General features: G+C 48.1%; 6 protein-coding genes across 8 annotated transcripts in view; 3 read left to right on the forward strand and 3 right to left on the reverse strand.

The window, feature by feature from the left end:
* Window positions 1–3,865: 3,865 nt before the first annotated feature.
* Window positions 3,866–6,477, reverse strand: LOC120679482 (formin-1-like). Of its 2 annotated transcripts, XR_005677204.1 has the most exons (3): window positions 5,620–6,477; window positions 4,437–4,543; window positions 3,866–4,167 (listed from the first exon to the last, which is right to left on the reverse strand). XR_005677204.1 is itself a non-coding variant. In XM_039961087.1 (2 exons), the coding sequence occupies exons 1-2, from the start codon at window positions 6,290–6,292 to the stop codon at window positions 4,527–4,529; spliced, it is 690 nt and encodes a 229-aa protein (XP_039817021.1). In that variant the 5' UTR covers window positions 6,293–6,477; the 3' UTR covers window positions 3,928–4,526. The 2 variants fall into 2 exon arrangements, 1 of the variants encoding a protein (XP_039817021.1); XM_039961087.1 differs by having other exon boundaries at window positions 3,928–4,543.
* Window positions 6,478–19,367: 12,890 nt separating this feature from the next.
* Window positions 19,368–25,001, forward strand: LOC120678831 (pyruvate dehydrogenase E1 component subunit beta-1, mitochondrial). The gene is made up of 14 exons (XM_039960221.1): window positions 19,368–19,540; window positions 19,673–19,744; window positions 20,825–20,905; window positions 20,985–21,011; window positions 21,133–21,195; window positions 21,288–21,374; window positions 22,042–22,167; window positions 22,480–22,613; window positions 22,700–22,772; window positions 22,871–22,936; window positions 23,577–23,615; window positions 23,719–23,843; window positions 23,923–24,037; window positions 24,577–25,001. The coding sequence occupies exons 1-14, from the start codon at window positions 19,502–19,504 to the stop codon at window positions 24,643–24,645; spliced, it is 1,116 nt and encodes a 371-aa protein (XP_039816155.1). The 5' UTR covers window positions 19,368–19,501; the 3' UTR covers window positions 24,646–25,001.
* A 13,066-nt stretch (window positions 25,002–38,067) lies between these two features.
* LOC120678286 lies at window positions 38,068–38,597 on the reverse strand. The gene is made up of 2 exons (XM_039959418.1): window positions 38,368–38,597; window positions 38,068–38,248 (listed from the first exon to the last, which is right to left on the reverse strand). Exons 1-2 carry the CDS (start codon window positions 38,595–38,597, stop codon window positions 38,068–38,070), a joined length of 411 nt encoding a protein of 136 aa, XP_039815352.1.
* A 21,544-nt stretch (window positions 38,598–60,141) lies between these two features.
* LOC120678423 lies at window positions 60,142–65,285 on the forward strand. 2 transcript variants are annotated; one of them, XM_039959609.1, is made up of 8 exons: window positions 60,154–60,577; window positions 61,070–62,514; window positions 62,600–62,851; window positions 63,555–63,635; window positions 63,708–63,779; window positions 64,117–64,276; window positions 64,371–64,768; window positions 65,063–65,285. In XM_039959609.1, the coding sequence occupies exons 2-8, from the start codon at window positions 61,360–61,362 to the stop codon at window positions 65,117–65,119; spliced, it is 2,175 nt and encodes a 724-aa protein (XP_039815543.1). In that variant the 5' UTR covers window positions 60,154–60,577; window positions 61,070–61,359; the 3' UTR covers window positions 65,120–65,285. The 2 variants fall into 2 exon arrangements, with proteins under 2 accessions (XP_039815544.1, XP_039815543.1); XM_039959610.1 differs by lacking the exon at window positions 63,708–63,779 and having other exon boundaries at window positions 60,142–60,577.
* A 693-nt stretch (window positions 65,286–65,978) lies between these two features.
* On the forward strand, window positions 65,979–66,616 carry LOC120678287 (CASP-like protein UU-1). Its single transcript, XM_039959419.1, has 2 exons — window positions 65,979–66,178; window positions 66,277–66,616. The coding sequence occupies exons 1-2, from the start codon at window positions 65,979–65,981 to the stop codon at window positions 66,614–66,616; spliced, it is 540 nt and encodes a 179-aa protein (XP_039815353.1).
* An 82-nt stretch (window positions 66,617–66,698) lies between these two features.
* The window catches only part of LOC120678424 (zinc finger protein CONSTANS-LIKE 15-like), a 12,596-nt gene continuing 9,747 nt past the window's right edge, over window positions 66,699–69,547 (reverse strand). The window contains exons 3-4 of the mRNA XM_039959611.1: window positions 67,329–67,573; window positions 66,699–67,209 (exon numbers count right to left, since the gene is read on the reverse strand). Of these exons, the coding sequence (XP_039815545.1) occupies window positions 67,095–67,209; window positions 67,329–67,573 (360 nt within the window). The 3' untranslated portion in view covers window positions 66,699–67,094. The remainder of the gene's footprint in view (window positions 67,210–67,328; window positions 67,574–69,547) is intronic.

Here is a 69,547-nt window from a genome sequence, read left to right on the forward strand (position 1 = left end):
ATGAAGAGCTATGGATGGGCCGCGGCTGGACATGGGGCCCGAGGAGCCTGCTGGGGGGCGGGGTGCTGGTGGAGCGTACCCTGGTGGAAGAGGCACACCGACGGAGTTGTAGGCATCGATGACTATACTCGACTCAGGGGGGAGCCCAAGCTCCTCATTCACCCCCCGCTCCACAGTGCTGCAATCACTTGACCATGGTAGTTACGAAGGTATGCATTGGCAACTGTTGGGAACTGAGGTGGCCCTAATACCCACTATGCAAACAACCTAAACCTAAGACACACCAACTCACTCTAAAGTCGGTTAGCCTTTTCAATTTCTAGTTACTTATTGTATAAGGTCCATTCGGCGGAAGAGCCGCCTTCTCGCTTCCGGGTGGCAGAGCCTACTAACAGATGAAGCTGGCTTCCGGGAGGCAGATCTTTTCTACGATGAAGCCCAAACCCTTTGTGATCCCGGGTGGCAGAGCCAACCTACGATAGATCACAACTTATACGTACTTAGAAACTGGGAGACTAACACTTACAAGGAACTCAAACATTTATTCATAACTCAACTTGATACAACACGAAATGACACTCACACTCTTTATGTGGCTACCCTATCATGACACCACTACACTACATGGTAACTTTGCCATCTCCTACTTGAGACCTCTTATGTCATGGTATGGCAAGGGGGAGGGGGACACCCCTATTTATAGGACTCCATGGTTCATATGGTGTTGCCATGTGTCCACCTTATACACTCTTCTTCATTTCTAGAGTTCTCTCCATCTTCATCCTATCATACAAATATCTTTCCTCTAGAGAGTTCTACACTTCACCATTAAGCATGATAAGTATTACTCATACTTGTTGTCCACCCTTCTATAACCTTCTTACTTTGGCATGATCTTATCCTCATGCATTGTAAGATTTCCACAATCTTCTAGAATGTTCCAAGTATGCATTATATATTTCAACACTCCCCCTCAATGCATACTTGTCTCTAGTGATCAGACCACTACACGCCGCCCCTTGCATCTTCTGTACTCTTCCATTTCGAGCCTTCTTCCTCTCTTGTCCTAGTAACATGGTTCGGTCTTCCTTCGACTCGTACTTCTCAACCTTTAGTTGGAGCTTTCCTATAGACTTCATGCAAATATGCATCTCCTTTTTCTTCTTTACTCTTCTAGTTGTTTGCCCTCTGAATGCTTCCTTTTATGAAGGCAAAATAACCTGAGTTCGCGATGTATTGCCATACCTGAGATCTTTGGTACCAATTTTGCTTGAGAGAGCTTCACTTTCTATCATGTCTTCCACAAAATAGACTCCATCATCTTCAGCTGTGATGCATGCCTCTGCATCCCACTCTTCTTCACTAAGACACCCACTCTGGATGACTTCATTCATAGTAGCGACATTTCTTTTTGTGTGGCTTCTTGGACTCGAGCAGTCCCTAGCAAGATGCCCCTTCTGGCCACAGTTGAAGCACTCACATTTTCTTCTCCTCTCATTCTTGACCAACTCCTGGTCATCTTCGTCATTGTTCTCTTGTTGAGCTCCCCCTGAATAGCTGCTCTTCTTTGTGTAACGTCTATCACCTCTTGTCCATTCTTTCACCTCCTTTGCCTCTCCTCGGCTTCTTAGCGGACCCTTCTTTCTAATGAAGACCGCCTCCTCCTCATCCTTCTCCTCCAAGGTGATACTGCCCATCCGCTTGGCTAATGCCTCCTGATTAGCCAATAGATTCTCCAACTCCACCAAAGATGGTTGTGTTAGCCATCCGTTCACTGCAGTCATAAACCCACTGTACTTGGGTCTTAGGCAATTAACGATGAGCCTTCTCATTTGAGCTTCGCTGACCTTCTCATCCAGATCAAGCTGGGATATCTCTCGGCAGATATTCTTCACATTAGCAAAGTATTGATTGATGCTGAGTGTGCCTTGTGAGATACCTGCTAGCTCGTTTTCTAGGAGTTGGAGTCATGCCTCATTCTTCTTTGAGAACAGCTTTGCGAATGTCTCACATGCCTCATTTGGTGTCTCTGCATCTCTGATGTGCTCCACCAGATCTTCCTCAATCATTGTCTTCAACATGAACATAGCCTTGCCAGCTTTGATGTGCCACTTCCGCAAGGCTTCTACATTCTCTTACCAGTGATTATAGTTTTAAAACACAACCGAAAATATAACTTACCAGTGCTATTGCTTTGATAGTCATCCCCTCAGTCATTGATGCCTTGTTCAGCTCCATGCCGAGTCACACATATGTTCAGCTGTTTGGCGAGGGTCTCGTACAGACGCAGCATGTGATCCTGACTTTCTCGCACGATCGTACCTCGTGCCGTAGCGGCGAAGCTGCGAGGGAACTCATACTGCAAAAATGAAAAGAAAAGGGAATGACGCCACAACAATCAAATAAGAACAAAGAAAAATTTTGTGAGGACATAAGCCCAGCAATATATATATATATATATATATATATATATATATATCAATCTTCTATAACACAAGCAAGCTGGTTGGGCAAGGATGTGTTGCTAGCACAAAGTTAAATTTTCTTTCCCCCGAAGCCCAGCCAGAGAGTGCTTAGTGGTGACCTCCGTCATTTACTTCCATGCCCATTTACTATTTGAAAGTACTGATTCAAAATCTTATGCTGATGAGAGCAAGAGAAATGTTCTAGAGTTGATATATAGATCGTAGGGCAATGCATATGCCTAGGTCAAATTTAAATAAAGTAAAATCAACATGATATTGGCACTGGCAGAATTAGTACAATTGAAATATCAACCATACAATTTTCATATCCATAAAACTTTTGCACATTATCAATATACTATTATACATGAGACATTCATAGATATGGATGCTCAGAGAGGCCTGCTACAACATTTCTTCATGAAGTACACTAATAAGCACAATGCTGCGATCAATTTTGCTTTTCACGAAGTATACTAATAAACACAATGAATTATACGGGTGATCAGAGAGGCCTGCTACAACATTTCTTCACATTATATCAGTGTTTCTAGTACAGAACAATTCCATCGCATGAACATATTCAGAGATATATACTAAATTTTTTGAATTTTCAACAGACCTAGAAAAACCCCAGGGCCCAGAAAAAAGGACAAAAACACCTATTACCCACACACGCAACCTCCCCGTTCCAGTCAGTCATGGCCATGCGAACCACACGCCTAATGGGCCGTACCAGAAACAATCAATGGAAACAACGGAAACAAACGGTAGTGCACGTACAAGAACCGATTGATGGAGCAAAGTAATCGTTAGAATTCAAAAGAGCAGAGAACTGGATCTTGCGGGAGTAAGCCCGGCCCCTATGGTCTGTGGCGCCATCCCTGCCATGGCGGCGTCGGTGGCGTCAGCTAGGGTGCGGCGACGGCCGGGGACTCGAGGGGACTCGTGGGTTTTAGGGTTAAGGTGCTGGCGGACTGTTCAGGTGCCCCCTCAGTGCAGTGGCCTGGAGCCGGGTGTGGGCCATTGGGCTGTAAAAGGAAAAATGTTTTGTTCTCACGTGCTGGCCTGTGCGTTGCTACAGGGCCAAAAAAAATCACATTATATCAATGTTGTAATCGGCCCATTCAGATCTATGCACCCTCAAAGATCGAACCAGTACTGCCGGCGGGACACTCCAGAACAGCAATAAAAGGATTTAGCATGGCTCATTCTTCGAAAATGAAGCTTTTGCATATGAGAAAGCTATGTTGGGAATTATCACAAACACTCAAATCAATATCATATTTTCTATTTCAAATTGGGCAGGACCTCTTCCAATAACCAAACAGAAGGGTGCACGCCCACCAGTCCACCACTGCATTTCAGCATAATCCGTAAATCTCTTGTGTACAATACTCTTGTACGACCAGAAATTCCTCATTTTGCCACTTTTCTCTTAGCACTAATTGTGGTACAAGAATTAAGTCAAAATCCAAAGGATAGAAACAATTATAGCATCTTCTCATATACATAGATTAACAGTTATGAGGTGCACAGCCAGGAATCTATTCATTCAAGTTCAAATCAAGTAGTACAATCTTAAAGTTAACATTTTACAGAGTCAGACCTCAGCAATCCATTTGCCATTTTCCCGTTTGTTTCTAAATATGAAAGCCGTACACATACTGAAGGCAACTTGCAACATACTGATCACCCTTACCTGCAGTAACATGGACGCCTTAGCACAAATAATGCCTCCAGGGGCTCCAAATGTAATCCCCATGCTGCTGCTATTCCTAATTTTCTTAGTTGAGTTGCAAGCAACTACAACGTTTTCAATTCCATTTCCCCCATTATAGACCAGCCATCATCATTGAAACCGCTAATGGCATCATTAAAACCCCAAACAGAAGCATACCAAATTCGATGTTTTTAACTGGACAACAAGTTTTACATGAGAGTTGGGATGAAAGTTCGATAAAAATTTACCTGCTCAGCCTTTGACTATAGGTCCTTAGGACTGCAGGTTGCCTTCCCAAAGCGTAAACTACGTCCCCACTTGTTTCTTGAGCAATTTGTCTAAGGTGCTGCAGTGCCTGGATACAGGCCCGTTTTTGGGCCGTGCGGCCTGTGCGGTTGCACAGGGCCCCCAAATTTCGAGGGCCCCTAAAATACAATAAATGTACTATTTATATTTATATAGAAGACTTTATTTTAGCTGTATTTTGGTCCAATACAATGCAAATTGTGGCCCAAATATACCAGAGAAGAGAAGACTTTCGCTTCTGCTTGCGGCCCAAATATACCCAAATATACAAGCGGCCCAAATATACCAGCGTGACGCTTGCGCTTCCGCCGCCGCCACGATCGAGTGACCGCTGCACTTCCGGTTTGGTCCAGGCGATCGAGGCAGCAGTGCCCGCCACCGAGGCATCCCCTCCCGGCTCCCGCTCGGCGCTCGCGTGGGCGTGGCCTGGCCCTCCGCCCTGTCGCCCTGCAGGCCGCCTGTGCCCCTGGCCGCTGCTGCGGTGGCCGGTGGGTCACGGGTGCAGGCCTGAGGCCTAGTGCGGACGTCCGCCTGCTGTGTGCCCCTGTGGCCCTGTGTGTCTGCTAAGCGTTAGTGCCAGTGTCGGTTGAACTTGGATTGAGAAGCCAAGAAGGCAAGTAGCAAGGCGACTTGCCGTTGGATTGAAGTTATTGAAGGTAATCTTCCGTGTCAGTTGAATAGGTATGATAATTTTTGAAATATCTTGTTTACATGTGCTATGTTATAATATATATATATTATTTTTTAGTAGTTATTACTAGGCCACTAGGGCCCAATTCATAGTTTCGCACGGGACCTCCGAAATTGCCGGTACGGCCCTGCCTGGATACATATAGCAACTTGTAAGTTTTAGCATCAAGTATAGTGATAACAACAGCTATTTGAAGTTTCGAACACATCTGCAGGACTAACTTCAATTAAGTGTACAGACGTCATTACTCATTTTAGTACATATAATATACAAGAGACTTTATCAATCATGAATAAATAGCTTCCCACAAACTGATGATTGGCAATCCTATTGACGAAATTAACAAATTTAAACTGAAAACATTGGAACAGCAAATTCCAACAGGTTAGGTTTGCCATAGACACAAGGATACTTGCAAATAAGTAATTAAAGACCTTTGCTTCCAGTTTTGTTCTCCTCGTAATCGACCACCTCAACCTCCTCGCCATCGTCCTCCGTCTCGGTCTCGGAATAGTCCTCTGCATATCCCTTTTTACGGAACTGCTTGATGATGGCCTGCATGTACTCGAACTTCTTCTGACCAAGAGCCCTACGTTCGGCAAATAATTCACGGAATCTCTGATCACGCTTGCGCAACCTCTCCAAAGGGTAGCGATCATTTAAGGGGTCGCGTAGATTCAGTATCATGTGATCGATGCGCTCCTGCGGCACCTTCCACTTGAGAAACTTCTTCTTCGTCTTCTTCCCGGCCAGCCGAGCCCGCGGGGGAGGAGCCGACAGGGGCGGGAAAGGATCGCACGGCGGCGGCGGAGGAGGCGCAGCCGACAGCGGATCGAAAGGCGGCGGCGAAGGAGGCGCAGCGGACAGCGGATCGCACGGCGGCGGCAGAGCCTGAGCCGATCGGGCCTTGGCTTCCTCCGCCAGGGCCCTGAATTCCGCGTCTATGACCTTACTGTCGGCCTCCACGCGAGCCCTCTGGCGATCCAAGAGAGCACGCCACTCCTTCTTGAGCTTGATCATCCGAGACGCCTCCGACTCGCTCCTCGCTTCCTTCAACTTGATCAACCGCTGCGAGATCCTCCTCCTCCTCAGGTCACCGTCCGCCATCAACCTCTCCCTCTCGAAATCCAATCTGGGTTGCGTTGGGTGCGGCGGCTATCGGCGGCTTGGTTGGACACGCAAGGAGACAATCCAAATGGGCCGGCCAGGCTGCTGGTTTGTGAGCTTCCTTTGAGCGTGTGGGTGGTACACTGGCCCAAGCGGTTTTTTTATTTTTATATTTTTTATTTTTGTTTTTTACAAAAATATATTTTCATTTTCGAAATTTACAGGAATATACCCCGGCCGTCTCGCTGCCGGGCGGCCGGCACCTGGTCGCCCCGCTGCGGGGCGGCAGGGGCTTTTGTGCAAAAACTTTTGCGAAAATATTTGCGCGCAGGTCCCTGGGGGCCGGTCGCCTGGCAGCGGGGCGGCCGGCCCTGGCCGCCCGGCTGCAGGGCGACCGGCTCTCCCATCCTTATATAAGGGTTGGCTGGTCCCCCCACCCCTCATTTGCATCACTAAAATTCCAGAAACCAAGAAAAAAGAGGGAGGGAGGGAGAGAGGCGAAGTCCTGCCGGATTTTCGAGCCGGCGACTGCAGGTAACCAAAATTCTTCTACGCTTTACAAATAGATTATGTTGTAATTATTTTTGTTGAAACAGTAGATTAGCAATCAATTTAATTATTGTTAGGAGTGATTAGTGGTACATTTAGGTGCAATTACTTGTAATGATTAGCGTTGATACAGTACATTTAGTGTTAGATTAAGTATTAGAAAGTACTAGAAAATTGTTGGAGAAGTATTAGAAAGTCTTAAAAATTGGAAGATAATATTAAATTTTTTTAGAAAATGTTAGAAAATTGTGGAAAATATTTTGTTGAAACAATAATTTAGCAATCAGTTTAATTATTATTAGGAGTGATTAGTGGTATATTTAGGTGTAGTTACTGATAATGATTAGCGTTGATATAGTATATTAGCAATCTGATTGCTCACTTGTGATTGCCAGGGCTCAACACCATGGCATCCTCAGGATCCACCTACATTCTATGGAGTAAGGTGACGGAAACAGTCCCCCAAGGAGTCCAGGTGCCTATGTGTTTTTGCGGATCCTTGTGCAAACTAATGAAATCAAGGGTTTTGGGGGACGACTTTGGCAAGAGGTTCTTCATGTGCGAGAATTACGAGTACGACCCGCCCAAGTATTACGGCAAGGACCGAGCAAAGGTACTACAAAACACTATCAGAGTTTGTCACTTTCAGATCTAGTAATGACTTCTAATATGATTTGGGGAAAGACTCCACCGCCTCTATGTGATTTCGTGCAGTGGTTAGACAACGAGCAATCTCAATAGGATAAGGACCACGTGGAGCGTCAAGCAAAATGGGCTTCACAAAGGTGGCAATGAATGCTGCATGAAGAACAGATGGAGGAGAAGTAAGAAAAACGAGGAGGAGATTCAGAAGAGGATTGTAGAAGTGGAACATCAGAAAGCAGAGGAACGTGAAGCTGGTAGGGAGAGGAAGCGAGAGAGGGCCTGCCGTGCTAAGGAAGCAGAGTCTGAAGCTATTAGGAAGGGAAAATATCCCCGGTGCACTCAGTAAAGCACCACCATGTAATCCCGGCATTTTACATTTCCTAAGGCATGTTAGGTTTACTCACAACACGAGGTTATCGCGTTGCACATGCCATGCTTTTCATTGTTCAAGTACCTAGTAGTACGAACGCCTTAGGCCTCTACTTTGTAATCGTAGCATTGTTTACAAAACTGTATTTCAAACCGAAAATTTATGATTCGTAACTACCCTTTTATTTTCAGTACACTATATTCAGTGAGCAATCTAATTGAACCAACCTACACATTTAGAACTGTAACCAAGAAATCTTACTACACAAATACCTTCGTAATATTACATGCTACAATCTGGTGCAAATACATATCCATACATAACAAAATATAATTATCACATACAGGTCGGAATACATATCCATACATCTGGTTCAAATACATATGCACACATAACGAAATCTAGACGTGACGGGTTCCAAAATCCGGAGGCAATCCATCGGTGGGATCAGGGCCGTACCGGTAAATTTGGGGGCCCTGTGCGAAACAATGGATTGGGCCCTGGTGTCCTAGTGAAGGATCATGAATACCAAGCGATACCAGTCGACAAGCGTGATATGCTGTGTGAAAACACAAATGTTAGAAGTCACACGAGCGCGATGTGCTGTGTGAAAGCACAAATGTCAGAAGTCACACGTGTGACTGATAGTTAAATCATCACATAAGGTCCAATAACTATTTTTTGTTTCGGAATTTTTTTTGTTGCTGGAACAATTGTTATTGTTTGGGCAACAAAATTTTTTTTTCCGAAAAAAAGTTTGTTCTAGCAACAAAGCATTGAGGGGTCTGGTTTATTAGGCCGATTTTATGTCCAAAACACGAAATCTTGAAGAGGTTGGGGTGCTGTGACAGGTACACTTGAGATCACACACGTGACCCCAAACAGCACCCATGTAAAAAAAAAGTGGCAAGTGATACGCCTACGATGATTTATCTTTTATGAGCAATTTGGGCCATGTTTTGCCACAAATTGGGTCAAACAATCAACTAAATTAAAGTGTTTACATGACTATATCTAATATATACCTAATATTTTGGGGGCCCTTCGAATTCGGGGGCCCTGTGCGATCGCACGGCCTGCACGTGCCCAGATACGGGCCTGGGTGGGATTTCCAGAAGGTCCAACCTCAGCACCAGCATTATCTTCTTGTATTTTAGGGCACTTCTTGTAAGTGCGACCATCTGCTCCACACATGTTGCATCGTTTTTTCTTATTTCCTGCCTCAGACTCATCCATTCCGTTACGGATACGAAGTGTCTGCCGTCGACCTACCCCTCTCCTAGCATCTGAATTGGGAATGTACATTGGAGAGATATTTGGTGTAGTGAATGATCCCAGACTGCCTATGCCATATATCTCATGGCCCCAAGTGTGCACAGCGGTTTCTTTTCTGTAATATTCTGAAATAAAAATCCCAGGATACAACCCAGATTCTGAATATGCCGCAATGACATGGGAGCATGATAAGTGAAGAAGCTGTGGCTTCTTGCATCTGCAAAAAATCTTGCCTTCCGGCGTTATCTAGCAAACATGAACGACCCTTTGTCTGCGGATACCCTGTCCTGTCCTGTCCTTGCATGAAATCTCAAACCTTTGATCCTTTATGCCCATGGAGACCACTCTGTGATATTGAGTCTTTTCAATTTTTTTTCATGTAGTTAGTGACCCTATTACAAAAAATCACTCCTGGATCATTAAGTAAGACAGCACCTGCCTGGTACCGCTCTCTGAAGTACCTTGTGCATCCGTACATGATGAACTCAACTATGCCAACAAGAGAAAATCCACGAACATGGCGCATTACCATATTGTAACACTCTGCGTGGTTGGTTGTCTCGATCCCATATCGACGACCACTAGTGTCGTATAGAATTGACCACTTCTCCTTAGGTGCATCCTTAATCCACTGTGTGAAAGATCCGCCGCCAGAACGTCTCCGGCTGGAGGTTGAGGCCTGTTCATTTAGCAGTTTGGCGCACATGTTATCTAGCACCTGCCACAATGCATCAAACTTCCGCTGCTGATTCTGAGTGCACAACCTCTTGAACAAATTCATAAGTTCCTTATTCTTGAAGCGCTCATAAAAATTTGCACCCATATGCCTTATGCACCACCTACTCACAACATCTGGCCATAGAGTAGGTTGTCCTCGACTTTCTTCATGTAGTTGACTTATTGCTGCTAGAAGACCTGCATGTCTGTCACTGATGAAGCAAACATCAGGCCTTCCAGCAACAACATGAATCTTCACACGTTCAAGGAACCAGTATCAACTCTCTGTGTTCTCATTCTCAACAAAAACAAAGGTGATGGGAACCACCTGGTTGTTGCAATCAACTCCAATCGCTGTCAGTATTGTCCCCTTATATCTTCCTGTCAAAAATGTGCCGTCAATACATGGAACAGGAAGACAATACATAAATGCCCTCACACATGCACCAAGGCAGAAGAAAGCACGAAGCAGAAACCCAGGTCCCCCATATAAACTCGGTACAATGTAGGTATCAGTCGCGCTTCCAGAATTTCTCTGCCCAATTGCTGACAGCATGTGAGGCAGGTTATCATATGATGCCTCATATGCGCCGAATCTCATCTCAAATACCTTTTGTTTTGCCCGCCAAGCCTTTGCATAGCTGATTTTGTATTGAAAATGGTCGTCGATGTCCCTAATTATCAATTTTGACTCATAATCAATTTTGTCCAGAATCACCCCATACATCTTCTTGGCCACGACAGTGGATGTGATGCTACGGTGAATTTGCGCAACAACAGTTAATCTACATGTATGTGTTGTAATAATTGAACACTCCCAGTGTATCTTGTACTTGCCCTTGTAGACATGTACTCGCCGTGTACAATCGCCATTGACACACTTCACCTCATATTCTTTACTGCTAGACTTCACAACTCTGAATTCCTTCCTCAACGATATAGCCCAAAGGTTCACAACATCTTTCACAGCTTCAATGCTAGGATACTTTGCCCCCTGCACAGCCTCATTATCTCTGTATTCGTACTCATTACTCCTAATATCCTGTATCACTGGATTTCCAAAACCCTTGTCTCGCCATTCACCTAGCAACGGGTAGTCCTCATCGTCTGATGAGTCCCCACATTCTTCCATCATTCGAGCCTCTTGGTCTTCATTCTGTACAGTTTCCACTATTCCAGGTATCCGCTCCCCCTCATCAGCTAAACCTTGTGGCTCAGGTTGAATGACATGCACGTTCTGATCTTTTTCTCCTACCTGATCAGCTATACCTTGCGGCTCAGGTTTTGTGACATGCATGTTCTGATCTTCATTTTCTTGTTCCACTGCTTGGTTCCATATGAGATGATGTACTTGTTGACCCTTCACCGAAATGGACTGCCTTCTGGTGAATTTGAATTAGCATTGCAAGAGTCCACCCGCGGTCAAGAGCTGCTTGCATGTAAGTCCGTCATTCTTCGGTGTTTGCTATAAGGATCAACTCCCAGAAATCCCCTTCAGTTCCCCAATTCGTCACAGTCTGAACGGTTAGGAAATGAGTTTTTGGATTCACATTGAATATCTCGTGAATCCATTTGCGTATGGAACCAAAACTCTTCTCTAAGGTTTTATCTATTCCGCACTCTCTTCGTTCAAAAGCTGATAGATCTACTCCATACGCATCATGAGAAATATAGTAGTCACCACAATGAACTTGAAAATGAAATTTGCTCGACATATCTGGACACACAATCATGATATTAAATTGATTGCTAATCTACTGTTTCAACAAAAATAATTACAACATAATTTATTTGTAAAGCGTAGAAGAATTTTGGTTACCTGCAGTCGCCGGCTCGAAAATCCGGCATGACTTCGCCTCTCTCCCTCCCTCCCTCTTTTCCTTGGTTTTTGAAATTTTAGTGATGCAAATGAGGGGTGGGGGACCAGCCAACCCTTATATAAGGGTGGGAGAGCCAGTCGCCTTGCAGCCGGGCGGCCTGGGGGCCCGGCCGCCCCACTGCCGGGCGACCGGCCCCCAAGGACCTGCGTGCAAATATTTTCGCAAAAGTTTTTGCACAAAAGCCCCTGCCACTCCGCAGCGGGGCAACCAGGTCTCGGTCGCCCGGCAGCGGGGCGGCCGGGGTATATTCCTGTAAATTTCGAAAATGAAAATATATTTTTGTAAAAAAACGAAAATAAAAAATAAAAAAATAAAAAAACCGCCTGGCCCAACGACTCACTTGCTGCGTGCTTTGAGGCCTACCTAAGAAGTGGGAATGATTTGCTGTCGCACTTCTGCATTGTCTTGTGTCTGCAATCCTCGAAAAAAAATCTGCATCTGCAAACTGGGTAGTTTGTAATAATGGTAATCAGTGATTTTAGCTGATTCAGCTAATTTAAGCACGCGAGGTCAAGATGGCCGAGTGGTCTAAGGCGCCAGACTCAAGTATTGTTTTTTTTTACCTTTGATGATTAATGCATGGTGTCGCGACACCCGCTTACACAGGAGTTATATGTGGTACAATTCCAGTCCCAGGAAGTTGGTACACACATTTCGGCATAATGAATCATTGCCGATTGTATGGCAGCGGTTTATGGATTTCAATCCAAAATAAAAGAACAAAAAGAAAGTAAACTAGTGCTAAAGCTGAAACAACATTGATGAAGCAGTCAACATCGCAATTCAGCATCGTAAAGGCCCACACCACAGGCAAGTCGGGTGCGGACGCGACGACTACGGGTAGACTTCTCCGGCGTAGAACCGTCTCTGTAAACGCAGGCAAGGATGAGTACAAAAGTACTCAGCAAGACCAACCCCTCCCTACGGAGGGGGATAAAAATTCATGCATAATGAAGTACAAGGAAGTGGTTGGGGTTTATTTTGCGAAAAGCAGGTTTTACCCATACAAGGTTAATTTTGTAAAGTCATTTTAGCAAAAGAGTAATATAGTCATATTTATAAGTATTTTTAAAAAGAAATGAGTTCAACTTTTAATGCTACCGGACACTCCGTCCACAATAGCCCATGGCACTTTTGCTGAACATTTCCAAAATCAGACACAAATCTCATTTTATCAAAATGGTTTTAAAAGCTCTAAAACCGGCTGTCTAGTTCAAGTGCTCTTGACTATGAGCACGGCTATTCGAATAGTTTTACACTGCAGAGGTTGTACACTTTACCCATACGACATGTTTCGCTTTGATGCCAACGCGTAGCTAGCGCGCATATACACAATTCCTTAGATGTGTCGGCAAACTAACATGACAGAGCTGTTACATCAACCGGACCCAAAATATGCTATACGACAGACTGCCGGAGTATCGCGGCTCTGTACATCTGACTGGGTTAGCTACCCCAACACCGACGAGCTCCTCGAGCACTCGAGGGGTAGCATCCTCTTGGGCCGACTGACTTAATAAGCTAAGACCAGTGCACATTTAGCCGCATAGTTGCACTGTAATACTTGACTAGAATCCTGCCAATTACCGGTCCTTAATTGAGACAAGGCGGATAACTACAAAACCGTACCGCACAGGCTCGAGTCCAATCTCCAGTGGTCCCACACATGGACCCTATTCCGCCCCATCTCTTAGTAATCACCATCATCGTCCTCATGTTCATTATACTTTTTTTAAAAAAAATTAACTCACACCTTTTAAAAACAACCATCCCATTTTTCTCATTTGTAAATGATTGCATTTGGTAAATAACAGTGAGTAATGTTGCATAAATAAATCCTAAGCATGCTAGTATCATTTATCAAGGCATTCATCTAAATAGAGATAATCATGTTTAAAGATAAATCTTAAGTTGTCAAGGAATAATCAGGATATAAACAATAGCAAGGTATGGCCTTTCAAATGGGTATTTAACTACATCAAGCAGTAAAATAGTTCAAGGTTTCATATACAAATTGAATGCATTTTTAAATAGGCTTCTACGAGTTATGTTTAAAAATTGGGATAAGCATAATCAAAAGGGAAAATGTTGGATTTGCCTTCGCTCAACAAACGGGTAGTTCGACTCGCTGTACACGTTTCGATTTCCGGCTCACGGTATTAGTCCTCGTGCTCGTGGTACGTACTCTGGGCTTCTGCTTGCGGTACAAACTTCCTAACTCGCGGCACCGGACTCCAGGCTTCTTCTCGTCGTCGTTCGCGAACTCTCGGCGACTATTACGCGGCACAAATCAAACAAACAAAACATACATAAATGTAAACTGAACTCTATAAATTATAAAACTAACAAAGACAGTTAGAGCTAGATTTTTAGATAAATATAGAAAGATGAATCAGGCCAGATAACATGCTGTGCTTACCAAGAGCACGATGAGCAGCTCATCAGAATGAGAGAGCGACGAGCAAATCCTTGCTCTGGCGGAAATGATAGGGTGAGTGAGCTCAGGTTGGGAAGGTAGCCGGGTTGGTCCGAAATGAGTTTGGAGTGATGGAGGAGCTACGCGAATGCGTCTTTTATCGACCAAGAGGAGGCAGTGACCGACAATGGCGTGACGGGGTACTGGTGCGAAAACAAAAATAACGCTATGGCAAAGAGCGGTGTTGTCATCACACGCGCGACGAGATGGCAAAGCCGGCGTGGGTGGCAAAGCATCATGGTGCTACAGTGCGGAGCGGCGCCGAAAACTGCTGAACGATGATGTGCAGTCTCATCGTGGGGCCATAGTGTCGCGACATGCGTGAGTGCGGTTCACGCGTGTCGTGGGCTCAGCGAAAAGGGGATGGCACCGCGAGGGGCACCCTAAGTAGGATGTTGGCATATGGCAACGAGTCGGCAACGTTTCGTTCGGCGAACGGCTCGGCGTCCGTTCTACCGAACAGAAACGTGCCATGTGCACGGTTGGATAGATTGTAACTTTAGATTATTTATAGAAAAAGAACGGTTGTGCAGACTTGCGCTCGCGGTGTCTAGCGACGACTGGTCCGCGGCGACTTGGCTCGTGCCCGGAGCGTGCGAGAACGGTGGCAATCGTGACGGCCTCCGGCAGCATGCATGCGCACGGTGCCCGGCATGGCCGGTTCGTGATGTGCCCGTCCGCGGCGAAAGTGCGGGGCAGAATGGCCATGGTACCGCAGGTAGGCTTGGCAAGGCCAATTGTGCGTTCGCGCTCGCGGTGACTAGCTACAGCTAGCTCGAGCCGCGACATCGGTGACTAGCTACAGCTAGCTCGAGCTGCGACATCGGTGACGATGGAACGGGTGTGCCTGTTTGGTCCGAGTCAGAATATGTTCCATGCTCGGTCGTGACGGACCTACGTCTGCGGTGGTGGATGCAGGCGATGACGAGGCAAAGGCAGGGCCTTTTGGTCCTTGGCTCAGGTGGTGTTCGGCGCGTACGCGCGCGGGCACTCGGCAACCCGAAGTCACAACGGCCGCGTGTGCTCACTGGTGGCCAAGAAGGAATAAAGGGGCTGCCACTGCTGCACCGAGCGTGTGCGTGCACGGGCACTCAGCATAGTCGAGGCCGCAGCATCGGCCATCGCCGCGACGCTCGCGGAGCTCTGGCGTAGTCGGGCCGCGATGCCGTGTGGCGGCAATGGCGAAACGGATGACGACGGCGTTCGGCTCCTGCGCGAGAACACCCGACAGAAGTCCTAGGCTCTACGGAGGGGTCATCGGCAGTGGCAGCTCACGCCGGCAGCACATGGTGGCTGGGCAAGGATGAGACTCGGCCGGCGCTCACCGTGGGTCGATGGTGTAGGCGTGGCCGGCGTGGTGGAGGCTTGCGGTACGACGACACACGGCTCGGCGGCGGCAGCTTGGCTTGGTCGTCGGCGAGGTCGGAGCTACGGCTCGCGGTACTGCTCGTCCCGTCGGTGATTTGGCGTCGGCGTCCGTGTCGGCGTCGTCCTCTTCGCGCTCATGGCTGCCGTCTTCGTTAGCGAGGCTGCTAGCTGGTGGTCGTGCTGCACCGAGGGAGTGCCGTCCCGAGCAGCGCAACGTCATGGCATCTCGAAGATGGAGGGGACGTCGTGGTCGCCGGGCTTGGGGTCATCGTCGTTGTGCTGCTCCAGCGGAGGGGAGCTGCTGGTGGCATCGATTGGAGAGAAAAAGAGGGGGCTTGCTTGGTTTTGCTGCTTGCGATGGTGAGAGAGGAACAACAGCTGTTGTTTGCTCGGTGGGGAAGAAAAATGAGAGGAGGGGGCGATGCACCTGCACCACCGACGGAGAGAGAATGAAAGAGAGCTGCTGCTATGCTGGCACTGCTGCTGCATGTGCTGTGCGTGCATGAGTGAAAGAGAGATCACTGTTGATTCATTGTTTCAGTATTGCATCGGCGATGTTGTTGAAGTTATTGCTGCTGATTCATTGTTCAGTATTCATCAGCGGAAGCTTACGAAGAAAGCTATGAAAAAGTAAAATATTTTTTTGGTCAAGCATGGGAAGCAGAATTTTTGAAGATTACCGATTAGGAGATGTCATCAAATTCAGCAATTGAATCTACAGATGAATATTGAATGACATTGTGAAAGCTGATGAAAGAGACGTGAGAGAGAGTGGAAGAGAGAGTGAGAGTTGCTGCTGGCTTTGCTGTGTGCTTGCTATGGGCGTGTTTAATTCGTCAAATTTTTTGGATTTGACTATTGTAACATTTTCGTTTTTATTTAGTAATTATTGTCCAATCATGTACTAATTAGTCTCAAAAAATTTATCTCATTATTTCCAGCTAAACTGTGTAATTAGTTATTTTTTAAAATTATATTTAATATTTTATGTCTAAAAATTTGATGTGACATGAATTTCGAAATTTTTTGAGAGCAGGGCCTATGTATGCGTGTATCAGTGTGTGCATTGAAGGAGAGAGAAAAGAGAGTGTGTGTGCTGCGCTGCTGCTGCCTCGTGTGTGCTTTTTTTTGTTTGTCCACGAGAGAGAGAGTGACCGTGTGTTTGGTTGGTGGAAGAAATCCAACCCGGACGGGTGGAACCCATTTTTAGAATGTTTGGATGGGGAGGAGCACGGATTGGAGTGGACCCACATGGGAATATTCGGTCTATATGCGGGTCGCCTCCGTCCGTTGAAATCCGGCGGACAGAGCCAACCCCGATGTGCTCTGTCGCTGAGCGTTCTTCCCGTGAAGTCTCCGTCCGTCCGCCCGCCCCGGCCCTCCCGCCATTCTCGGCTCGCCTCCACGCGACCGCCGCCTCCACGCGACCCCCGCCGCCGCCGCCTCCCCGTCGCGAGGGCCTACGCCGCCCGGCGCCGCCACCACCGCTCCGCGTCGTCCCCGGCCGTCGTCCACCGTAGCGCTGCTCCACGCCGTCCCGGGTGCCCCCCATCTCCATGACCCTGCTGTGTCCAGCGCCGCGCCGCCGCTCCGCGTCGGCTCCCTGACCATCAAGGCGGCTGCGAGAGGCGGAGATCCAGCCGGGGGCTCCCGCGGGACGGCGGCCAATCTCGGCGGGGTCCGCGAGATGGGAGCGGCGGCGGCGGCCCATGGTGGCCCGAGCAGGGCAGCTCACGGGGCAGCGGCGGGCGGGAGGCCGGGCCGGCCACGGCGGCGGGAGGAGGAGGAGGTGGGGCAGGCCGCGGCGACGGCGGACGGAGGAGGCCGAGGCGGGCGGACGCCATGGCGGGCAGAGGAGGCCGGGGCAAGGCGGAGGGGCCGGGCGCAAGGGCTGAGGAAGATGATAAGGGAGAGAAAAAAATAAAAATAAAAAGAAAAAAAGTGAGAGGTTGACAGGTGGGGTCAATTGGTGGCAAGTGGGACCCTCATTAACGGTGTTATCATGACATCCAATCCGTATTCCCAATTCCTTCAACCAAACATGAAATGGGTTCACTCCGTCCCCAAAATCAGAAGTACAACCAAACAATGAATGGGTCGGCTCCGTCCCCAAAATCCGGGTTGGATCCAACCCAACCCATTGGTCCCGCAACCAAACACACGGTGAGAGAGTGTGTGTGCTGCGCTGCCTGCTGCGACCGACAGAGGGAGTTAGTGCCCTGTTTGGTTTACACCACGAAATTTTTTTCACAAAAACACAAATGCATGTATGGAGTAATAAACGAAATTTATTTGCGAAATTTTTTTATGGATGAGTGTAACTTTTCGAGATGAATCTAATGACGGTAATTAAGTCATGATTTGCTACAGTGATGCTACAGTACCCTCCTCTAATCGTGCAGTCAAAGACCTCATTAGATTAGTCTTGCGAATTTATCAAGAGTCATACATGTGCTTTTGTAATTAAATTTTATTTAATACTCTAAATTAGTGGTCAAAAATATAAAAAGTTCCGCGAGCTGGCCCTCGGCCGCGGCGTCGGCCAGATGCCGCCGTCCCACCATCAAAAGTCAACTGGAGCGATCAGCGACGCTGCTGTCCGTTCCCTTTCCGCTCGTCACGTCGACGTCGGCGTCGGCGAATGGTCCCGTGCTATGTCTCCGTAAAATTTCAATTTTCCTGTTGTATTTTCTGTTTGTTTTATCCCGGTCCCGAAATACCTTATTATTTTATTATTAGGTTAGACGAAATATACTGTTGTTATACTTTTTTTTGCCATACAAATATTTTTTTAGTAAATTGCACCTACCATACAACAACTTGTTAGATAGATGCTAATTGGTACGACAACTTGTAAAATACTCAATTTAGTGTAATAACTTGACAGGTGGGTGCAGATCGGTCCAACAACTTGTAAAATGCTTAATTTAATGCGATAACTTAACAAATGGGTTCACGTCCAAATATTATATAGCAATGTAACTAACGCAATATCTCAATAAAAAGTATATTCACGTTAGGATAAATTATTAAATATTATTTGGCCATTCCTTAAAAAAAGTATTATTTGACCATTGATTTTCATGCTGCACCTGCGTGGCAATGTATTTGGCCAAGATAAGAACCCTCAGTCTTTAAAAATTAATGTTATGTCTTTACATTAATTATTTTTGTATAGTAATTTAATTTTGATTAAAACTATTTATTTTAAATTCAATATTAAAAAATTCACCCTCACTGTTTCCGATATGTTTGATTATATGCACTATTAAGCTAAAAAGGCCAATATGTTGATATAAACTATTGTTATCTTTTAGGAGCTTGGTACATATATTTTTAAAGCCTCCTATATTTGTTAGAAAGGAAAAATGTGCAAAATAAACATAAACATTGTTGAATACATGAGCAAAAGCGTAGAAAAAACTAAAGTTTCATGGTCTAATTTCAGTGTTTGAGTGATGCTAATGGTGTAATTTTAAATTTTAATTTAATTTGAACTAATAAAAAATTGTACATGGTTCAGAAGTAACAATCGGATCACCATCAATAATTTTCAATTATAAAGTTTAAGAATTATTATTGTTCATTTACGTTGTTTAATATATTGCTATTGTAATGATGGTTAAATAATATATTATTATTTAATATAACTATAATTAATTTACTGTGAGAATAATTTTTTTTCCAGGCGTGCGCAGCGACTGCGGCGTGTCCTGCCAGAACAGACACCACCCACCCCGCCGCCGCCGCCTCGGCTCGACTCCCTTGGGTTGGGGTTTGGGGTGGGTTCCCTCCCCGGATACATACAGATACACCTCCATCTCATCATCCCCTCTCCTCGCCCCAGCCAGCCAGCCCTCCTCATCTCCCTCCGGTCCCCCCTCCTCCCCCGGTCGTCGCCAGCCTCCATCCCGCCGCCCGCGCCGGAGATGCTGGGCGTCGTGCGGAGGCGGCTCGGATCCGGATGCGTGAGTGCTTGCTCTCGTCCCCCCCCCCCCCCCCCCCCCCCGCCACCGCGCTCTCCGCGTCGCGGGGGTTCGCTCTCCCCGTTCCGGTTCGGTCTCGAGTCTCACCGTGATCCGTTCCCTCTCGTCGCGCAGGTGCTCGGGCAGCTGGCGCAGGCCCTCCGCCCGGCGGCCGCCGCGAGGAGCTACTCCGTCGCCGCCAAGGAGGTGAGCGCCTCGCAACATTCCCGGACACTTCGATCTCGCGCGTCGTGTCGGCGAGCGTGCGCTGTCGAATCTATTCCCGTTTTGGAACTACTGTGCTTTTTTTTTGTGCCCCGATGGGGGAATGTGAATCGTCTGCTTGGCAGTCACTGCCTTCGCTGCTGCCAATGTTCGCGCCCCGGTGGACTATCGCTCGCCGTGCCGTACTCGTACCTCGCGGGGTTTGCCAGATGCTTTGTTTTGCTACTAAAATTCTCCCCCTCGATGGTGGGAAACATTTTTGTTTTCGTTTTACATGCAAACGGCAGGAACTTCGTGCTGGTAACTGGTGTTTGTTGTCGAGCATGATGGATTTTGGATGATAGATAGTAGCTGTGAAGGGAGACGGGTACACGTTCAAAAATAAAGGGAGACGGGTAGGTGGGCGGTGGCAGGCATCAAGTGGTTGGGTGATGGAGCAGCTGTGTATAAATAATGCAGACAATTAGTTTGTTTGCGGTTCAAACTGGTGCAGTTGTAGATTATGGCAGCACAGATATTGTTTAGCTATTAAGATATTTAAGTATTCTCAGTATCTGACACCAGGGGAATCTGACTGGTAGCTCTCCTTGGTGGGTTGAACAGTATTCTGAGTAGATGCTGGTGGTGCACTGTATGATTTGATGATCTAGTTTGCTTGATCATCTTATCAGATGCTGTTACCTGTTACTTGTTCCAATGCCTGCTCCTGAGGAGGTGGCATCATCATCACCATGCCACACCTCTAAATTGAAGAGCAAACACAGGTGGAGGCTGAAAAGAAAATGATCGAGTAGGAATGACTGAAACAAGCTGTGGCACAATTAGGTTGAATTTGGTGATTGAAAAGTTCCTATAGGTAGTTAAAAATAGTATTATTTATTGTCCTTTGTGATCATTGCTTCTCTCAATCATGAATGTCTCAGGGACAGTTGGTATTATACCTCTATACGTCTTGCTAGGTCGGTACTTAAGAAAATGCCATGCTGCTCTACAGTAGTACTTCTATGTCGTGACCTTGAGATTTTGCAAGAATGTTTACACAACTACTCCTTTTCTTTTTAGATAACTGTGCGGGAAGCATTAAACTCCGCACTAGATGAAGAAATGTCCGCAGATCCTTCTGTTTTCTTGATGGGAGAAGAGGTGCCGCCAGTAACCGAACTTGTTTGTTTTGTTCTCTCCTTTGCTTCTTTTGGTTTAATAATTGTCACTTTTGTGGTAGGTTGGGGAGTACCAAGGTGCATACAAGGTCAGTTGCATTTCTAAGAAGATTTGTTTTGTTTTGTTTTTTTTATTATCTCCCTGAGGCAACTGAACTAATATATGAATGCTATTAGTGTTGAGCTTCTCTTCGTTGGTGTTCTTTGCAGATATCCAAGGGACTGCTCGACAAGTATGGCCCTGATAGGGTTCTTGATACACCAATCACTGAGGTTATTCATCTGAAAAAAAAACAATCACCATTCGTAAGCTGTCAGGTTGATTTAATCACATGCTAATACTGATCTGCTTTGTTCCTGTACAGGCTGGCTTTACTGGCATTGGTGTTGGTGCTGCTTACCATGGTCTTCGACCTATAGTAGAGTTCATGACATTTAACTTTTCAATGCAGGTTAGTTATTTAATTATGTCTGCAAATCATTGTGCGCATTGAATTAGTTTTTTATTTACTTGATTTGGAATGTGATATACTCCTTTTTTGTCCCTATATCCCCATTTGATCCACATGTTCCTGAATTTGAGAAAACTCATGTTTTCTGAAGTACCTTATTTCATATAGGTTTCTCTTTTTCTGTCTCGAAGCTGCATTTGTTGCATAAATTAGAATTTCTATACTGATGGCGTCTTTTAAGTTTTAAGTAGCACCTTATGCAGGAAAGTGTATCTATGTGTAATTTAACAATATGTTAAATTATTCGGATACATTCTTCTCTTTAGCAAAACTTACATGATCCCCATGCATCAGTTTATAATCGTATAATAAAATCATTGGAACAGTTATGATCTATATTGATCCGGTTACTGAATCAGACACTTGGTATAATCTTATATGAAATCCTTGCATGACAATTTCCTTTGTGTTTATATTTCTTTTCCTGCAAGAATACTGTTCTCCATCTGCTGTCATCTTGTTGTATTTATTTGTTGAATACTATTGTGCCATAATGCCCATGTTCTTGACTTATTCCCATATTCTGAATCTTTGAGAATGAGTACATATTACAAATTTCACGTGCTTAAAATGAAAATTCCTTAACTGTACCCTTTTTCTTATTCAGGCAATTGATCATATCATTAATTCAGCTGCCAAGTCGAACTACATGTCAGCTGGTCAGATATCTGTTCCTATTGTCTTCAGAGGTCCAAATGGAGCTGCTGCTGGAGTTGGTGCTCAACACTCGCAGGTTATTCGCAGAAACTTGCCTCTATTTGTATTTGGTCGGTTCACTGCTGTTGATTCCTTAGAATACAAACTATTACGGCATATCATTTAGTATTATAAATATCAGATTCTGTTAGAAATATTTACAGGGCATTGAATAAATTGTAGAACCAAATTGTTTGTTACATGAGTTGTTTGTCTCCCACGTTTGAATATTGCGTTTAAATGCTATCCTCAGAATAAAAATGTAAATGTGTTGAATGGCGCAAGGGGTGTAAGCTATAGTCTAATTTCTTGCAGTGCATGATATTTTATGGGCATTGGTTGTATGCAGTGCTATGCAGCTTGGTATGCGCATGTTCCTGGATTGAAAGTTCTAGCACCATATTCTGCAGAAGACGCTCGAGGTTTGCTGAAAGCAGCAATCAGGGATCCAGATCCTGTTGTTTTCCTGGAAAATGAACTTCTGTATGCAATACTTTCCCTGCACATCTGTTATCTCTATGCTTGAGTTGACATCTTATTATATAATGTTTTTTTTCACTTTTCTGCAGTTATGGTGAATCATTTCCTGTTTCTGATGAGGTACTCGATTCTAGCTTCTGCCTTCCAATTGGCAAGGCTAAGGTATGTCTTTATATTTACACAGTTGTAGTGTAATTCCATCAGACTTCTTGATGGATTGTATGGAAGAATCATATTTTTTTTCTTTGTTTTTGGTGTAGATAGAGAGACAAGGAAAAGATGTTACAATCACTGCATTCTCCAAGATGGTTGGGTATGCCCTTCAGGTGTGTGAATACCAGATTTTTTAAAGCTAATTGTATTGAATTACGCTTTTTAAAGAAAGGCATTTTGTTCATCATATCTTATAGTGTTTTGGGGAGTTCAACTTGCTATTGATTGAGAATGTGATTCTAGTTTGTATCTGTTTATGAAAATCATATTTCGTGCAAGAATTGCTAACTGGACCCATATGTAACACATGTTCCGGATCAATTACCTAACCTTGCTTACAAAGGCTAGGAGGGATGATGCATATATTGGTTTCTTTCCTTACCTTGCTTTTGGGAATGGTGAGCAACGATTTCCATTTCCTTGCTTTTGAGGTTGGCTTTCCCCACTAGTAAGGTTTTCTTTGCCCAACCTTTTCCCACTAGCAACAAAGTTGAGCAAAGAAACCAAACATGCCCATAGTGCCACCTTGAATACAAGATAGTGTTCAACTCTGCTTGAATATCTGTACTATGGGCCATCTCCTTTTAAAAACTAAGATCTAATATATTGAAATTTGACCAAAAACAATTGTTTCTGGGGAAATTGAGTTCTACTTATAATTTACCATATATTTCAACAACCAACGTAATAGCTATATATAAAATATACCCAGTTGATGTTCTGATTGCATTCTCCCGTGCTGTCATTTTTCAGGCTGCAGATATACTAGCCAAGGAGGGTATCAGTGCCGAGGTATTTCTTTTGGCAATTATTAGTACAGTCTTACTCTACCAACCTCTCTTTTTCTCATGGAGGCCATCATAATTTCCTTATGGTTTAGTAATTCTTTGTTCAGGTAATCAATCTTCGTTCAATTAGACCACTGGATAGAGCTGCTATTAATGCATCTGTGAGGAAAACCAACAGATTGGTAACAGTAGAAGAAGGCTTCCCACAACATGGGATTGGAGCTGAAATATGGTCTGTCCCCCACCGCCCCCACCGCCAAATTGCATGGTCGTCATCTCTCCTAATGGGTTGAAATGTGTCTTGCTTGCAGCATGGCTGTTGTTGAGGACAGCTTTGAGTATCTTGATGCGCCAGTTGAGAGGATTGCTGGAGCTGATGTGCCCATGCCTTACGCTGCCAACCTAGAGAGGATGGCTGTTCCACAGGTCTATACTGACTGCCCTTTTGCTTTCATTCCAAATTTACATAGGGATTTGTGGTTCGACAAAAGTAATGTCATTGCAGTTTGAATAGTAGCAGCCGAAATAACACGTTAGTATGCCGGACTTCCAGTTTTCTTGCCTTACCATTTATTTTGGCCTGCATCTTGTACAATTGATTATTGATGTGCAGCCTTTTGACAAAACTATAGCTTTTTTATTGCATATAGCTGTATTGCAAGACAGGAACCTAGGTGTGCAAGGCACATGACCTAATCTGGTAGATTCTGAGGTGCATGAGAAAATTGTACAATCGTCTACCAGATGCTGAAGAAAACTATTAGGAACCCATAATCTCTGGTAGGCGCATGAGGAAATAGATGTAAGATGTTGAGAGGTCAAATTTCAGAAATATTTGTTGGGAATTGGGATAGAATTACGGAATTTGGCTGTTAAAAGAGAGTATTGGTGTGGTATTCGACTATGGTATTGACTGTTATTGTGATTGGCCTTTTCACTTTCTGACTTTCCTTATGCACTTGCAGGTTGAGGACATTGTCCGAGCGGCAAAGCGGGCTTGCTACAGAGCAGTACCAATGGCGGCAACAGCCTAATTCACAGACCCAATCGCTTCTCGATCTTCCATTTTGTTGTCTGTGTGTCCAGAAAGATGTGTCGCATAATGGTACGAGTGCCCACTACCGCTCCCGCTCCAACTCAACTAGCGTGAGCTGATTTTGTAGAGCAACCAAGAGGTGTGTCCAGTTCAGTTCTCCGCCGCCACAGCAGCCGGATGGCTGCCTGACTCTGCATCACTTTACGGTTCTCAACTCGGGTTTGCGAGCCATGCAGGATTTACCTGTGGGGGATTGTGTCAATAACATAACATGTATTTTAAAGGGAGCTCCAAGAGGTCCTGGAATAGAAATTCTGGTTGCGCCTTGTTTAAAATCTCTGTTTCCATGCTGGATATCCAATGCCCCGCCGGTGCCAGCCTCTGTGAAACTGAAAAGCATGTTCGGGCAATGCCTGAACTGGAAACACCAAAGGATTTGGCGTCCGAAAGCGACGGGTTTGGCACGTCGACTCGCCTACGGATGCGTAGGGAAGCTGAGGCCGTTGGCAATCAGAGAGGCAGGGTCCGGCAGAAGATTCTTCTATCTTCCATGTACAGTTGGTGGACTGGTGGTGGTATATCCAGGGAGAGCAACAGATGGCAACGCCGGAGAGCAACACATGTGCTCTGCAACTTGCAGGTTGGTGGGGCCATGGATGGACCCAACTCCTCGCTTTCGAAAGATACACAGACGCGTATGGGAAAGGGATGTCCCTTGCCATTCCCCAACCCATCACCACCACCGCAAGGCGTTGTGGATCAGGCATTCAGGCAGGCCCTGCCTGGGCACCTGTCTGGCATTACCCGATTCTTTATGGTTGCCCTGCACACCTCCAGGTCCTGATCGATCGACGGGTGGTGGTGGATGGATAGCTGATGCTAGCTTTGATGCCTTGCCTCGATCCATCCTCCCCTTTTGGCTGGGGAGTGCTGCTATTTGCATTTTGCAATAGTGGACAGCCCCCTGCCTCCCATCACATCACAGCCGGAGACTATTCAAGCTTTCCGTAGCACGCTGGTGGTGCAGAAAAAGAGTTGATTTGGCGAATCAGATGCCATTCTTTTTTTTAAAAAAACAAAGTATCTTGAACCAATGCATCTGAACACTCCAACTCGCTGTCCCAGAAAAAGACCAAAGAAAAATGCAAGCCATGGCAAGGAAGCAGGAGAAGGAAATGGAGGAAGGAAAGAAAAAAAAAGGAGCAAAAGCTGAAGCGAACGCAAGTGTCGAATTATTATCGTCCTTTAGATTGATGCAAAAGTAGAAAGTACGGATCTGAGCGGCGCCGGCAGTGGTCCCCACGCGCTTCAATTCTTTTTTCTCGCACTTAACAAATAAGCCCTTATTTAGTTGCATAATTTAAAATTCCAATTTTTTTCGGCACATGTATGGAGACTTAAATCTAGACGAAATAAAAAACGTATTGCATAGTTTGCCTGTAAATTGCGAGACGAATCTAATGAACCTAATTAGACCGTAATTAGATGCTAAATTACTTCAGTAATCAACCTCTAATGACGGATTAATTAGGCTCATTAGATTCGTCTCGCGATTTACAGACAAGTTCTGTAATTAATTTTGTGATTAGTCTATGTTTAGTACTTCAAATGTAGAAAGATTTTTTTTCAAAAACTTTACACCCTGCAACTAAATAAGGCATAAGCCCTCATTCTTTCTTTGAATAAAAGAAGTCATCTTCCAAATGATTTTTTTTCCAGATGAATGGTCTTATGGGTACCATTCTCAAGATCCATAGTGCCGGAGAGGCTAATAATTACTAGTATCCTTTATCAAATAAAGATTTCATGGCGGACATTTTGATATATGGATAGATGTTATGTAATTTCTTTCTCAAAGTAGTACGTACTACATTCCTCTGTCTCTATTTCTTCTATTTTTAAAGTAGTCAATGATTCCACCGTCCGTCAATCCAAACTCTAATCAGAACACGAACAAAATCAATCTGAATCCCAATCGTAACCTGAACAATCAGTACCTCGCACGGTTATAGCACAACTTACAATTGGTGATCTTGTGTAGATCTGAGTAAAATAAATATTACATACTGTAATGCTTGGGTACTATGCCGAGTTATTAAAAAAGTTCAAAACTTTTGACTTCTCCTATCCACCTATAAGCTAAAACTTAAAAGGCAGCACAATTAGCCTTTAAGAGCATTTCCACCAGTTCTCCAATAATCCTTTCCCAATAACTAATATTAGAAGATGTCCCAATAGCAACTTTAGGATTATTGGAGGAGTTGCTTTTGCAGTCTCGCAATACTCTTGTCCCAATACAATAATACATTGGGAGAACCCTCCCTTTATTTGAGGGAAGATGGGGTGAAATATTTGGACATCCCAATAGTTATTGGGGAAAGGGAGCTGTATTGGAAAACTACTGGAGTACATGTTTTTACCAATAGTAAAAGATTATTGGGAAATTGGAGACTGCTGGAGATGCTCTAATTATATAAAAATGTGTTTGCGCTGTCATTACTTCCTTAGCTCAAACCAAAAGTCATCTTGGCGCTACGATTAGAATCCTTTCGTGATGTAAGTCAAACAACACTTAATGATTATCTTCTAGCTTTAAGGCAACATAAAGTAACAATATGATCTTTTTAAGGCCAATCTCAATGGGAGGGTCATAGGAGTGTAATGAGCATTAAATTTGCTAATGTGGCAGAAGAGGGAGAAGAAGGACTGTTATAGGATGTGAGAGGAGTGTCATCACCATGACACTCCCCCGGCTTGGTTATCTAGTTTACAGTTTAGGTAACTGTGCGATGACACTCCCCACTGAGACTGGTCTAATGGTAGGCGATGTAAATTAACACACTATTTTTTGGTAGGTGATATGCCCATTTTACCATGATGCCTCAATAATAATTTGGTCAAGCTTAAGATCTACCGATCCATTCTTTCAAAAGTGTATGTAGGTTAAAATTATATGCACATATTTATAAGACTAGGAAAATATGCTTCCGTGTTGCCTCGGACAAAATTGGTATAAATATTGACACGACTGAGTCGTGAGCTGAGAGCTTATCCAACTCGTATACAAGATGGATTAAGACCCACTGTCAATATCACAAGGTAGACTAAACCAAAAATTTAGGTGGAAACCTTACGTGTTTTTAAAAAATAGTATAGGTATAGATATAGATAGGCAAATATGGCCATGACTGTGCTGATGAAGATTCCGCTGTTACTCTGAGACGCTATTTATTCGCTTAAGTTTAAAATTTTCGGTTATGTAATAAAGTTGTTAATACTCTTTCGTTTTTGGCATTGTTATGGTATTCACTTTGTAAGTCTATCATATGTGTGTAAATTTGATCCTGGCGCACATATGAGATGCATTTGATTTTTTTTCTGAATCGGGTGTGACAGAAGTGGTATTCATGCGTTAATTTGTAGGGATCCGTGTAATTGAGTCGTGGACGAAGAAGTAGTCTAACTCGTATAAGGGATGAACTAAAACCCACCTGTCGGTAACACAGGTGGACCAAATCAAAATTTAGATGAAAACCTTATGTGCTTTAGAAATATTTATAGATGAGTGTGTGTATGTGAGTACGTGCATATTTGTAGAATAAAGAAGAAAATCTTTTAATTACTGTTTGTTTGTAGATATTGAAGACTAGAATCTGGAAGGTATCGGGTACCTTTAATATCAGCTGTTTGGATGTTTCGAAAATTGATATTGAAAATACCTACCAATACCAAGTAGTATTCAACGAGCTTCTGCAACCCTTCCCACGACTCCGACCCGGAAATCTTTACCAATACCAGGTAGTATTCAACGAACTGCTGCAATCCCTTCAATGATTCTGACCTCTACCACTCCGTATTGGGTTGCATTCACGCGTGTCCGCACCCCTCCGCCTTTGCATCGCTCTTTGACACTCTTTTCGCTGCCGCTCCCACGTGCCCCTCCACCACCGCTCCATCCTGCTCCTGCACCCCTCGCCTGCTTTGTCGCTTCGCTCCTCAACCCCCCTGTCGATGCGTTGGCCAGTTTTCCGGCTCCTCCTCACCTCTCCGCCGCCGCTTCATCCCGCCTCTGCGCCTGCCCCATCGCTTCGCTCCTCCGCCGGAGCGCCGCGTCCTTGCGCCTCCCCTCCACCCTCCACCGGCCCTCCATCGGCGTGCGGTACGGCGCTTCGCCGGCCGCGGGCGCGTCCATACGTTGTCTTGTCAGTCCGCCCCTCCAACAACGTACCGGCGGTACTTCTCGAGCAGTGCGGTGCATCTAGATGGCGCCTCACCCCCTTCGCCTCTCAACGGGCTTGTCGGTGTTTAGTCGCCAAATCTACTCAGAGATACTATTAGTAGTAGGATTGTAGGCAAGAGATCGACTAGCTCTGGAATTCGATGGTGCAAAGAGCACAAGGATTTAGACAGATTCGAGCCGCGAAGTGTGTAATACCCTAATCCTGTGTGGTTGTTTGGATCGCCTTAGTTGTTGATGTGTTTTGAGGGGTCCCTGCCCGCCCTTATATACCCCTCTATCTCTCCGCCGATGGAACCCCGACAAGGACAAGAAGGTTGGGATTGAATCTCGTGAGATTAACCAAGTGGAAAAAGCACCTAAAAAATAGTCAGGTCGTAACCAGAAAGGGATTTCCTTCAAAGGAAATATGTCGTATAGCTTGGTTGGGTTTACACCTTTTTATCTAAGTGAGGAAACTATAACAGGTTCTTATAAGCTCCCTGGCTTAAGATCTACTCAAAGCAATGAGTAGAATGTCCTTTCTAAGGGCTGGAGTAACTTCCAAAGTTGACCGTTTAGAATTAATCTTATTAGGTTATCCAAGTGGGAATAACTTTGAAAATATCCAAGAACCTACTCGATCCAGCGAGTAGGGTGTGCTACTTGAGTACTGGAATAACCTATAAAGTTGACCGTTTAGGATTAACCTCGTCAGGTTACTCAAATGGGACTTACTTTAAAGATATCCAAAAACCTACTCGATCCAGCGAGTAGGGTGTCTGACGGAGGTAGATCTATGTACCTCCCTGCCGAGTGGGGTCCCCGAACCCGGGAGACCACTCTGCTCGGTGACTCGGCTATGACTACTCGGCGTGCAGGGCTCGGCTGTGCGCAGAAAGGATCTCCAGTAGATCAGGATGAGAGGCTCCAGCTAGACGCCAGGATATTTAGGGATCTTAACCGACCTCCTTTCTTGTAAAACAACCTGAGCATACCTTCTTTGTACCCCTACGGCTCCTGGTCTATATAAAGGACATGGGAAGACCCATAGAGACTTCTTCTTTTCGCAGTATTCCACAAACCCTAATACAACATCCGAACACAGGACGTAGGCTATTACGCTCATCGCGGCCCGAACCTGTCTAAGTCCCTGTCGGATTGTTATTCCGGCCAGTCCACCAGGGGTGTACCCGACGGTAGAGTTTCAGGATGGGGATCTCAGGACCAAGAGTTCGATGGTAACACGAAGACGCAGGGACTTAGACAAGTTCAGGCCGCAATGAGCGTAATACCCTATGTCCAGTGTTCGGGGTTGTATTAGGGTTTGTGGAATGCTGCGAAAGAAGAAGTCTCTGTATGGGTTGGCCTACGTCTCCTTTATATAGACCAAGAGCCATAGGGGTACAAGGAATGATATGCTCGGGTTGTTTTACAAGGAAGGAGGTCGGTTAAGATCCCTAGTTATCCAGGCTTCTAGCTGGAGCCTCTCATCCTAATCCACTGGGGATCTCCTCTGCGCACAGCCGAGTCCTGCACGCCGAGTAGTCGCAGCCGAGTCACCGAGCAGGGTAGTCTCCCGGATTCGGGGACCCCACTCGGCAGGGAGGTACATAGATCTACTTCCGTCAAGCCCCCGAGCGCCGGAGGGCCGAGTTGAACCTTGTCGTACTTGAACAAAGTCCTTTGGTGCTCATTAAGAATATTTGTCCTTGTTGTAGATCCGAAACGGGATGCGCCCCCGAGCCTCGGAATCGAGGGTCAAAGAAATGATCTTGTTACACTGATCCCCTGAGGGTATCAGCCTTTAGCCACCTTGAGATTGCCACGGTGATCGAACCCGGCTCGGTTACCCCGACCCTAAAGCCCTGGGTTTAGTCACTGAGACTTTCCGAGTAGTCCAAACATCTGGGCCCTGAGGCCTTAGCTGGGTCATGGAGACTCGCTGAGCAGTCACGGCGTCGGGCCCTAAGGCCCTGGCTGAGTCACAGAGACACGCCGAGTCGTAGGTGGCGCCCAGCCCCTCAGCAGGGTCGCTGGCGGTGTCACGGAGACACGCCGGGTCGTCACGTCCGGGCCCTGAGGCCCTAACTGGGTCACGGAGACACGCCGGGTTGTAGATGACACCCAGCCCCCGAGCAGGGTTGCTGGCAGAGTCACAGAGACGCACCGGGTCATCACGGCGTCCGGGCCCTGAGGCCCTGGCTGGGTCACGGAGACATGCCGAGTCGTAGGTGGCGACCAGCCCCCGAGCAGGGTCGCTGGCGGAGTCACGGAGATGCGCCGGGTCGTCACGGCGTCCGGGCCCTGAGGCCCTGGCTGGGTCACGGAGACATGCCGAGTAGTTTCCAGGAATATCCGGAGCATATTCGCGTTAAGGTGAAAATCCAACTGTTATTCTCTACGCGGATCTGTCGCGGCTAACAAGGGAGCGGGGTTGCAGAGGCAACGGTAAAAAAGGAAGTTACCGTTTATCCCGCCTCATCCGCCGCGAGATCACTGGCCTGATCTGATCCGGCCGTTGATTTCGGATCTGCCCGTTGTGGGGCCTCCAATATTTAAACAGGGGAGGCGGCGCGGAGCGGCCACCTTGTTCCCGAGCGCTCCAGAGCTTTCCGCCGCCTTAGCTAACTCGGCAAGTTTCTACAGCTCTCGGCCTTCGTCTTCATTGCGATTTCCTCCCCTTGCCTGAGCTTCGCAGTCATCGCCATGGCTGCCTCGCCCGCTGCGTCTGCATCTTCGACTTCGGGGAGCTCCGGAGAATCCCCGCCGCCGTCATCATCCTAGTAGAGGTGCTCGCTCAAAGAGAGCGACATCCAGGACATGGTGGAGCGCGGCATCCTCCCGGAGAAGCGGATCACCGGGAGGCGGTGCTGCTACGGGGAGGAATTCCCGTCGGAGGACACGAACCAGGCGGTCGTGTTCAAGTCCTTCTATGAGAAGGGCTTCGCGCTGCCCGCGGGGGCCTTTTTCCGCGGGCTTCTTCATTTCTACGGGCTCGAGGTAACTCATCTCAAGCCCAACTCCATTGCTCAGATCGCCATCTTCGCACACCTCTGTGAGGGGTACCTGGGATCACTCCCCATTTCAATCTGTGGCGGGCTCTGTACCGCCTCAAGGGGCACCCGTCCAACGTTCACCGAAATGTTGTGGGTGGGGCCGCCTTCTCGCTGCGCCAAGGGAGCGTCTACCCCGACTTCGAGCTCCGCGACACCAACAAGGGGTGGGCGCGGGAATGGTTCATGGTGGCGAACCCAGCGCCCTGCCTCCCGGCGCGCACCGGCCGCACGCCGGAGTACAAGGCGTGTTGGGAGGAGCCACCAACCACCGAGGAGATGGCGCAGGTGGAGCGCCTCCTCACGGAGATCGCCGACTTATCGACGCAAGGTCTGACGGGGGCCGCAGTGGCCATCTCCTTCTGCAGGCGGCTCACGCTGCCGATCCAGGAGAGGGTCCACCAGGCCTTCGAGTACTGGGGGGTCATCGGGACCCAACCCGGGGGTAGGATCGCAAGGTCCCCCGGGAAGAGATCGTGAACCGGGTCACCCGCATCATGGCGGGGCAGATCCGGGACAAGGGCTGCCCAAAAGCCCACTGCCTGAAGCGGCCGACCGATACCGTAAGTTTTCTTGAATCTTCCGAGTTGTTTTGTGCATTCCGAGTTGTTTCCTCTATTTTTGCACTGCGTTTCCGGGCGCACCCGTTGACTTGTAACACAACTCGGATCCATTGCAGGCCAGGGTCTTGGAGTACTAGTCCCCCGCTCCTCTGCCTGAGGGGGATCCTGGGAAGGATGCCTCCGCCACCGTCGAGTTGCGCCAGCCGGCGGAGGAGGAAGCCGAGTTCTCTTCTGACTCCTCCGTGGGGAGTGAGCCGGAGGTGGAGATCACCGGAGAATCGGGGCCGCCACCGTCGGCCGCCCTGAGGAGGAAAACGCGCCGCGCCGTCAAGAATATCCAACTGTCGAAGGCTGGGTTGGCGGCAGCGCAGCAGACGCTGAGGAGCTCGACCCAAAAGGGGGCAAGCAAAGTCCGGGGGGCATCAGCGCCCCCGGCCACTGCTGAAGTGGGGTCGGCATCGGCCGGCCCCCAAGTCGAGAAGGAGGCGGCCCAGGTGCTGGGCCAACTGTGCGGGGAGGTAACGCCCCCGTGCACCGGCTCTGGGACTCCGCGGCCGCGCAGCTGAAGCTGAAGTTCCCGCTGCGTCGCAGCGGTGGGTAAGTTTCCCAACCTTGATCTTGTTCTTTCTTGATTTTTGTTCCCTGGAGCTGTTCTTATCGCCCTTGTCGTTGGTGTAGGACGGCGTCACTCAGCGGCGCCAAGAGGAAGGCGGAGGAGATGTCCAACGAGGGTGGCTCCAGTGATGCCGCGAAGCTGGACTCGTCGCGGGCGAGTCCAGCGAAGAACCGCGCCCACCGCGAGGAGGAGGAGAAGAAGGAGGAGGAGGAGGAGGCCAGCAACAGGGTCTCAGCCCCTCCCCATGATGTGGAGATGCAGGATCCGCCCTGTGACGAAGGGGTGGCGGACGTTGAGGTCAGGGCCCTCGAGGTCCCGGCCATCGAGGTGGTCAGGACCGCAGAGGTCCTAGCCATCGAGGTAGAGAGGACCCAAGTCGAGCCCCCCCGAGGGGGTCAGGCCCTCGCCGGCGAAGGAGGAGGCCGAGGAGGGGGACGACACGGTCTCCGGGAAACTCATGGCGTCCGCCAAGGTCGCCCAAGGACTGGTTGAGGTGAGTCTCCTGCCTCCCTCCGTTTATGAAGCCGACTTGTTCTTGCAGGCGTTGTCTTGTAATGCATAGTTGTTCTTCAGGCTCTGGTGGAGTTATCAGAGCAGGCCGCCCAGGAGCTGGCCGAACGGAGCACCGCCATTAGTCGGGTGGCGGGGCTCGAGGCCAGTGTGGCCGAGCTGGAGGCGCGGGACCACCAGTTGGAGGCCTACAAGGTGAAGGCCGAGGATGCTCTGCGCAAGGAGAAGTATGGTAAGGAGCCGGATCGATGTCTGCCGAGTCCTTGTCGGACTTGACTTGTCTCTGACTTGCTATTGTTTAGAGCTGGAGGCCTGCACCAAGTCCAATGAGGAGCTGCAGAAGCTCTGGGAGGTGGCTGAGGCGTGGGAGGCCGCTACCGAGGAGAAGCTTCGCCTGGAGCAGCAGGCTCGGCGTGGTACGATCCAGAGATCATACTGCTATGTGTTTCCTGTCATTTTCTTTGGCTTGGGCTGACCCAGCCGGGTGCTTTTTGCAGAAGCGGAGGAACATGCGACGCTGGATCACCTGAGCAGGCCGCTGGAGGCGCTTCTTGGGGCGTTCGAGCCGAGGGCGTGGCGGCTGCCAAGAGCCTGTCTGAAAGGCTGGAGGCTTCCCGCGGCCGACTGGAGGCCTTCATCCGGGGAGCTGCCAAGGATGCCGTGCAGCATACCCTGGGTCTGGTGACGACCCACCTCCCGGAAGCGTATCTGGGCCTAGTGGGAGATGGCGTCCCCGAAGACTGCTCTGATGCAGAGTGGGAGGCCAACCACACCGCCGTCCTGGAGATCGCCGAGCGCATCGTGGCCGAGCTGTGGGTTGCCAGTCTCCAGGAATTTCTTTTGTTTATTTTGCTAAAAGGAAAGTTGGTCAGAGTGGACCAGCGAAAAACAATATTTATGTAAATAATGTTTTAATTTTATTTGATGTTAATGTTATGCCCGTAGTCCGAGTTCTTTTCTGAATTTGCCGAGTAGGTGGAAAGCTATCTCGGAGCCCTTTTGATAGTGCTTGAGAGCGGATCATCAATGTGCGCGGTTAGTTAGGGTGACACAGAGTGGTTCCTAGACGTACTCGGCTGTGTTCAGTAAAGGCGAACCGGGTTGTTCTTGTCCGACTGGTCGGACTCCGAGTACGGGCCGGCTGGGTGGCCGAGACACAGCCCCCGAGCGTGTTGAAAACGACTCGGTAAAGAACGAAATAAGTAGTATGCAATATGTAAAATGCAACAAACTTTATTGAATGAGTGGATGGGTACATAGCTTTGCATTTTCTATGCTTCTACGGATAGAAGCGGTGCAGGTGCTCGATATTCTATGGGTTGCCCACGCCTGTACCGTCTGGCCACTGTAGGTGGTAGGTTCCGGGAACCACTATGCCACTGACTACAAAGGGATCTTCCCATGGGGAAGACAGCTTGTTAGCACCGGTGGTCGACTGGATTCGTCGCAGAACCAGGTCACCGACGTTGAAGTTACGCTCGTGGATGTTGCGATCATGATAGCGCTGGAGCTGCTACTCACATCTCGCATGTTGTATGGAGGCCGTCAGGTAGTGCTCCTCTGCCGAGTCGATGTTAGTGCATCGAGTCGCTTCGGCATCGTTCTCGTCGTAGTTCTGGATGCGCGGAGCACCAAAAGCTATGTCCGATGGCAAGACTGCTTCAGAACCGTACACCATGAAGTATGGCGAGTAACCAGTAGCCCGGCTTCTCTATGTGCGGAATCCCCATACTACTCTGGGTAGTTCTTGGAGCCACTTTGCACCATACTTTTTGATCGGATCAAAAATTCTGGCCTTGAGCCCCTGAAGGATCAAGCCGTTGGCCCTTTCAACTTGGCCATTGTACCTGGGGTGCGCTACGGAGGCATAGTAGACGTCGATGCAGCTCTCTTGGCAGTAATCCCAAAACTCGGAGCCCGTGAATGAAGTACCCAGATCAGTGATGATCCGATTAGGGACCCCGAATAGGTGTGATATCTCCTCGATGAACTTGGTTGCTTTGGCTGATGTAGTGGCTGTCACTAGCTTGACTTGGATCCATTTCGTAAACTTGTCAATCGCCATGAATATGTGATTGTATCCGCCGACGGCTGTCTTTAGCGGTCCCACCGAGTCGAGTCCCCAGCAGGCGAATGGCCAGGAAGGCGGTATAGTCCGTAAGGCCTGAGCCGGGATGTGCTATTGCTTGGAGAAGAACTAGCACCCGGGACATCGCCTGACGATGTTTCTGGCGTCAGCCAGGGCCGTGGGCCAGTAGAAGCCTGATAGAAAGGCTTTCCCCACGAGGGTAGAGGCGCCCGCATGGTTGCCGCAGATACCCGAATGGATATCGCTAAGGAGTTGGACTCCTTCATCCTGTGTAACGCATTTGCACAGGGTTCCTGAGGAAGCCGAGTGCCTGAAGAACTCGGTTCCTATGACGACGTAGTTGCTTGACCGGCGAGCAAGCTTCTCGTGTTCCTTTCCCTTTGGGTAGCTTTTATTGTTCTTGATGAAGTCGATGATTGGGGAGCGCTAGTCGGTGTCGAGGGTTAGGATCTGCTGCCCTATGGCCGGGACCAAGTCAGGCTCTGTAGGAGGCTCCTCTTCCATCTTGACCGTAGGGCTGTTGAGTGCTTGAACGAACACGCCGGGTGGTACGATGGACCGCTTGGATCCAAGCTTGGACAGAACATCGGCCGCCACGTTGTCGTCCCTGGGGACATGGTGAAACTCCAGACCATAAAACTTGGCTTCGAGCTTCCTGATCTCCCTACAGTAGGCGTCCATCTTCTTCTTGGTGCACTCCCAGTCCTTGTTGACTTGTTGTATGACGACTTTGGAGTCACCATAGGCCAACAGACGCTTGACGCCGAGTGTGACAGCGATCCGGAGATCATTGATGAGAGCTTCGTACTCAGCAGCGTTGTTGGTAGCCTTGAAAAGTAGCTGGAGGAAATAATTGAGTTGTTCGCCTTTCGGGGAGACGAAGAGGACTTCAGCGCCGGCTCCATCACGGTTTGAGGGCACCATCGAAGTACATGATGCAGTGCTCGGATCTGGTGTCGGGTGGAGGATCTTGGATCTCGGTCCACTCAGCAACAAAGTCAGCCAACGCCTGAGACTTGATAGTGGACCGCGGCGTAAATTCAATCGTGAATGCGCCGAGTTCTACTGACCATTTGATGACTCGGCCGTTGGCGTCCTTGTTGTGCAGGATATCGCCGAGTGGATAGGATGAAACCACCTTGATCTTGTGAGCCTGGAAGTAGTGCTGGAGCTTTCTTGACGTAATGAGGATAGCGTACAACAGCTTCTGTACTTGTGGGTAGCATGCCTTGGATTCGCCGAGTACTTCACTGATGAAGTAGACGGGTCACTGCACCTTGTAGATGTGACCCAGCTCGTCGTGCTCGACGACTAGGACAGTACTCACCACGCTGGTAGTGGCGGCAATGTACAGGAGGACTTACCCGTCTTCTGGTTCCGTTAGGACGGGCGGCGAGGTTAGGAAATCCTTGAGCTCCTGGAATGCTTTGGAAGCATCGTCGTTCCACTTGAACTTGTCGGACTTCCGGAGAAGTTTGAAGAAGGGTAGGCCTCTGTCGCCGAGTCTGCTTATGAACCTACTCAAGGCGGCCATGCACCCTGTGAGCTTCATCATGACCTTTTTGCTCCTGGGAGCTTCATGAACCTGATGGCGTTGACCTTGGTGGGGTTGGCTTCGATGCCCCGGCTACTGACTATGAAGCCGAGTAGTTTTCCGGACGGGACACCGAACACACATTTGGTCGGGTTGAGCTTCCATTTGAATTTCATGAGATTTTCAAATGTCTCAGAGAGGTCTATAATGAACTGGTCATTACGTTTTGTCTTGATGACGACGTCATCGACATAGGCCTCGGCGTTGCGCCCGATCTGCCCCTGGAGGCATCTCTGGATGGCCTTCTGGTAGGTGGCGTCGGCATTCTTGAGGCCGAACATCATGGTGTTGTAGCAGTAGGCCCCGAAGGGGGTGATGAAGGACATCTGCTCTTGATCCGACTCCTTGAGGGCTATCTAGTGGTACCCTGAGTAACAGTCAAGAAAAGAGAGGAGAATGCACCCGGTCGTCGAGTCGACGACCTGATCGATGCGTGGTAGAGGAAAGGAGTCCTTAGGGCAGTGTTTGTTGAGGTCGGTATAGTCAACACACATTCTCCATTCACCATTTTTCTTTTTTACAAGGACTGGGTTTGCCAGCCAATCTAGGTGTACGACTTCTCTGATGAAACCGACGGCTAGGAGCCGGGTTATTTCTACCCTAATAGCGTCCTTTCGATCTTGCGCGAAGTGGCGGAGCCATTGCTTGACGGGTTTCGCCTTCTTGTATAGATCTAAGGAGTGCTCAGCCTCCTCCCTTGGGACTCTGGGCATGTCAGATGGCTTCCATGCGAATATGTCCCAATTCTCCTAGAGGAAGGAGGTGAGCGCGCCTTCCTACGCCGGGTCGAGGCTGGTCCCGATCACAGCGGTCTTGTGCGGCTCATCGTCCTGGAGGATGATGGTCTTGGTCGCCACGGCTGGCGCGAGCTGCAACTCGGAAGTCGACTCTTTGGCGGGGATCGGCTGCTGGTCCGCCAGAAGGTTCTTTGCTGCCTGGGCAACAAGAACCAAGTTCCTGGATCATTCCAGGGTGTTGGAGAGCTCGATGTTCTTGGCCACACACGCATAGGAGGTCTGCAGATCTCCGTAGACCGAGAGGACCCCTTTGGAGCTGGCATCTTCAGGGGAAGATACGTGTGGTTGGGGATCGCCATGAACTTGGCGAGGGAGGGTCTTCCCAGGATGGCGTTGTAGGAGGTCTCGAACTCGGCGACCTCGAAGTTGACATACTCGGTGCGGTAGTTGTTGCTGGTGCTGAAGGCGACCGGTAGAGTGGCCCAGCCTACCGGAGTTGACCCGCCTCCAGTGATGATGCCGTAGAAGGCCTGATCGGATGGGACTAGGGAAGTCATGTCGTAGCCCATGCTCTCCAATGTGCTGGCGAATATGATGTCGAGGGCGCTGCCACCGTCGACGAGTACTTTGGCTAGGCGGACCTGGCTCACCACTGGGCTGACCACGAGGGGGTAGGCACCCGGCCTGGGCAGGTGGACCCAGTGGTCACGGCGGTCGTGATCGGCGACTCCGACCACCGGAGGGGTTCAACCGGGTGTTTGAACACTAGGTTGACTTCGCGATCATCAGGCTTGAGCTTGCGCTAGCATGATGGTTTGGTCTGGCCGCCGTATATGAAGTTGACGGCCCTGTCTTCTTTCTGGAAGTTCCCTGGGGAATCTTCCCTCTGCTCGTCGTCGTCTCGCCTGGAAGAGTTGCGCCTCCGTGGGCGCGCCCGGGTGGTTCTGGAACCACCCGGCCTGTCGCGGTCGTCGTGGCGGGGTCGCTTGGGGTCGTTGTCCTTGATGACACCATTGGAGAGTGCTCGGCACTCCCGAGTGGTGTGGTTTGCGTCCTTGTGCCAATGACACTTGCCATCCAGGAGCCGATCCAGGCCCGCTTGGTTGAGGGTGGAGCGGAACTGGGACCTTTCGGCGACGGCAACGATGTTCTCGGGGCCACGCTTGCGGTCCCTATTCCTGGATGACTCGGCACAGTCGTGTTTCTTCCCGTGGTGAGGTAGGCGATCGTCACGTCGGCGTTCCGAGCGATTGTCCCGCTGAGGGGGATGCTCGGAGGAGTCGTTCTAGATCTTGTGCCGGCGGTGAGCTCGCTCGGCAGCTTCCATGTCGGTGTGCTTGTTGACAACCTACATCGTGTCGCCCACAGTATTGGGGTTGCTCTCGAACATCTTCCTCCATAGTTCGATGTTATGGAGGCCTTCGTTGAAGTGGTAGATAACGTCCCTGTCATTAGCTTCCATAACGGTATTACGGTTAGCAAAGTACCTCTTGATGTAGTCGCGGAGGGACTCGTCCAGTTGCTATTTGACGCTGGCCAGGTCCCATCTGGTTTTGGGACCCGGGCAGGATGCCTGGTAGTATTGGACGAAGGCATTGCAGAGATCCTGCCAGCTATTTTGTCACACCCTGAAATTTTTGAATTTCAGGATGTGATTAAAATTAAAAATAAAACAACAATTTTCTCAAAATTTTAAAATTTTCTCAACATTTATTTTTTTCTTCACAGAGAATTTAGTGTAAAAGAAAATAAATATTGGTTGTTTTACAAATTAAATGATGTTGTTCTTCTGGTGATGCATTCATGTCACATGCATAGTGTTGTTGAGTGTAACAACCTTTCAAAACGTGTTCTATCATCAAAAATTCTTCCCGGGAATTTTCCGGATTTTTCTGGATTCTTTTCCCATTTTCCCTAGAGCAAACACTAATTTTTAGAGGCTCTTCCAAATCTTCTCATGAGCTCCAAATATTTTATTTGAGTTCGTTAGGTCCCAATATATTTCTAGGATTTTTCCTAGAATTTTCGGGCCATTTGGAATATTTTTTGGACTTTAAATATGAATTCTAGATTTTTCTAGAATTATTTTAATTTCGAAAATAATTAATTCCGAATTTTAAATGGGCTACATCTATCAAAAGTACATAAATCTCTAATGGACCTCAAGGGCCCATTCATGTGTTCCCTAATGGGCTAAAGGCACGTAAAGCCCATTAGCATGGGAGGGAGGTTTAGTACCACATTGCTAGTTGATGTGGGATGGTGAGACCTTTCTCCCTATATAATAAACCAACCTCTCATGACAACTCCACACAAAAATATAGACTACCCGTAGGGAGGCTCCTTGTTTGGGAATCCCTAAAATAATCTTATCCCCAGAATCCCACCATCCTCCGCATCCGTGCATCTCCGGTGAAATCCGACGCCACCCCAGTGCTCAGCTCGTTGTCCTCTTCGTCGTGGTGTCTTCCTTCTCGTGAGTCATCGCCATTTCGTCGTCGACCCCATGCCTTCTTCCTCGACTCCGACGATTTCCTTCTTCTCCGGTGAGCAACTTCCTCCGTCTTTTCTTCCCTCTCTCTCGCTCTGCTCCGCTCGGTCTTGTTCGCCGTCGCCGCCATCCGCCATGCGTCGCCGCGAGCTCCGCTCCGCCCGCTCTAGCTCTGCGCCGCCGCCAGCCCACCCCAATCCACTCCCGCCGTCCGATTTAGATCCAGCGGCCCAGATCTAATATGACCCGAGTCAACTAAACCAAATACCGTTCAACCGTGGTCATTTTTGCAAATAAACCCCTCCGTTTTTCCAAAATCAACCCTCCGTCCATCGCAGTTCAAAACTATTTCTGTTTTAGTCCAAATCTTTACGGAAAACACCCTGAGTTTTTCCAAAATAGAACCCGCCATCCTTAGTGCGTAGTTTTGCAAGCTAGCCCCTGAAGTTTAGGTTTAATTATGTTTAGGTCCTGGTTTCTTCAGATCTAGCCCCTGGAAGCCCTGTTTCTTCACAAATAAGCCCCTAGAATCTTGTTTTAACCATATCTTTCACGTTTCAACTCCATTTTCAGCGATTCTTGCGCTCACGTGATCCTTGTGACGTGTGCAATAGCTTTGTAACCTTTTTATCCTCTGTGAGCATACTTTGTTGTGTCTTACAAATCTTTTCTGTTAGCTCTTAACTCTATAGTTAATCGCGACTAGATCCCTGAAGCATCGTTTATCCCATAGAATCACCGTTTTAGTTCTGTTTTCCGCGTTTCTTGCGCTCCCATAACCATAGCAGTGAGCCCTATCCTTTAGTACGTTCTTTTAAAGCCTTTCTTTGTTTTGGTGTATTGTTCTTAGAGGTATCTTGTTGTTTGCTTTGTATGTTTGCCCGGTGATTGTTTCGAGTAGAAGAATTGCTGTTCGAAGATTGAAGAATCAAGAGTTCCAAGTGAGAAAAAGCTGAAGAGCAGTAAGAGTAGCTTTTCGTTGGAGAAAGGCAAGTGACCCTAACCATCTTTCTATCTATGCTTTATTTACAAGAGTATTATGATTTAATTGGAACATGGAGAACCACCCAAGAAAACAGTACAACCACAATACTATATGGCTCTGGTCTTGGCTGATTAATTAAAGACTCTAGCTTGTGACAATCTTACCGAAAGGGCAAGAGGGGATGCATCGACGGGGTATAGCTCGGTCCTCTTGGGGCAATTGGTATTGTTTAATGGTCCTTTGGCAAGGTACCACCTCATTAGGACAGTGTTATGACCGCTTTGGCTTGAAACCTTAGCGGATTGTCATGGGTTATGGAATCTTTGTAAAGGCCTCGTAGCGTCCCTATGCAATCACACCTCGGAAGTGTGGTATTGTGCCTGATCAGCACATATGCGTGGTTGGGTTCAAAGTTCTTCGGAACTTTTACGCGAATTGTGGTGAAAGTGTACAACCTCTGCAGAGTTAAAACTAACCGGTTAGCCGTGCTCACGGTCAAGAGCGGCTTGGACCCTCACATGATTAATAAACTTAAAGATGGACTTAAATCACATTCTGGTTATTTCTTGTGGCCTTGCTGAGTACCAACCATAAGTGTACTCACCCTTACTTACTGCTGCTCAGAAGGAAAGATGTATGGAGTCTGTTGAAGATGTTGCTGAGTTCTAGGCGTACGCAACCCCAGTCGATTGCCTGTGAAGTTTGGAGCCTTCGTTTCCAGGATAAGCTGTATAACTCTGATAGTCTTTTATTTGTTTTAGTTCTCTTTTTCGTGATACTGTACTGATTATTCACTTATGATGTCTCTATATGTATGAAACTTGATCCTGGCATACATATAGTTATGCATTCGGTTTTGTTCTTAAAACCGGGTGTGACAGAAGTGGTATCAGAGCTGTATCGACTGTAGGACGTAAGCCTAGGTAGCAATGGTCATTTTCTAAGGTTTGTTTTGATATAAAATCCATTCATACTTAGTCCTTGACCCCCTCCATTGAATACTCTCACTCCTTAGCTTTTTCTTCTCTCAATCCGCTTTGATAACTAACCTTTCTCGTCTGACCCCTTCTCATTTGCACTTTATTATTTCGCAAATGTTAGACCCTCAATTCTGGTCGGTCTAATTTCCCCTTCTGGATCACTCCTTGATTTTAATTCCTCCTTGATGTATGATTATACAAATTCCATCCTTAAATTTCTTTTAACTTATCTTTTTTGAGCCTATTTTCTTTAATTTTTTTTACAATGTGCTCAGTTTTCACATTGTGCCTCTTCTTTCCAAAATAATAATAATAACAACAATACCGCTCTGGAATCATCCCTTGATTTTTGATTCCAAAGTATCTTTCCTGATTCAAGAAAAATTAGATGATCTGTGCCATGTATACTAATGCCTGTCCAAGTCATCTGAAGAATAGAGCTGCTAGTTCATCATAAGGAGTCAAGTTGAATTGGAAATAATACCACCTGCTCACCTTCCTACACATGTTGGATGGAAAATTCAAAGCACTACCAAAGAATCAAGCTTGAGCCACATGGTGACACTATCACTACTACTGCAATCACGATGGTGAAGCCAACGCTGGACAAGTTGAAGGAGGCACGTGTCATCCATGATGAAGCTGGAAGATATAATCAAGTTTAGGAGTACCCCTTCTAACTCTATTAACAACGTTTAGCATCGTTTTGACTATGTTGACTGGTGGAATTCAGTGTTTGCATGATGATGTTGTCTTTATGACCTTGTCTGTTTCGTTTCTTTGTAATGATTGTCGGTGTATTGTGGGTCTTCTACCTACAATAACATCGGTTGCCTAGATGGGTTCTTATGTACCTCCCACCTCCTTGTTACCTTCTATCTTTCTACTTAATCATTTAGAGGATGTCAAGAAAGAAGTTCATGGCAACACTCGTCTACAATGATCAACAAATGAAAGAAACTGAAGACAAGAATGATCTCTTTCCCTTTTTGTTACCCCCATGTCTTTCCCCCCCTCTACCTTGATTTATTTAAGTTGCGACCACCAAGAGTTGGTGAAAAGGAGGATGATGATCAACCCAAGAACCGAAGCTCCAATAGCCATACACTCGGTCAGACATCATCAGTTGATCCCCTTGCCAAGACGGATGATCAGGATATCTCTACCAAATGAGAATGTCGTTAGTCTCCAATTCTCATGCCACCACGTGTCGCCAAGATACTAAACCAAGAAAATCATGTTTCTACAACGCAGTGGCTGCCTGAGGATGTATGAAAAGATCTGAACTGTATGGTTGGCTTATCTTCGTCACTTTACTTGAAGGTTATGAGATGTGTTTGTGGACTTGAGAAGTGATACCATATACTCAAGCCAGAAAGAAGCAATCAAGCTCTATTCAAATCACTTTATCAAGGTGCGAAGGAACCTCTTCGACAGATGGGTCAACGAAGTCGAGAAAAGAATGGGTAGTTACAAATGGAGTTAGACTGAGTATCCATAAAGTGATTTGTGAGTTACCATGAATCCAGGATTATGTTTGAGGAGACATTGTAAGAATGAATGACCAGGAAGACAGTTAATGTGTGTTGGATGCTACCCACCTAAACCTCTGTCTCTTGCTAGCTTTGTGAATCTCGGGACGAGATTCCTTTTAATGGGGGTAGTTCTGTCACACCCTGAAATTTTTGAATTTCAGGATGTGATTAAAATTAAAAATAAAACAACAATTTTCTCAAAATTTTAAAATTTTCTCAACATTTATTTTTTTCTTCACAGAGAATTTAGTGTAAAAGAAAATAAATATTGGTTGTTTTACAAATTAAATGATGTTGTTCTTCTGGTGATGCATTCATGTCACATGCATAGTGTTGTTGAGTGTAACAACCTTTCAAAACGTGTTCTATCATCAAAAATTCTTCCCGGGAATTTTCCGGATTTTTCTGGATTCTTTTCCCATTTTCCCTAGAGCAAACTCTAATTTTTAGAGGCTCTTCCAAATCTTCTCATGAGCTCCAAATATTTTATTTGAGTTCGTTAGGTCCCAATATATTTCTAGGATTTTTCCTAGAATTTTCGGGCCATTTGGAATATTTTTTGGACTTTAAATATGAATTCTAGATTTTTCTAGAATTATTTTAATTTCGAAAATAATTAATTCCGAATTTTAAATGGGCTACATCTATCAAAAGTACATAAATCTCTAATGGACCTTAAGGGCCCATTCATGTGTTCCCTAATGGGCTAAAGGCACGTAAAGCCCATTAGCATGGGAGGGAGGTTTAGTACCACATTGCTAGTTGATGTGGGATGGTGAGACCTTTCTCCCTATATAATAAACCAACCTCTCATGACAACTCCACACAAAAATATAGACTACCCGTAGGGAGGCTCCTTGTTTGGGAATCCCTAAAATAATCTTTTCCCCAGAATCCCACCATCCTCCGCATCCGTGCATCTCCGGTGAAATCCGACGCCACCCCAGTGCTCAGCTCGTTGTCCTCTTCGTCGTGGTGTCTTCCTTCTCGTGAGTCATCGCCATTTCGTCGTCGACCCCATGCCTTCTTCCTCGACTCCGACGATTTCCTTCTTCTCCGGTGAGCAACTTCCTCCGTCTTTTCTTCCCTCTCTCTCGCTCTACTCCGCTCGGTCTTGTTCGCCGTCGCCGCCATCCGCCATGCGCCGCCGCGAGCTCCGCTCCGCCCGCTCTAGCTCTGCGCCGCCGCCAGCCTACCCCAATCCACTCCCGCCGTCCGATTTAGATCCAGCGGCCCAGATCTAATATGACCCGAGTCAACTAAACCAAATACCGTTCAACCGTGGTCATTTTTGCAAATAAACCCCTCCGTTTTTCCAAAATCAACCCTCCGTCCATCGCAGTTCAAAACTATTTCTGTTTTAGTCCAAATCTTTACGGAAAACACCCTGAGTTTTCCAAAATAGAACCCGCCATCCTTAGTGCGTAGTTTTGCAAGCTAGCCCCTGAAGTTTAGGTTTAATTATGTTTAGGTCCCTGGTTTCTTCAGATCTAGCCCCTGGAAGCCCTGTTTCTTCACAAATAAGCCCCTAGAATCTTGTTTTAACCATATCTTTCACGTTTCAACTCCATTTTCAGCGATTCTTGCGCTCACGTGATCCTTGTGACGTGTGCAATAGCTTTGTAACCTTTTTATCCTCTGTGAGCATACTTTGTTGTGTCTTACAAATCTTTTCTGTTAGCTCTTAACTCTATAGTTAATCGCGACTAGATCCCTGAAGCATCGTTTATCCCATAGAATCGCCGTTTTAGTTCTGTTTTCCGCGTTTCTTGCGCTCCCATAACCATAGCAGTGAGCCCTATCCTTTAGTACGTTCTTTTAAAGCCTTTCTTTGTTTTGGTGTATTGTTCTTAGAGGTATCTTGTTGTTTGCTTTGTATGTTTGCCCGGTGATTGTTTCGAGTAGAAGAATTGCTGTTCGAAGATTGAAGAATCAAGAGTTCCAAGTGAGAAAAAGCTGAAGAGCAGTAAGAGTAGCTTTTCGTTGGAGAAAGGCAAGTGACCCTAACCATCTTTCTATCTATGCTTTATTTACAAGAGTATTATGATTTAATTGGAACATGGAGAACCACCCAAGAAAACAGTACAACCACAATACTATATGGCTCTGGTCTTGGCTGATTAATTAGAGACTCTAGCTTGTGACAATCTTACCGAAAGGGCAAGAGGGGATGCATCGACGGGGTATAGCTCGGTCCTCTTGGGGCAATTGGTATTGTTTAATGGTCCTTTGGCAAGGTACCACCTCATTAGGACAGTGTTATGACCGCTTTGGCTTGAAACCTTAGCGGATTGTCATGGGTTATGGAATCTTTGTAAAGGCCTCGTAGCGTCCCTATGCAATCACACCTCGGAAGTGTGGTATTGTGCCTGATCAGCACATATGCGTGGTTGGGTTCAAAGTTCTTCGAAACTTTTACGCGAATTGTGGTGAAAGTGTACAACCTCTGCAGAGTTAAAACTAACCGGTTAGCCGTGCTCACGGTCAAGAGCGGCTTGGACCCTCACATGATTAATAAACTTAAAGATGGACTTAAATCACATTCTGGTTATTTCTTGTGGCCTTGCTGAGTACCAACCATAAGTGTACTCACCCTTGCTTACTGCTGCTCAGAAGGAAAGATGTATGGAGTCTGTTGAAGATGTTGCTGAGTTCTAGGCGTACGCAACCCCAGTCGATTGCCTGTGAAGTTTGGAGCCTTCGTTTCCAGGATAAGCTATATAACTCTGATAGTCTTTTATTTGTTTTAGTTCTCTTTTTCGTGATACTGTACTGATTATTCACTTATGATGTCTCTATATGTATGAAACTTGATCCTGGCATACATATAGTTATGCATTCGGTTTTGTTCTTAAAACCGGGTGTGACATATTTATGGAGCCGGCAGGGAGCGCTTCGAGCCAGTTGAGGGCGTGGGAACCCATCATGACCGGAAAGTAGGCAGCCATGATGTCGTTGTCGCCGCGGGCAGCTCGGACGGCGATGGAGTAGGTGTGCAGCCACGTCTTGGGGTCCGACTCGCCGTCATACTTCTCGATCCCAGTAGGCTTGAAGGTGGCGGGCCATTGGATGGCCCGGAGCCGACTGGAGAAGGCGGAGAAGCCGTCGAGGTCGTTGCCGGGCTCGTAGTCGCGGCGGGGTCATCGTGGATGGTTGTCGCCCCGGAGGCCGCGGTTCTGGTGGTTGATGTCGGAGGCGCTGTGTTCCTCGTCGTACTGGCGACGTCGCTCATGCTCGACGGCGTCATGTTGGCGGTGACGGTTGTTGATGCGCTGACGCAGGTCTTGCTGGTTGAGCCGGAGCCGAAGGTCGTTTTGGTTGACCCCCTCCATCGTCGCCGTGGGGTCGTGTCGAGTGGTGGCTCGACTGGGCGCGGTAGGCCGAGTTGTCCTCGCGTAGCTGCTGGGCTTGCGTGGGAGCCACATACAGATGGGCGCGAGCCTTGACGATCTCGGGGGTCTCCTGGAGACCCTCGGGCACCTGGAATACCGCGGCAAGGTTAGCCGACAGCGTAGCGAAGACGTCTTGGCTGTTGTAGTCGAGGACGAAGTCGGCGTCATGGCTGCGCGGTCGGATCGGTGTGTAGGAATATGGAGTAGCAAAAACAAAAATTTTCTACCGCATAAACCAGGATTACTGTAGTTATAGATCACGGGATTATCACTAGACGCGCGGTTTCAGAACTTCTATAGCGCGTCGGTGTAGTGCAGATGGAAGCCGGCAGTGTAGTTGCGTGAACCACCTTACGAACAGCTCATCCTTGTGCAGCAAGCGCAGCACCTCAACGAAGTCCACATGTATGGGAAGAAGCGTCGCACTCCGGATTGCTAGATCCGCAAGAGCAACTAGAGCCTGATGCACGGGAGGAGGAACAGGAAGGAGAGGGGGGCGCAGACTGCAAAAGGGGGCGGCTAGGGCTGCACAGATGGGGGCGCCCCCTCCCCTCCTTTTATAGCCCTGGTGGGCGCCCCCTTCAGGTGGGCTGCTCTAAGCCCCCACCAAAAGTCCAACCCTTTGGGCCTTTCAAGGCCATTAGTGCATCAAAGCCTAGTCTAATTTGGATCTCATTCTCATTAGGCTTCTGGCCCTTAAGTGTGTGACCCTATGGGCTCACACGTGAATAGACATGGCCCAGTACTCCTACTGGTCAATAGTTGATAGCGGTCTCTAGCAAGACGTGCCAACTCCTAAGCACGCGCGAATCGTATCTGTCGAGCCATCACAATCTTATACATGCTGTTCCCTTTGCCTCACGATATTTGGTCTAGCTTGAAGCCGACTACTCTTTCTCGATCCTGTGATTCAGAATCCTAGGTTAACTCTTAACCCTAGCATGGCCATGCATTTCCTGATCTGAGTCACTCGAGGGGCCCAGAGATATCTCTCTCTCTTGTAGAGAGGGGCAAATCCCATCTTGACCGACTATGTCTCACAGCATGCTTCTTGACAGACCCGAAAAGCCACCTTTATAACTACCCTGTTACGGTGCAGCGTTTGATGGCTCCTAAACAAGTCGGTTCATATCTTGAGTACATACGACGATCTCAGGTCTTAGGATGCGGCGTACATATTGTGTAATGAGAAGTCATCATCTCGTATTTTGTCAGTTCTGTCTCATGTCTCACATGAACCCACATTATTAGTTTGACATCCCCATGTCCATGACTTGTGAAATATAGTCAATCAACTAATACATGTGCTAGTCTAATATTCATATGTGTCCTCACATGAACTCCGACTAGGAATATTTTAGAATATCCATACAAGTAAAGAGTTTCACAAATACTTCACATAAACATTAATCAATACAAGTTGTCATCTATGGATATTCAAGGAACACTTTGTTAATCATTGATACAACGAAATACGATTGTCACTAGGGCATATTTCCAACATGGTGAACGCCGGTTCCTGGGATTGCGGCGATCGGCGTCCTCCATGTCGCGCCCGGACTGTCGGATCGCCGCCTCGTTGCGCCTTCTGTCGGCGCGGAGCTCATTGCGGCGAAGTCGGTTCTCCCTATCTTCGTCGTCCTCGTTTGGGCGAGTGTCGGAGTCGTCGGAGACGACGAAGATCAGGTGATGCTCTGTCGCCGAAGAGCGGTTGGGTAGGAGGGTGAACGAGGCGTCTTGGAAGCCAAGTTCCGCTCCTGAAGCCGGGTCAGATCGGATCTCACCGAAGGTAGCCGGGTCGGGTAGTCACACTCGGATCTGATCCGAGTACGTTGTAGCGGTGTTGCGGAGTCCGAAGGGGACCCGATTTGGGTCGTTGTGGTGTTGGAGCGTGTCCTCGCCGAGCCTGATGCACTCGGCGATGGATCTGCTGACTCGATCTATCTGTGAGATAAGATCGCCAGTGGGTGCGGCGGGACGACGGGTCGTCCTTGATGGAGTAACCGTCACGTAGTCCGTCTTGGGTTTTGGAACCCGAGGTGTGACAGATCTCGGAGTGACCAAATCGGATCTGGTTCTGGTAGAAGTGCTGCCGAGTTCACGGAGAACACGGTCAGGGTCGTCTCGGTGGTGAAGCGCGAGTTCGCCGAGTCAGATGCACTCAGCGATGGATCTGCCGACGTGATCTATCTGGAAGATCAGGTCGTCAGCAGATTCAGCAGGGCGACGGGTCACCCTGGTTGGCGTGGTCGTCGTGTCGAAGTTCTCAGATTCGGGAATCCAAGAAATGGCAGATGCTTGGGGAGTTAGATCGGATCTAACCCCAACGAAGACGCTGCCTCCGGCGGTGGGAAAGCCGGAAGCGGGGTTCCTGGGAACCTTAACCTCCGGGAAGCTTCCGAAGGCAAAGGAGAAGCCGATTGTCACCTCCATCTGGGTGGTGACACTGGCGGAGAAGACGATGCCAGTGTTGGCTGCCATTGAACTCGACGTATGAGCCCTGACTCCCCGACCTGGCGCGCCAACTGTCGGATTGTTATTCCGGCCAGTCCACCAGGGGTGTAACCGACGGTAGAGATTCAGGGAAGCAGTCTTGCCATCGGACATAGCTTTTGGTGCTCCGCGCATCCAGAACTACGACGAGAACGAAGCCGAACTGACTCGATGCACTGACATCGACTCGGCAGAGGAGCACCGCCTGACGGCCTCCATACAACATGCGAGATATGAGCAGCAGCTCCGGCGCTATCCTGATCGCAACGTCCACGAGCATGACTTCAACGTCGGAGACCTAGTTCTGCAACGAATCCAGTCGACCACCGGTGCTCACAAGTTGTCTTCCCCATGGGAAGGCCCCTTTGTAGTCAGTGGCATAGTGGTTCACAGAACCTACCACCTACTGAGGCCAGATGGTACAAACGTGGGCAACCCATGGAATATCGAGCACCTACGCCGCTTCTATCCGTGGAAGCGTAGAAAATGCAAAGCTATGTACCCATCCACTCATTCAATAAAGTTTGTTGCATTTTACATATTGAATACCACTTATTTCGTTCTTTACCGAGTCGTTTTCAACACGCTCGGGGGCTGCGTCTCGGCCACCCAGCCGGGCCCCCCTCGGAGTCCGACCAGTCGGACAAGAACAACCCGGTTCGCCTTTACTGAACACAGCCGAGTATGTCCAGAACCACTCTGTGTCACCCTAACTAACCGCACACATTGATGATCCGCTCTCAAGTGCTATCAAAAGGGCTCAGAGATAGCTTTCCACCTACTCAGCAAATTCAGAAAAGAACTCGGACTGCGGGCATAACATTAACATCAAATAAAATTAAAACATTATTTACGTAAATATTGTTTGTTGCTGGTCCACTCTGACCAACTTTCCTTGCAGCAAAATAAACAAAAGAAATTCCTGGAGACTGGCAGCCTACAGCTCGGCCACGATGCGCTCGGCGATCTCCAGGACGGCGGCTTTCTTGGCCTCCCACTCTGTGTCAGAGCAGTCATCGGGGACGCTTCCGGGAGGTGGGTCGTCACCAGACCCAGGGTATGCTGCATGGCATCCTTGGCAGCTCCCCGGATGAAGGCCTCCAGTCGGCCGCGGGAAGCCTCCAGCCTTTCAGACAGGCTCTCGGCAGCCGCCATGCCCTCGGGCTCGAACGCTCCAAGCAACGCCTCCAGCGGCCTGCTCGGGCGATCCAGCGTCGCCCAGCCCTGTGCCTCCTGTTCCTCCGCTTCTGCAAAAAGCACCCGGCTGGGTCAGCCCAAGCCAAAGAAAATGACAGGAAACACATAGCAGTATGATCTCCAGATCGTACCTCGCCGAGCCTGCTGCTCTAGGCGAAGCTTCTCCTCGATGGCGGCCTCCCGCGCCTCAGCCACCTCCCGGATCTTTTGCAGCTCCTCATTGGCCTTGTTGCAGGCCTCCAGCTCTAAACAACAGCAAGTTAGAGACAAGTCAAGTGCGACTAGGACTCGGCAGACATCGATCCGGCTCCTTACCGCGCTTCTCCTTGCGCAGAGCATCCTCGGCCTTCACCTTGTCGGCCTCCAACTGGTGGTTCCGCGCCTCCAGCTCGGCCACCCTGGCCTCGAGCCCCGCCACCCGACTAATGGCGGTGCTCCCTTCGGCCAGCTCCTGGGCGGCCTGCTCTGATAACTCCACCAGAGCCTGAAGAACAACTACGCGTTACAAGACAACGCCTGCAAGAAGAAGTCGCCTTCATAAACGGAGGGAGGTAGGAAACTTACCTCAACCAGTCCATGGACGAGCTTGGCGGACGCCACGAGTTTGCCGGAGACTGTGCCATCCCCCTCCTCGTCCTCACCCTCCTCGGCCTCCTCCTTCGCCGGCGGGGGCCTGGCCCCCTCGGTGGGCTCGGCCCGGGTCCTCTCTGCCCCGATGGCCGGGACCTCTGTGGTCCTGAGCACCTCGATGGCCGGGACCTCGAGGGCCCTGACCTCAACTTCCGCCGCCCCTTCGTCGCAAGGTGGATCCTGCATCTCCACATCATGGGGAGGGGGAGACCCTATTGCTGGCCTCCTCCTCCTCCTTCTTGTCCTCCTCCTCGCGGCGGGCGCGGCTCTTCGCCGGACTCGCCCACGGCGATGCCAGCTTCGCGGTATCACTGGAGCTGCCCTCATTGGACAACTCCTCCGCCTTCCACTTGGCGCCACTGAGCGATGCCCTCCTACACCAATGACAAGGGCGATAAGAACAACTCCAGGGAACAAAAATCAAGAAAGAACAAGATCAAGGTTGAGAAACTTACCCGCCGCTGCGACGCAGCGGGAACTTCAGCTTCAGCGGCGCGGCCGGCGTAGTCCCAGAGCCGGTGTGAGGGGGCGTTACCTCCCCGCACAGTTGGCCCAGCACCTGGGCCGCCTCCTTCTCGACTTGGGGGTCGGTCGATGCCGACCCCACTTCAATAGTGCCCGGGGTCGCTGACGCTCCCCAGACCTTGCTCGTCCCCTTCCGGGTCGAGCTCCTCAGCGTCTGCTGCGCCGCTGCCAACCCAACCTGTGACAGATGGATCTTCTTGACGGCACGGATCGCCATGGTGCGGGCGACCCGGTTCACGATCTCTTCCTGTTGGACCTTGTGATCCTGCCCCCGAGTTGGGTCTCGACTACCCCAGTACTCAAAGGCTGGGTGGATCCTCTCTTGGATCGGCTGTGTGAGCCGCTTGCAAAAGGAGAGGGCCACCGTTGCCCCCGTCAGACCTTGCACCGATAAGTCGGCGATCTCCTTGAGGAGGCGCTCCACCTGTGCCATCTCCTCAGTGGTCGGTGGTTCTTCCCAGCACAGCTTGTACTCCGGCACGCGGCCGGTGCGTGCCGGGAGGCAGGGCGCCGGGTTCGACACCACGAATCATTCCCGCGCCCACCCCTTGTTGGTGTCACTGAGCTCGAAGTCGGGGTAGATGCTCCCCTGGCGCAGCGAGAAGGCGGCCCCACCCACAACGTTCCGGCGAACGTTGGACGGGTGCCCCTTGAGGCGGTACAAGCCCGCCACAGATTGAAATGGGGAGCAATCCCCAGGTACCCCTCGCAGAGGTCTATGAAGATGGCGATATGAGCTATGGAGTTGGGCTTGAGATGAGTTACCTCGAGCTCGTAGAAATGAAGAAGCCCGCGGAAAAAGGCCCCCGTGGGCAGCACAAATCCTTCTCGTAGAAGGAATTGAACACGACCGCCTGGTTCGTGTCCTCCGATGGGAATTCCTCCCCGTAGCAGCACCGCCACCCGGAGATCTGCTTCTCCGGGAGGATGCCGCGCTCCACCATGTCCTGGATGTCGCTCTCTTGGAGAGAGCACCTGTGCCAGGACGATGACGGCGGCGGGGCCTCTCTGGAGCTCCCCGAGGTCGAAGATGATGATGCAGCAGGTGTGGCAGCCATGGCGATGGTGGAGAGGCTCAGGTGAGGGGTGGAAATTGCAAGGAACGAGGAAGCCGAGAGCTCTGGAAACTCGCCGAGTCGGCAAGGCGGCGGAAAATTCTGGAGCGCTCGGGAACAGGGTGGCCGCCCCGTGCCGCCTCCCCTGTTTAAATATCGGAGGCTGCACAACGGGCAGATCCAAAATCAACGGCCGGATTGGATCGGGCCGGGAATCTTATGGCGAACGGAGCAGGATAAATGGTAACTTTCCTTTTACCATTGCCCCTGACAGCCCCGCTCCTCTGTCAGGCGCGTCAGATCCGCGCAGGGAGATAACGGTTGGATTTTTATCGTGATGCGAATATGCTTTGAATATTCCTGAAATAACCCGGCGTGTCTTCGTGACCCAGCCGGGGCCTCAGGGCCCGGACGCCGTGACTGCTCGGCGCGTCTCCGTGACTCTGCCAGCGACCTTGCTCGGGGGCTGGGTGCCATCTACGACCCGCGTGTTTCTCCATGATCCAGCCAGTGCCTCAGGGCCCGGACGCCGTGACTACTCGGCGCATCTCCGTGACTCCGACAGCGACCCTGCTCGGGGGCTGGGCGCCATGTACGACCCGGCGTGTCTCCATGACCCAGCCAGGGCCTCAGGGTCCAGACGCCGTGATTACCCGGCGTGTCTTCGTGACTCCGCCAGTGACCCTGCTCGGGGGCTGGGCGCCACTTATAACCCGGCGTGTCTCCGTGACCCAGCCAGGGCCTCAGGGCTCGGACGCCGCAACTACTCGGCGCATCTCCGTGACTCTTTGCCGGTGACCCGGCTCGGGGCCTGGGCACCATATACGATCCGGCGAGTCTCCATGACTCGGCCAGAGCCTCAGGACCCAGACGTCGTGATTACCCGGCGTGTCTCCGTGACCCAGCCAGGGTTTCAGGGCCCGGACGCTGGAACCACTCGAAAAGTCTCAGTGACTCAAACCAGGGCTTCAGGGTCAGGGAACCGAGTTGGCTTCACATGTTACGGCTATCTCGAGGTAGCTAAGTACTAGTACCCTCAAGGGATAAGAGTAACAAAAATATTTGCTGAGTGCTCAGGCATTCGGACCGATAAGAGTTAAAGATCAGTTCTTTGACCCTCGAAATAGTTCTCCGAAACCTTCCAAGGCTCGGGGGCTACACCCAACGGGTGTGCCCAGGGGCGCATCCCATTCTGGATCGACAACGACGGATATTTATAATGAGCACCGAAGGACTTCGTTCAGTACGACAAGTTCAACTCGGCCCTCCAGCACTCGGGGGCTTCACGGAGGTAGATCTATGTACCTCCCTGCCGAGTGGGGTCCCCGAACCCGGGAGACCACCCTGCTCGGTGACTCGGCTATGACTACTCGGCGTGCAGGACTCGGCTGTGCGCAGAAAGGATCTCCAGTAGATCAGGATGAGTGGCTCCAACTAGAGGCCCGGATATCTAGGGATCTTAACCAACCTCCTTCCTTGTAAAACAACCCGAGCATACCTTCCTTGTACCCCTACGGCTCCTGGTCTATATAAAAGAGACGTGGGAAGACCCATAGAGACTTCTTCTTTTCGTAGCATTCCACAAACTCTAATACAACCCCCGAACACAGGACGTAGGGTATTACGCTCATCACGGCCCGAACCTGTCTAAGTCCCTGCGTCTTCGTGTTACCATCGAGCTCTTGGTCATGAGATCCCCATCCTGAAACTGTACCGCCGGGTACACCCTTGGTAAACTGGCCGAATAGCAATCCGACAGTGTCCTACTTGAGGACTGGAGTAACCTCTAAAGTCGGCCATTCAAGATTAACCCCGTCAGGTTACCCAAGTGGGACTCACTTTAGAGATATCCATAATCTACTTGAGCCAGCGAGTAGCGTGTCCTACTTGAGGACTGGAGTAACCTCAAAAGTCGACCGATTAGGATTAACCCCGTCGAGTTACTCAAGTGGGACTCAGTTTGGAGATATCCATAACCTACTCGAGCTAACGAGTAGGGTGTCCTACTTGAGGACTGGAGTAACCTCTAAAGTCGACCGTTTAGGATTAACCTCATCAGGTTACCCAAGTGGGACTCACTTTGGTGGCACTCCTCAACTAGGCCGTAGCCTAAGAACTACTCGATAGTTATCCCATGTCCTAAGGGATGACAGGGGGCTTGAAGTAATTCCAGAGGAGGGTGTAGGTTGTGATTGAGAGAGAGAGCCAAGTAGTTGATTTATACGAAAATCAACTTTATTTATAACTGTTGCGATTACTGGAATTGTAAAATGACAGACTCTGACTCTTAAGACCTACCCCTTGCCCATAGTAACAAATACTTGAGCAATGGTTTACATGACTAAATATGTAATATTTAAAGGTAACTCTAATCAACGAGGTAGTCGACTAGATTTTTGGCAAAGTTTCGCTCAGCAGAGGTGCTCCGAGAGCTTTGCGGAGTGAGTTGCACTCGAAGACTATGTGGGAGCTTTTTGGGTGCATAAAGCACTTGTGTTGGAGCGTCTTGTTGATCTTGTCTCCTCCAATGGGAGTATCAGTGTGATGTTGATCACAGGACTTGCCCTGAAAATCAATAGAATCCTAGTTACAGGTCTTGCCCTGAAAACCAACATGATGCTGATCACGGGACTTGCCCTGAGGATCAGCATGATGTTGATTACGGGACTTGCCCTAAAAACCAGCATTCGCTTGTTTGCGCTTCTTGAAGGATCCTGAGACATGTGCTGGGATCCGGTAATTGGAAGAAGGGTTGTAAGCCTCAATTTCCTCACGCTCCTTTTTTCTTGAGATGATCACATTGCGTGCGTCACGCCCAATGTTGATCACGTTGCGGAGATCGTTATTGGAATAGTCGTAGTTGTCGCCCTGATGTTCTTGTCGATAGTTGGCGACACACTAGCGCCTGAACACACTTTTTTGATTGAGCACGCGGCGGCGCTCGTAGAGATCCTCCGCCACAGGCTCGTCTTCCAACTGGACGGTCACCGTCGCAGCTGGTGGACTAAGGGCGGGTCTTGCTTAATAGTAGTCTTGACTTCTGTGATTGCTGTGGGAGTAGCTTCCATGTTGTCGGAGAGGTACTCGTCGTAGTCATCAGAGTTATAGTCGTCGAGGTTGAGACGCTCCATCGAGTCATCATCTGATTCGTGGAGCTCGGAGATGCGAACCATAAGGATTTCGCGGCAGAGGTTCTCGACCTCTTGGTCTTGTTTGCTTCCCGGCAGGTCTAACGGGGCACCTTCCTGGAATGGGAGCTCGTCGACCCGAGGCTGAAGGCCATCAATTCTTGAGCCCCGGCTTTTCCAGGCGTACCGTCTGCCCTACCGGTGTCGCATATATGACCAAATTGGGTAAGGAGTCCTGATCGGATTTGGAGTTTTTAGTCGAGTTGGATTCGACTTCTTTGCTATACTGGATCAAGTTGTCCAGCTCGTCTTCCGAATCGTAGGAGTACTCGGAGTTGGAATCGGTTAGACCACCGATTTTGGAGTATGTGTGTTTTGGGTGAGCGAGAAGCGGGATGCCCATCTTTATTCAAAGGACGTCCTCGTTCATCCAATGTAGCCAGGATTGTGTAGGAGTTAATCCTTTTGGCTCTTTAGTCCATGGCTTGTCGAAAATCGACTCGCTGGATTTTTCTGGGGTTTTGGAAGTTCCCTTTTGCTTCTTAAGCTTGACGTCTTCCCAGAGGATGTCTGCCATATGTGGCGAGTGAGACATGGCATCCATAAACAAGTCGATGTTGTCTGACCAATCCTCTAAATCATCATATAGTTCAAGATTATCAAGACTTTTCATGATCGGATAGAGGAACAGAGATGTCAGTTGGTTAAGGAGTCCATTTGTGAGCAGGTTTCAGTGAGGTATTCTGGGTTTCCCTAAGAGAGGCGGTCACATCCGCTCAAGCCGGGGGTTTGCCTTCTCGGGTATCCCACAGAAATTTCCCACCAAATTTGTTTCTTATGTTGCAGAGTACTTTCGGTCATGTTAATGCAATCGATGAGTGTAGAATCAACTCGATCGATCCCTGAGAATTTGTCACCTGACCGGGGGCACCGTAGGTCGATGTTTCTGGGTTCTGCTGAGACTTGGATGAGCCAAGAGCGGATTCTACGAGCTTGATGCATCATTCAATTGATTGTGAAACTCTGTCTACTCCGTCGAGTAGTTCTAAGTTGATGATCTTAGGGCGTTTGATTGACTTTAGATAAGCCACGTATTTTCCAAGAGTTTTGGAAAATTGAATTTTTTTGGAATTGGAGTTTGCGTCGAACTCAGCTGACTCGTGAGGATGAGTTGGAGTTGACACGTTCTCCATGGTTTCCAAATCGAGCTCTGGTGGAGCTTGGTTTTTGCCGAGTTTGCAGCGTTGTCTGTCACGGTGGGTTGGTTGTCAAGTTTCGCTTATGGTGCTTTGGGCGTGATGAGGTGGCTAGAGAAGCCTCCCGATCCATCAGCCATATAGGCCCAAGAACCGGAAACGAGCGTCGTGCCCTCAGGCACGGTGTTGGCATCGCTTGATCCAGCCATCGAATTTGCCAATGAACTCGCCGAATCCCCTACCTGGCGTGCCAGCTTCGGTGTTTAACCGCCAAGCCTGCTCAGGGATACCCTTAGTAGTATGATTGTAGACAAGGAATCGACTAGCTCTAGAACTCGATGGTGCAAGGAATACAAGAATTTAGACAAGTCCGGGCCGCGAAGTGCGTAATACCCTACGTCCTGTGTGGTTGCTTGTATTGCCTTAGGTGTTGATGTGTTTTGAGGGGTCCCTGCCCACCCTTATACCCTTCTATCTCTCCACCGATGGAACCTCGACAAGGACCAGAAGGTTGGGAGCGGCGCCCTCTCCTTTTCTCCTCGGACGATTTTGTTCTTGCCTTCTTATATTTCTATTCCATGTCTCTTAAACCCAAACAGGAATTGCATTGGACTACTTAGGATTCCAAACTCCAATATCATGGTTATCCAAACAACAGAATTCGAATTGTTCTGTTTCAACACCATAACCGACGATTTGGTATTGAACCAAATTCAATATCAACTCTCTAATCTTTAAAAGACCTAAAGGGGATTTCTGCCCCCACATTGCGCCACGTAGGCTGAAATATCTCGGCCGTCGGATCGCGCGTGAATGGCTCGAATTGATCCAACATATGAGTCCCACATATGGGCCCCACCGTGGGCCCCGTAGGACCCAACAATGTGGGTCCCACAAGTGGGCCCCACTGTGGACCCACGTGACCCACAAGTGGGTTATGGGCCCCACCGTGGGCCCCGTAGGACCCAACAATGTGGGTCCCACAAGTGGGCCCCACTGTGGACCCACGTGACCCACAAGTGGGCCCCACTGTGGACTCACGGGACCCACAAGTGGGTTATGGGGCCCCACCGTGGGCCCCTAGGACCCAACAATGTCGGTCCCACAAGTGGGCCCCACTGTGGACTCATGGGACCCACAAGTGGGTCCCACCGTATGTGGGGCCCACTGAACTAATTATATGTGGGGCCTACTACAATTTTAAAAAAAAACCTCCGAAGTCTGATGAAATCAACTCGCACTCTATCTACGTCGCTCCACATAAAACCCTATGAGCTTTGGTGAAATCAATTTACACTCCACGAATAACAAATCCACAGAAAACACCCCAAGACTTCTGCAAAACCAACCCGCTTAATGTATATCATTGACGGGTTAAATCGCCTCACACATTTACACACTGCATAATGGGCTATAACACTGCCCATAATAGAATATACTAAGGGGGTGGAGGATTTCTGCCCCCACATTACGCCACATAGGCTGAAATATCTCGGGCGTCGGATCGCGCGTGAATGGCTCAAATTGATCCAACATATGGGTGCCACATATGAGCCCCACCGTGGGCCCCGTAGGACCCAAGTGGGCCCCACTGTGGACTCACGGGACCCACAAGTGGGTCCCACCGTATGTGGGCCCACGGAACCAATTATATGTGGGGCCTACTACAGTTTTAAAAAAACCCTCTGAAATATAATAAAATCAACTCGCACTCTATCTACGTCACTCCACATAAAACCCTATGAGCTTTGGTGAAATCAATTTGCACTCCACGAACAACAAATCCACAGAAAACACACCAAGACTTCTACAGAACCAACCCGCTTAATGTATATCGTTGACGGGTTAAATCGCCTCACATATTTACACACTGCATAATGGGCTATAACACTGCCTATAATAGAATATACCAGATAATCCCTACCTTTGGAAAGAAAAACATAGTAACTTTATTGTCAATTATACTCAACTCATTTATATAGTCCAGCCCACACTCAGTTAATTTCAGCCTACACTTCATTTTATAAAAAACTCTTTATCAAAATTAATATATAGTCCAGCCCACACTCAGTTAATTCATAAATATCATTTATTCAAGCCACCTCTTCATCAATTTTACGAGAACTCTCTCGATCCAACTACCTCTCAAGTAACTTTATGACAATCAACCAACGATCCATGCATTTTTTATAAATCTAAGCTCTACAGCAATTAACCCATGCTCCATAGACTTTAAAAAAAAGCCCTAAAGTTCCTAAAATTGTACTCACACCCAAAACTTTGCAAAAAGGCTCCCAAAATCATGACGATCAAACCGCGGCCCCTACATTCTAACTAAGTAATAATACACTAAAATTTCTATAAATTAATTCATAGCCTAAAAATTCGCGAAAAACATTTCCAGCCTTCGTACCAATCACTCGCCAGTCTTTCTAGTATCGGCATCTAAACAGAGCCTTAGGTTTTTTCTTTAAAAATATTTAAGAACCTTAGGGACCGAAATGGAAGATAAGTCATGGGAAACATTTATCCATGGGCGTGGAATTGAACAGCCGAACAACAAGAACACAAGCCAAACCAAAACTGCCTCTTCCGCCGGATTGGAAACTACCGGATGCTACCGGCGCTGCTAATCCAACGCTTTCCACCTTAAAAATATCCGATTAGCGCCTCTATCAACAACCCGTAGGCCGTAGCTACTTGAATTTATATAGCCACCATTAGAGAAGGTAGGAAGGGGAGAGCAGCCAAGACACAAGAAAGGGTGGGGAGGACTGGAGAAGGTTAGGAAGGGGAGGGAGATAAATCGAGGGGAAGGGTAGAACCCTGGAGGAATTGGCCGGAATAGACACGACTTCTTGGGCGAATTCCTAGCGATCGGATCGAAGCAGTCCAATCTTTGAAGTCGGCCATGCGGTTGATTTCTCTGTTTGGTTTGTCTGGTAGGCTGGTTTCTTGATTTATCAAGTGTTCTTGCTTTGGATTTCCGCAATTTCTCTATCATGTTGGGCTCTGTTGAGTTGTTTTTGGTAATTTGGTTTGCTTGTCCCGATCGATGACATGGCGAATGCTCTAGAGTCGCCCCAAATTTGTGCTGCTCGCTTTCATACGCTTAGCTGGTTCTAAGTCCCTTCTTTAATTAGATTGGGGTTCCTAGCCTGAACTTTGATTGGGGTTCCAGAGTACTGATATATATGCGTGATGGACCTCTACTTTTTTTTAATTTATGTATAGTCTGGAAAATGGAATGGCATAATATTATCTGTATTTCAAGCTATTCAATGATTGAGGTGGCTTTCACTTGCTGTTTCTGATGCATAAGTTAGAAGCTGATACTTTCCTTCTATGAACTGAATAAAGTATACTAGCTCATATCATTTACTGAGCTCAGCTGTATGGTGAAGTATGTAATGCCCTTCGATTTGCTTCTGCAGGATTGTGATGGGCATGGCTCGTCCCAGGTTTCTGGTTGCTTGTTCAGGCTCAAAGTAATGCTTCATCTCTGGTTGCTGTGGTAGCATTGGAAAGATGATGGTATCCTTGCTTCAGATGCATTTGAGTCGGATATCAGAGTGTGGTTCTACCCTTCCAGAGACTGATTTCAGTAGATGATTCTTGGAGCATCAGTTTGCTGTTCTGGTGACTGAAATACAGATTCTGAATTAGGTGCAAATCCAAATTAGGAAACAAAATCTTTCAGCGAGGATAAGAAAGATTGGTTGCGATGGGTTTACCTCAACTTTCTTCAGTCAAGGATGATGCGCCAACAGCACCGCACACATCCTTTTCGTGTCCTCCACATTGTGGAGGTGTTGGTGCCTGTGATTTGGATGGCCTTGCAGGAAGCTCAAGTAGCAGGGTGTTTTCATACCCATTGATTGGTGATTTCAATAGAAAAACTGCATTAGATGCTTCGAATGAATCAAATGGGTATTCCAAAGATGGGTACGTGTTTGACGAATCTGCAGACCTCCATGGACCAAAAATCGACTCAAGAGATGCACGTTATAGGATTTGTCCTAAACTGGTGCCTTCTGTCCATATGCCAGCAAGGAGGGTTGTGGGCTTTGAATCTAGTTGTATTGGGGCTTCTGATGGAACAGAAACAGATACAGATAAAGTCAATTCATCTTTGGTCGACAGCAGTTGCCATTTGCCATTTGATCAGCATGAGCTTCAGGCAAGGAAGAGACTTCTATCCCCATTGAAAAATGTGCTCCCTAAACAGTTCCATGGTGATACGCTCAACATTTCTTCTGGTGATTCTAGCTTTAGGCATTCTGATTCAGCCGGTAAACTATACAGTTCTGGTTTCCAAGATAATAAAAAAGCCAACACCAGATGCCTCAATTCTTTTGAAACACAGGACACTCCAACCTCTAGGTGCTCTAATTGGAGCCCAGAATGGGATGTTACTAGGAGCATTTCTGATTCATTCACTGATGGTCCTTTACTTGGGAGCAAGGATTCTATATCCTATTACGACCATCTAGCAGCTAGTGCGAAATTAGCACACTCTCCGCTTTCTCTGTCTCCTCTTAGCCCTAAATATATGAACAAAATTAATGTTACAGGATCTCAAAGATATATGAGAGATCTTGAAAATGACTTCCTTGATTTAAAGGAAACTGGATGTTCTGATGGAACTAGGATGCAGGAGATATCAGAAGAAACTAACTTCTTACATGATGAACTTGATGTTATGACACCTAAATGTAGTTCACTGAGAAGATACCGAAATTGGGGCCCTGAATTTTCCCCTACATCTCCTCGAATCGGTTATGGTCGGAGTTCGAGTTTACTTGTGAGGAGGTCACTAGTTGGCTCCTTTGAGGAGTCCCTTTTATCTGGTCGATACTCATATGGAAAAGAAAATCAGGTCTCTAATTTCTGTTTACTTACGTGTACTATCGTACAGGATTACTTATTGTTGAACCTGATTCCCTTTTCCTCTCTGAATGCAGACAATTGATGGTTTCTTAGCTGTTCTAAACATCACTGGTGGTAGTTTCTTCCCCACAACTCAGAAACTTCCGTTTTCAGTAACAAGCATCGATGAGGATAGCTCCTTATTGTACTATTCTTCTATTGATCTTGCGGGGAGACTGCCTGCTAATAACAGCAAAAGTCCAAAGCTCCAAAGAAGCTATAGCAATAATGATTCACGATCAGCAAAGAGTCATCTACGCATCCCTGTTAAGGGTCGCATACAACTGGTACTGAATTGCTTTGTATCCTTGAGATTAATATCATTCCAGCCTTTTCCCAGTTTATTCTTGGTGAAATTGTCGTTCTACATCGTACACTGGTCTATGTTGTTTTTCTCTATTTGAACTCGTTCATAATCAGATATTTTTATGATTAGAAACTTTCTTGGGGATGGAGCTGTCTGCATTCTACTTTGATAGAATTGGTTACGGCTGGTATAAAACATATTAACTTCCATTTTCCATGCTGCATGAAATTAATATCATCAATGCTGCTGAGTTCATGCATAATATTGAGCATTTTTTAATAAATATCCTGTATTTGTTACTAAGTCTATAGGTTCTCATAGGCATCACCGAGGTTTGCGTATATATTTTTTAAAAGATTTTTATACTTAACTGCATTACACGGGGTTGATATTTCTCTGACTGGCATTTTATTTTCAATCCTTCTGTTGTTTGCACCTTACCTTGGACTATTCATTTTATGTTTTAAATTGTTCCAAATGTTTGGACTTATTATCTTTTGAATATATTTACTTAATGCTGGGATCTCTAGCCAAGTCGGCTGAAAAATTCTTTGTTGTTTGTCGTTGGTTAGTTTCCCCCCACAGCAGTCAATAAAGGCAAAAGTGTACAGGAATAGATGGATTTGGAAGTTGTATACTGTGTCTCCAAACTATTGAAATAATAAAAAGTATAAATTTGACAGGTCGTGAGCAACCCGGAGAAGACTCCACTTCATACTTTCTTCTGCAACTATGATTTGAGTGACATGCCTTCTGGAACCAAGGTACAAGAATGACTAATGGACAATTTATTATATCTACGACCTTGGACTAATATTTTTTGTTGCATACTGAAGAGAACTGAATGTTCATCGTATGGTTATATGTTTACCTGTCTGAATATGTTCAGACATTGTTTTCCTTTTTGGGTGAGCAAATTTCATCTCTCAGGTTGCTTGCTAGCCTGATACCTTTTGTGTAGGCATAGTTTGATATTAATCATGTTCATAAGAGATCACATATATTACAATGCATTGCTCCTCTATATTAGATCTGCTAAGTGGAAATGAAAATGTTTAGTGCAGGTAATTTATTGTTTAGTGCATGCCTAAAAGTATGGAGACCTGCAACGAAAATGCTTTACCTTTTCTCAGAGGGACTGAATGCTACATTTTTTCTGAGGGATGCTTTATCAATAGTAGTGGCCTGTTTTTTTTTTTCTATCTGTCTTTCTCATCATGTTTCTCTTGTTGTGTAACGAGACAGACTTTCATGCGGCAAAAGGTCACATTGTCCCCCTCTGTCTTACCCTCTAATCCTGCGGAAGAAGGAAACAGGGCCTGTGATGTTAATATTGGGCCCAAATCTTCTGAGTCAGTCTCATGTGGAAGTGAACCTAGAGAACGGGGAACTCTATATTGTGAATGTAATGGAGCTGATAGCCTGATGATACCAAATAATGGTTGAATCCAAACTGGTAGGTTTTGGGGCAATGCTAATTTTTCTGTTTGTCTTTGCAGGCTGCAGCTGTGGACAGAACTGCAAGTCAAATGACGAATCAGAAAAAGGAGATCTGAATGCAAGATGTCGCTCTCCTGGGAATAAGAAAGACAATTCTGATTCTGATGATTGCTGCTGTCAAGTGGATAAGGTTGGCTTAGGTGGAAAGAAACCATGCTGCTCATCTTCTAAGATCAATGATAGTTCAGGCGGAGGTGTGCTTCGTTATGCTCTGCACCTACGTTTTCTGTGCCCCTCCTCCAAGAAATCCTCGAAATCAATGCTACGGTGCAAATCTGATCCATCATCAGCGCCATACAACAGTAATACGGTGGCCGAGGAAGAGCGTAGATTCTATATCTACAACGATCTTAGAGTTGTATTTCCTCAAAGGCACTCAGATTCAGATGAAGGCGAGGTATGCAAACCGATCTTGGCATTTTCCATTTCTTCTTTCCATCACCAGTCTGAAACCAGGTTGATTTACAGTATAGTTGGTTGCATGAAATGCACATACTTAAAAAAGATGAGATTCTGTTATTCCCTATAGATGATGGTAAACCATCTTGTAGTCTTATCTTAGAATAATTTCAAAACACTTATTTAAGTTTGTCCAAACAGCCTATCTATCCCCAACAGTCGTGCCGTTCCTTGTTTCTTGTTCTGTTAAATCCATAGATTTAAAACATGACAGGTTTCATCTTTGCTGCAGCTGCGAGTGGAGCATGACTTCCCCGCTGATCCCAAGTACTTCGACATAAGCAACTGATGTTTACTGTGCCCTGATCTCTTGTATAGCTTGCGCTCCTGCGCATAAAAAGAATCTGTAGATATTTTACCATGACTAACTCGGTCACCAGCCGTTTCATCTTTCGCCAGCAAACTGTACAGGTTTAATCTTCCAATAAAATGCATGTTCTCAAATGTTCTATCTATATGCGCTTTGCCTCCTGATTTTGAAACTTGGCAACTGAAATGCTTAGTGTTAAGAAATTAACATGAATGTTTGTATGCTGAGATCCGCTGGAGGCAGCACGGCGCTGGTGCTGCTGCTGGTGGCCCCACCCATGCTTGTTTCAGGTGCGTGGGCCGATTCCGCTCTGGTGAAGTTACATTGGGCCAAGCGTTGTGTGGGGGTGGGCCGTCTCCGGAAGCCCATGTAATGACGGTTTTGCGAGTTTTAGTGGATCGGGCCGAAAATTGGGCTGCGCCATGACATACTACTTCCGTTCGTGCTGCGTGTCTTTTTTTTTCTGAAATATCTCCCATACATGCAACATGCCCCTAGCAGATGAGACATCTTTTTGAGAGGACTCGTCGAGAATTCCCGGGAAAAAGGCAAACACTTTCGAAGAGAGTCCAAACGTTATCAGACATGACCTGCTTAATAGTCATCCGTGTACATGGAGGAGTCTAAGATGGCCGGGTGTAAGACAGGGAGAGTCCCTCAAGGTCATTCCCTTCTTCAGACAATAAACCCTTTCACCTTATTACAAATAGAGCACGTCTACTTATCGTGTAATAAAAGTGCCCAAGGCTCCGACAATAGCTGCCGCTGTTCGCGATCGCCGCACGCGAACGTGTCAGGCAGACAGAGGAGAGAGGAGGGCAGCCGGCCGCGATCGACGATGACGATCGAGCAGCTGGAGTCGCAGGCGGTGGCGGAGCCGACGACGATGAGGGCCGCCTCCGCCGCGGAGTTGAGGACCAGCGCGGCGCTCCGGCTGGCGGCCTTTGCGGCGTCGCTCGCCGCCGCGGTGGTCGTGGCCACCAACCGGCAGGACCGCTGGGGCATCACCGTCACCTTCAGGATGTTCGCCGTCTGGGAGTACGTATATCTATCTAGCTAGCTTGCCGGCGATGATGGCTTTATGGTCTCGGCCGCCGACTGACCGGCGATCTGCAACGTGAAAATTAAACTTGCAGGGCGTTCGTGTCCGTCAACTTCGCCTTCGCCGCCTACTCGGCGCTCACGGCGATCTTCGTGAAGCGGCTCGTCAGCAAGCACTGGCTGCACCACGCCGACCAGCTCGCGGTAAACCTGCAGGCAGCGTCGACCGCCGGCGCCGGGGCGATAGGGTCGGTGGCCATGTGGGGAAACCAGCCCAGCGGGTGGTTCGCCGTGTGCCGCCTCTACCGGCTCTACTGCGACAAGGGCGCCGTCTCCCTCGCGCTGGCGTTCGTCTCCTTCGTCGCCATCGGCGCCGCCGCCACGCTCTCCCGCTTCCCGGCGAGGCCACCACCTCCACCACCGGCCTCCAGATAGAGAATTTACATACTTCACTTGGTTGCAAGATGCAACTCACTCTTCATATACGTTTGCTAGTCTAATTTGCGTTTTTATAAACTAGAACTGTATAGATGTTTTTACTGAGATATTAAATGTGGTTAACACAACTAGGGATTCAAGACGGTAGAAACAAAACGGGTATGAACATATGCATCACCAGGCGCTCGTAGCTAGTAAAACCACATGGTAAACAAGTACTGTAAGCTACCTATTTCTGTTCTGATGGCAGCAGCAAAAGGGGTGTCGTTTCTTGCAACTTACAAGCATACCGTGCAGTCTCTTGCATTGACTGACCAATGACGACGCTTGCTTCAACGCAAAATTTGGCTCGGCTGCGTGGCGATCCAGCAATAGCATCAGGCATAGGTGTAGCACCGTACCACCACCTTCGGATGTTAGTAGCTCCATCCTACTAGACGCAACACACCGAGCTCGATCTTCACAGGCTCTTGGCTCATCCGCCATTGACGGCATTCAGTGCTTCAGTCGACTTGACAAACCGCCCTTTCACCCGCTTCCTCGTGTCCGCCCTCAGCTTCCTCGATTCGTAGCGGATGTGCTTCTCATACCTACAGAAAGATGATGGATAGAGCTGTGAGTAAACTGTAACTGTGTCCTAATAATGCAGAAGAAATTGCAGTCAGCAGCAGCCAGGAAAGGGCCAAGCTCAGCTTTCATCGTTACATGCCTGCGATTCTTCCTCTTCTCCCTGTACCGCTGCATCGCGCTGTCCCTGTTCTGCGCAAGCGTCTCGCTGTCGATCCTCATGGCAGCAGGCCTCTCAGCTGCAACGGGGGAGACGGTTTGATCCCCGAAGGAGATCTCCCTTGTGAGTGCTGGTCCTGGAGTGGGCACACGGTTCCCGGAGGTTGTCGGTCCATCAATCGTCGAGGCACAGGAGCTCACCTTCCGTTTGTTGCTCCCAGTGCTCACCTGAGAACAAGAAAAATTAGATACATATCAGCAGCTTGCCAATGCTGAAAGTTTTACTGCATAGCCATAGAGAGACTTGGTACTTCTCCAAAACGATGCAAAACCGAGAACACGTGGTGGGGTATTGTGTAGGGATTTTTTTTTGGCAGTGACAAAATCAGCTTTTAATGTTTCATAAGGAAAAAGGAAACAAGATGCCTCCCATGACTTGTGGACCAGAGGGGGACGCAATAAGGATATGTGTTGACAGCCAAATTTGGCACCTGCCAAGGCCGACCAATCCGACCGGTCGGGTCGATCGGTTAGACCGGTCTGGTCTGTACAGTCTGAGTAGAATTAGGTTTTTTGTAAAGAGTCCTCATGTAATCCTACTCGTGAAGGGATACGTCTTCCCGGCCTATAAATATAAAGGCTAAGGCCGATTGAGGTTATTCCCAATCGAATCAATACAAAAATCGCATTACTTTTTATCTCTCAAACCCTAGCTTTTTCCAAACCTAGATTGCTTTTTTCCTTCGTCTCGACGGCGTTTGAAGACGTTCTGAGTGGCCTACCGATCTCAGAGCAACCCTACGTTCACGAGCTCCGACGGGGTCCCTCCTGAGCTCGCTGTTCTAGGTCTTCGCGAGCTCCCTGCTTGCACCGGTCAGACCGGTCGGCGAAACCGGTCAGACCGGTCCGCCCAGGGTTTTCGCTGTGTTGATCGTTTTGACGATCGTTGCGCATTCTAGCGCATTCGAGTGTGTTGGCGCGATTCTGTGTCAACATACTTTTTGGCGACTCCGCTGGGGAACAGATTAATCTGGTTTTTCAAACCGATCTAATCTAACTTCTCCGGAAAGATGAGTACTCATGGTGAAATTCACAACGACAACGTCATCAAGGCGACCATTGAAGAACTCACTAAAGACGAGCGCAGGGCCTACCTCATCGCTGAAGAGCACCTAAAAGAGCAGTTCCTTCAAGGATTCAAAAAGGAGCGAGGAGGCCTATTCAAGAGGGTCGGGGAGTTCGTGATGCCATCATTCAAGCTGAACTAAGACAAGGTTGAGGTACTTCCTAATTATCCCTCTGAATTAGTCAAGCAATTCTCTCTTATGGTAGATTCGAAAATATCCGCCGCACAAGTAGCTGCAGGAGAGAGTTTTGCTGGGCTCAATGATCAAATTGAGGCACTTAAAAAGGGCAAAGGTGTCGAGGATGGCACTTATATTCCATAAACGAATTCGGCTGGCACATCTGCTACCCATGATCAATTCTTTGGGATGCCGCCGAACTCGTTTCCAGGGCAAACGCCGTTGCCATCTACTGTCCACGCGCCACCGGTCCCACCGGTCTCCTCGACCGGTCAGACCGGTGCGGGCGGTCAGACCGGTTACACGACCGGTCAGACCGATCCAACAGGACAGTGTCCAGTGCCCTCTGCACCGCACGCTTCTATTCCCGGTTCGGCCGTCCCTAGCCGAACCAATGAGATAGTGATGCATGCCGGGCCTCATACTACATCACAGCAGGGATCTGGACCTCACCGAGGACCGATTCCTAACACAAACATGACTTACACCGGTCCTACCACGCAACGTGTTTCGGCCTCTTCGCATACATCGGCCAGCGGTACTTATCAGGCCGATTTCAACAGGTTTACTGAGGATTTGGCCGGTGTGCTTAAATCTAAACTTGGGATTGATATGGGTGGGTCGTGTTTATATCAAAAGCCGTATCCTCCAGAGTTTGATTTCGTTTCATATCCTGCTGGTTGGCACGTTCCCGAGTTTGTGAAATTTAATGGTGAAGATTCTCGTACGACTTGGAAACATGTTAGCCAATATGCCTTGCAATTGGAAAAAGCGGGTCTTAACGATGCTTTGCGTGTTCGCTTATTTTCTTTATCATTGACCAGAACCGCTTTCTCTTGGTTTTCCTCGCTTGCGCCGGGATCGATTTTAAATTGGAATCAATTAGAGCGCAAATTTC

This window comes from Panicum virgatum, chromosome 6N (genome assembly GCF_016808335.1).
Source record: "Panicum virgatum strain AP13 chromosome 6N, P.virgatum_v5, whole genome shotgun sequence".
NCBI lineage: Eukaryota > Viridiplantae > Streptophyta > Magnoliopsida > Poales > Poaceae > Panicum > Panicum virgatum.

Bases quoted from the DNA above. Each gene is read 5' to 3' on its own strand.
- LOC120678423 (XM_039959609.1), top strand. From the start codon at position 61,360: ATGGGTTTACCTCAACTTTCTTCAGTCAAGGATGATGCGCCAACAGCA. The intron at 63,636-63,707 runs GTACAAGAATGA...TGCATACTGAAG, and splicing joins ACATGCCTTCTGGAACCAAG to AGAACTGAATGTTCATCGTA. The intron at 63,780-64,116 runs GTGAGCAAATTT...GTAACGAGACAG, and splicing joins GACATTGTTTTCCTTTTTGG to ACTTTCATGCGGCAAAAGGT.
- LOC120678831 (XM_039960221.1), top strand. From the start codon at position 19,502: ATGCTGGGCGTCGTGCGGAGGCGGCTCGGATCCGGATGC. The intron at 20,906-20,984 runs GTGCCGCCAGTA...CTTTTGTGGTAG, and splicing joins TTTTCTTGATGGGAGAAGAG to GTTGGGGAGTACCAAGGTGC. The intron at 24,038-24,576 runs GTCTATACTGAC...ATGCACTTGCAG, and splicing joins AGAGGATGGCTGTTCCACAG to GTTGAGGACATTGTCCGAGC.
- LOC120679482 (XM_039961087.1), bottom strand. From the start codon at position 6,292: ATGGCGGACGGTGACCTGAGGAGGAGGAGGATCTCGCAGCGGTTGATC.
- LOC120678286 (XM_039959418.1), bottom strand. From the start codon at position 38,597: ATGGGCTACGACATGACTTCCCTAGTCCCATCCGATCAGGCCTTCTAC. The intron at 38,249-38,367 runs GTATCTTCCCCT...GGAATGATCCAG, and splicing joins ATGGCGATCCCCAACCACAC to GAACTTGGTTCTTGTTGCCC.
- LOC120678287 (XM_039959419.1), top strand. From the start codon at position 65,979: ATGACGATCGAGCAGCTGGAGTCGCAGGCGGTGGCGGAGCCGACGACG. The intron at 66,179-66,276 runs GTACGTATATCT...TTAAACTTGCAG, and splicing joins AGGATGTTCGCCGTCTGGGA to GGCGTTCGTGTCCGTCAACT.